Genomic DNA, 72,089 nt, shown 5'->3' with positions numbered 1-72,089 from the left:
TTGCATTAAAATGAAAATAAAAGAAACAAAAGTGCATCAACATAAAAGTAAAGAGTTACAAGAATTAAAAGCAAAACTAGAAAGAGGAGAGACAGAAGAAGAATAATTACAAAGAGAAAAATAAATCAAAGCATGAAATTAAACTAGATCTAAGAGTTCCTAATCTAGATCTAACCTAATCCTAATCCTAGAGAGAAGTGAGAGCTTCTCTCTCTAAAACTAACTTTCCCCCCAAAAATTAAACTAAACTAAACTAATGTGTGAAAGTATGTTGATTCCTCTTCATTCCTTGGGTTAAATAGCATCAGAGATTAGTTGGATTTGGGCCTGGGATGCCCAGAATTCACCCCCAGCGGATTCACTTTAAGTGGGTCATGTGCGGACATCGGCGTGTACGCGTACAGTGCGTGTGCACGTCGATTGACAATTTTCCATCCACGCGTACGCGTCACGTGCGCGTACGCGTCGCATGCGACCTCACAATCCACGCGTGCGCGTCTGCTGTGCGTGCGTGTCATTTTGATGATTCCCAAATCCTTGCTTTTCCATGATTTCCCCACTTTGCATGCTTTCCTCTTCACTCCTTTGATTCATTCCTAGCCTTTTCAACATGAAATTACTTAACAAACAAATCAAGGCATCTAGTGGAATCAAAGGTGAATTAAATTTAGCTAATTAAAGACCTAGAAAGCATGTTTTCACACTTAAGCACAAATTAGGAGACAATCATGAAACCATGCTATTTCATTGAATAAATGTGGGTAAAGATGATAAAATCCCCCTAAAATCAATACAAGATAAACCCTACAAATGAGGTTTATCAGATTTACCGAAGGAAAAATTTTCCAGTAAACTTATTTTAGTAGAACGCTACGTTTCAGTCACCGCGATGCGTTACCATCGGATTTATCCGCCGGTAAATCCGACGGTAACAAGCCCTAAAATTGAAAGCGTGAACCCTCTCCCCCTTATTTTTGAAATGTCCTCTCTCTCTCTCTCTCTCTCTCTCTCTCTCTCTCTCTCTCTCTCTCTCTCTCTCTCTCTCTCTCTCTCTCTCTCTCTCTCTCTCTCTCTCTCTCTCTCTAACCTCTCTTCTACCTCTCACTCTAACCCTCTCCTCTCCCTGCCACTCCGTCAGACTGCCGCTGCTGGCCCCTCTTATCGTTGCCGCCTCCCTCCTTCACCGAAACCAGCCTGTCCTTCCTCCAATCCCCTCTGTCAGCCACGACTCTCTCTCTCTCTCTCTCTCTCTCTCTCTCTCTCTGTGTGTGCGCCACCGTCGCTGTCCAATACCGCCACTGCATCTCCCTCCCCTGAGTTCTTCTTCCTCTGTTTGCTCCTCAAGTTCCATGGTTACTCTTTTTTTTGTTTAAGTTAATTTAGGATTCAGGAATTGATTATTATATGCTAATTTTGGATTTAGAATTAAGTTAATTGTTAATTTAGGATTTAGTTATATGTTAATTTAGGATTTAGAATTTGATTATTATATGCTAATTTAGGATTTAGGGTTAAGCATTGTTAATTAGGATTTACTTATATGTTAATTTAGGATTTGATTATTATATGCTAATTTAGGATTTAGAGTTAAGTTAATTGTTAATTAGGATTTAGTTATATGTTCATTTAGGATTTAGGATTTGATTATTATTATATACTAATTTAGGATTTAGAGTTAAGTTAATTGTTAATTTAGGATTTAGTTATATGTCTATTTAGGATTTAAGATTTGATTATTATATGCTATTTTAGGATTAGGGTTAAGTTAATTGTTAATTAGGATTTGGTTATATGTTAATTTAGGATTTAGGATTTGATTATCATATGCTACTTTAGGATTTAGGAGTAAGTTAAGCTTGATATCAATAATTAAGATGAAATTTCAAGTAAATTTATATGATCATTAATCGAACTTCAAATTTAGCACTATCGTTCCAAATAGAGATAGATACATGTATATGTTAAGTATAAGTGCGTGTTATATTGTATACTCTTATTTATGTGTAATAACTTCTAAGAATTAATGAGATTGTTGCCTTTTTAATGTATAAACAAGTTAACATATTCTACTGGATATGTTGTGAATTTAATTGAGTTTTGTTGAGTGATGTTGTAGACTGAGGTTGGTTGGATTTGTGGAAACAGGTGATGAGCGGATAATTTATACGCTTTTTGGCATTGTTTTTAGTATGTTTTTAATATATTTTAGTTAGTTTTTATTATGTTTTTATTAGTTTTTAAATAAAATTCACTTTTCTGGACTTTACTATGAGTTTGTATGTTTTTCTGTGATTTTCGGTATTTTCTGGCTGAAATTGAGGGACCTGAGCAAAAATCTGATTCAGAGGCTGAAAAAAGACTGCAGATGCTGTTAGATTCTGACCTCCCTGCACTCAAAGTAGATTTTCTGGAGCTACAAAATCCCAATTGGTGCACTTTTAATTGCGTTGGAAAGTAGACATCCTGGGCTTTCCAGCAATATATAATAGTCCATACTTTACCCGAGATTTGATGGCCCAAACCGGCGTTCCAAGTCAGCTTAAGAATTCTGGCGTTTAACTCCAAAACTGGCACAAAAGCTGGAGTTAAACGCCCAAACTGGCACAAAAGCTGGCGTTTAACTCTAAGAAAAGTCTCTACACATGGAAGCTTCAATTCTCAGCCCAAGCACACACCAAGTGGGCCCAGAAGAAGATTTCTGCATTAATTACTTATTTCTGTAAACCCTAGGCTACAAGTTTCCTATAAATAGGACCTTTTGCTATTGTATTTGAGGGATCTTTGATAAGTCTTATGCTATCTTAGACACGTTTGGAGGCTGGCCATTCGGCCATGCCTAGACCTTGTTCTTATGTATTTTCAACGGTGGAGTTTCTACACACCATAGATTAAGGTGTGGAGCTCTGCTGTTCTTCAAGAATTAATACAAAGTACTATTGTTTTTCTATTCAACTCAAGTCTATTTCTTCTCCAAGATATTCATTCGTTCTTCAACTTGATGGATGTGATGATCCGTGACACTCATCATCATTCTCACCTATGAACATGTGCTTGACAACCACCTCTGTTCTACTAGCAATGGCTTGAATGCGTATCTCTTGGGTTTTCAATCTAAGATTGGAACCTTCGTGGTATAGGCTAGAATTATTGGCGGTCATTCTTGAGATCCGAAAAGTCTAAACCTTGTCTGTGGTATTCCGAGTAGTATCTGGGAAGGGATGACTGTGACGAGCTTCAAACTCGCGATTGTTGGGCGTGTGACAGACGCAAAAGGATCAATGGATCCTATTCCGACATGATCGAGAACCGACAGATGATTAGCCGTGCGGTGACAGCGCATTTGGAACGTTTTCACTGAGAGGACGGGAAGTAGCCATTGACAATGGTGATGCCCAACATAAAGCTTGCCATGGAAAGGAGTATGAATGATTGGAAGAAGGTAATAGGAAAGCAGAGGTTCAGGAGGAACAAAGCATCTTCATACGCTTATCTGAAATTCCAACCGAAGAATTACATAAGTATCTCTATCTTTATTTTATGTTTTATTTATCTTTTAATTATCAATTCTCCATCACCATCTGTATTAGCCTGACTGAGATTTACAAGGTGACCATAGCTTGCTTCAAGCCGACAGTCTCCGTGGGATCGACCCTTACTCACGTAGGGTATTACTTGGACGACCCAGTGCACTTGCTGGTTAGTTGTGCGGAGTTGCAAAAGTGTGATTGCAATTTCGTGCACCATGTTTTTGGCGCCGTTGCCAGGGATTGATCAAGTTTGGACAACTGACGGTTCATCTTGTTGCTTAGATTAGGTACTTTTCAGAATTTTTAAGAATGAATTCTAGAGTTTCAAGGTGATGTTCTTAGCATCACAAAAGCTAATTGATTCTCATCAATTTAGCTGCTGAATGTAATGTCCTGCTGAAGCTTGGCCAAACATGTCTAATCTTTTTAGACTGAAGCTTTAGAATAACATTGCATGATTCCTTGAATTCTCATTAAAAGTTTTGATTCTCTTTATTTTCTTTTTCCATATAAGTTTCGAAAATCACAAAAAATTTTATAAAATCATAAAAATCAAAAATATTTTATGTTTCTTGTTTGAGTCTAGTATAAATTTTTAAGTTTGGTGTCAATTGCATGTTTTTATTCTTCTTGCATTTTTCGAATATATGCATTATGTTCTTCATTGAACTTCAAGTTGTTCTTGATGATTTCAGTGCTCTGATCTTTAAATTCTCTTGTTTTGTGTGTTTTGTTGTTTTTATTATGCATTCTCAATTTGTTAAAGCCTCTAATACAAAATTTCTAAGTTTGGTGTCTTGCATGCATTGTTCATTTGATCTTAGTTGCATTTTTTATTGTTGTTTCTCATCATCAAAAATTCAAAAATATTTTCAAAACTATAGTCTTTTCAAGTCAATAATACAGAGAATTGAAGATTCAGAACATTCAGCAGAGGAATCAAACAGAAAAAGCTGGGCGTTCAAAACGCCCAATGAAGAAGGAAAACTGGCGTTTAAACGCCAGCCAGGGTACCTGGCTGGGCGTTTAACGCCCAAAAGGGTAGAGTTTTAGGCGTTAAACGCCAGAATGGATGCCATTCTGGGCGTTTAATGCCAGAAGGACACAAGAGGGAAGATTTTGTTTTTAATTCAAATTTTTTTCAAATCTTCATAATTTTCCAAAATCAAATCTTTTCCAAATCACATCTTTTCAATCATATCTCTTCAAAATCAATTACTTTCCATTTTTTTTAATTTTCGAAAATCCTTGTTATAATTAAAGATTTACTTCAAAATTTTCAAGTCGTTACTTGCCTATTAAGAAAAGATCAAACTTTAAATTTTAGAATCATATCTTTTAATTTCTTGTTAGTCAAGTAATCAACTTTAATTTTAAAAACTTACTTTTTCTAAATTGATTTTCAATTATATCTTCTCAATCATATCTTCTCAATCACATCTTTTTCAAAATTAACTCTCAATCATATCTTTTTGATTTCTAATTTCAAAATCTTTTTCAAAAATCACTTAATTTCTTTCCCAATTTTAGTTTTCGAAAATCAACAATCAAATTTTCAAAATTTCTCTTAATTATTTAAAAAATATTTTACTTTAATTTCAAAAATTCTTCCCCTCTTCCCACGTCCTTCTATTTAAAGGACTAACACTCTTCCTCAAGGTGCAATTCGAACTCCCTCCTTCTTTATATGTTCGAATTCTCTTCTATCTACCTCCTCCTTCTATTCTTCTTTTCCTCTGACACCTCAAGGAATCTCTATACTGTGACATAGAGAATTCCCTACTTTCTTGTTCTCTTCTCTTTCATATGAGCAGGAACAAAGATAAAGGCATACTTGTTCAAGCTGATCCTGAACCTGAAAGGACCTTGAAGAGAAAGCTAAGAGAAGCTAAAGAACATCTCTCTTTAGAGGGCCTAACAGAGCTTTTCAAGGAAAAAGAATCCATGGCAGCCGAAAACAACAATGCCAACAATGAAAGGAAGGTGCTTGGTGACTTTACTGCACCTACTCCCGACTTCTATGGGAGAAGCATCTCAATCCCTGCCATTGAAGCAAACAACTTTGAGCTTAAGCCTCAATTAGTTTCTCTAATGCAACAGAATTGCAAGTTTCATGGACTTCCATTGGAAGATCCTCATTAGTTCTTAGCTGAATTCTTGCAAATCTGTGACACTGTCAAGACCAATGGGGTTGACCCTGAAGTCTACAGACTTATACTTTTTTCTTTTGCTGTAAGAGACAGAGCTAGGACATGGTTGGATTCACAACCTAAAGAAAGCCTGAACTCTTGGGAAAAGCTAGTTAATGCCTTCTTGGCAAAGTTCTTTCCACCTCAAAAATTGAGCAAGCTTAGAGTGAAAGTCCAAACCTTCAGACAAAAGGAAAGAGAATCCCTCTATGAAGCTTGGGAAAGATACAAGCAATTGATCAGAAGATGTCCTTCTGACATGCTTTCTGAATGGAGCATCATAGGTATTTTCTATGATGGTCTGTCTGAACTATCCAAGATGTCATTGGATAGCTCTGCTGGAGGATCTCTTCATCTGAAGAAGACGCCTGCAGAAGCTCAGGAACTCATTGAAATGGTTGCAAATAACCAATTCATGTACACTTCTGAAAGGAATCCTGTGAATAATGAGACAAATCAGAAGAAAGGAGTTCTTGAGATTGATACTCTGAATGCCATATTGGCTCAGAATAAAATATTGACCCAACAAGTCAATATGATTTCTCAGAGTTTGTCTGAAATGCAAGCAGCAACAGGCAGTACTAAGGAAGCTTCCTCTGAAGAAGAAGCTTATGATCCTGAGAACCCAGCAATGGAAGAGGTGAATTACATGGGAGAACCCTATGGAAACACCTATAATCCTTCATGGAGAAATCATCCAAATATCTCATGGAAGGATCAACAGAGACCTCAACAAGGTTTTAACAAAAATAATGGTGGAAGAAACAGGTTTAGCAATAGCAAACCTTTTCCATCATCTTCTCAGCAACAAACAGAGAATTCTAAACAGAGCCACTCTGATTTAGAAACTATTGTCTCTGATCTAATCAAAACCACTCAAAGTTTCATGACTGAAACAAGATCCTCCATTAGAAATTTGGAGGCACAAGTGGGTCAGCTGAGTAAGAAAATCACTAAACTCCCTCCTAGTACTCTCCCAAGCAATACAGAAGAGAATCCAAAGAGAGAGTGCAAGGCCATAAACACGTCTCACATGGCCGAACCTGGAGAGGAGGAAGAGGCAGTAATCTCCACTGAGGAAGACCTCAATGGACATTCACTGACCTCCAAGGAGTTCCCTAATGAGAAACCATGGGAATCTGCGGCTCACACTGAGACTATAGAGATTCCATTGAATTTACTTCTACCATTCATGAGCTCTTATGAGTATTCTTCCTCTGAAGAGGATGAAGATGTTACTGAAGAGCAAGTTGCTAAGTACCTTGGAGCAATCATGAAGCTAAATGCCAAGTTGTTTGGTAATGAGACTTGGGAGGATGAACCTCCATTGCTCATCAAAGAACTGGATGACTTGACTAGGCAGAAATTACCTCTGAAGAGACAAGACCCTGGAAAGTTCTCAATACCTTGTACCATAGGCACCATAACCTTTGAAAAGGCTCTGTGTGACCTGGGATCAAGTATAAACCTTATGCCTCTCTCTGTAATGGAGAAGCTAGGGATCATTGAGGTACAAGCTGCAAGAATCTCATTGGAGATGGCAGACAATTCAAAGAAACAGGCTTATGGACTTGTAGAGGATGTCTTGGTAAAGCTTGAAGACCATTACATCCCTGCTGTTTTCATAATCTTAGAGACTGGGAAGTGTATGGATGAATCCATCATCCTTGGCAGACCCTTCCTAGCCACAGCAAAAGCTGTGATTGATGTTGACAGAGGAGAATTGATCATTCAAGTGAATGGAGACTCCCTTGTGTTTAAAGCTCAAGGATATCCCTCTTTCACCATGGATTGGAAGCATGAAGAGCTTCTCTCAATACAGAGTCAAACAGAGCCCCCACAGTCAAACTCTAAGTTTGGTGTTGGGAGGCCACAACCAAACTTTAAGTTTGGTGTTGAACCCCCACATTCAAACTCTAAGTTTGGTGTTGAGAGGTTCCAACATTGCTCTGAACATCTGTGAGGCTCCATGAGAGCCACTGTCAAGCTATTGACATTAAAGAAGTGCTTGTTGGGAGGCAACCCAATTTTTACTTATCTATGTTAAATTTCTATTTTCTTTTGTTATTTTATGTTTTTTGTAGGTTGATGATCATGAGAAGTCACAAAAACAATTGAAAAAGCAAAAACAGAAGGAAAAATAGAATGAAAAATAGAACACCCTGGAGGAGAAACTTACTGGCGTTTAAACGCCAATAAGGGTAGCAGAATGGGCGTTAAACGCCCAGTCTGGCACCATTCTGGGCGTTTAACACCAGAAATGGGCACCAGACTGGCGTTTAACGCCAGGAATGGGCAAGAAGCTGGCGTTAAACGCCAGAAATGGGCAGCAGCCTGGCGTTTAACGCCAGGATTGACAACAAGGGGCGTTTTGCACACCACATGGTGCAGGGATGAGAAATCCTTGACACCTCAGGATCTGTGGACCCCACAGGATCCCCACCTATCCCACATCTCTCTCTTCTTCACCCATTCACCAATCCACATCCATCCATCATAAGAACCCCACCTACCTCACCATTCAAATTCAAACCACTTTCCCACCCAAACCACCCATAATGGCCGAACCTTACCCCCCTCTCCACTCCTATATAAACCCATCTTCACTCCTTCATTTTTACCCAACATACACATTACCTATCCCCCTTGGCCGAAACACTAAGCCCCCTCCATCTCCTCTATTTCTTCTTCTTCTACTCTCTTCTTTCTTCTTTTGCTCGAGGACGAGCAACCTTTTAAGTTTGGTATGGTAAAAGCTAAAGCTTTTTTGTTTTTCCATAACCATTAATGGCACCAAAGGCCGGAGAAACCTCTAGAAAGAGGAAAGGGAAGGCAAAAGCTTCCACCTCTGAGTCATGGGAGATGGAGAGATTCCTCTCAAGGGTGCATCAAGACCACTTCTATGAAGTTGTGGCCAAGAAGAAGGTGATCCCCGAGGTCCCTTTTAAGCTCAAAAAGGGCGAATATCCGGAGATCTGACATGAGATCCGAAGAAGAGGTTGGGAAGTTCTCACCAACCCCATTCAACAAGTCAGAATCTTAATGGTTCAAGAGTTCTATGCCAATGCATGGATCACCAAGAACCATGATCAAAGTGTGAACCCGGACCCCAAGAATTAGCTTACAATGGTTCGGGGGAAATACTTAGACTTTAGTCCGGAAAATGTAAGGTTGGCATTCAACTTGCCCATGATGCAAGGAGATGCACACCCATACACTAGAAGGGTCAACTTTGATCAAAGATTGGACCAAGTCCTCATGGACATCTGTGAAGAGGGTGCTCAATGGAAGAGAGATTGAAGAGGGAAGCCGGTTCAACTAAGAAGGCATGACCTTAACCCCGTGGCTAGGGGATGGTTGGAGTTCATCCAACGCTCAATCATTCCCACTAGCAACCGGTCTGAAATTACTATAGACCGGGCTATCATGATTCATAGCATCATGATTAGAGAGGAAGTAGAAGTTCATGAAGTTATATCGCAAGAACTCTACAAAGTGGCAGACAAGTCCTCCACTGTGGCAAGGTTAGCCTTCCCTCATCTCATTTGTCACCTCTGCAATTCAGCTGAAATTGACATAGAGAAAGACATCCTCATTGATGAGGACAATCCCATCACTAAGAAAAGGATGGAGCAAACAAGAGATCCCACTCATGGACAAGAGCATGAGAAAACTCCTCATGAAATCCCTGAGATGCCTCAAGAGATGCATTTTCCTCCACAAAACTATTGAAAGCAAATCAACACCTCCCTAGGAGAATTAAGTTCCAACATGGGACAACTAAGAGTGGAGCACCAAGAGCATTCCATCCTCCTCCATGAAATTAGAGAAGACTAAAGAACCATGAGAGAGGAACAACAAAGGCAAAGAAGAGATATTGAGGAGCTCAAGCACTCCATAAGATCTTCAAGAGGAAGAACAAGCCGCCATCACTAAGGTGGACCCGTTCTTTAATTTCCTTGTTCTTTATTTTCTATTTTTTTTGAAAATTGTGTTTAATGTTTATTTATGTTTGTGTCTTTATTACATGATCATTAGTGTCTAAGTATCTATGCCTTAAAGCTATGAAAATGAATCCATCGCCTTTCTTAAATGAAAAATGTTTTTAATTGAAAAAGAAAAAGAAGTGCATGAATTTCAAATTTTAAAACAGATTAATTATCTTGATGTGGTGGCAATACTATTGTTTTTCTGAATGAATGCTTGAACAGTGCATATTTTTGAATTTGATTGTTTATGAATGTTAAAATTGTTGGCTCTTGAAAGAATGATGGGAAAAGGAGAAATGTTATCTGATGATCTGAAAAATCATAAAATTGATTCTTGAAGCAAGAAAAAGCAGTGAAAAGCTTGTAGAAAAAAAAAAGAGGCGAAAAAAAAAAGAGAAAAGAAAAAAAAAGAAAAGCAAGCAGCAAAAGCCAATACCCCTTTAAACCAAAAGGCAAGGGTGATAAAAAGGATCCAAGGCTTTGAGCATCAGTGGATAGGAGGGCCCACAGGAATAAAATCCTGGCCTAAGCGGCTAAACCAAGCTGTCCCTAACCATGTGCTTGTGGCGTGAAGGTGTCAAGTGAAAACTTGAGACTGAGCGGTTAAAGTCGAGGTCCAAAGCAAAAAGAAGAATGTGCTTAAGAACCCTGGACACCTCTAATTGGGGACTCTAGCAAAGCTAAGTCACAATCTGAAAAGGTTCAACCAATTATGTGTCTGTGGCATTTATGTATCCGGTGGTAATACTGGAAAACAAAGTGCTTAGGGCCACGGCCAAGACTCATAAAGTAGCTGTGTTCAAGAATCAACATACTTAACTAGGAGAATTAATAACACTATCTGGATTCTGAGTTCCTATAGATGCCAATCATTCTGAACATCAAGGAATAAAGTGAGATGCCAAAACTGTTCAGAAGCAAAAAGCTAAAAGCCCCGCTCATCTAATTAATACTGATCTTCATAGATGTTTTTGAAATTCATTGTATATTCTCTTCTTTTTTATTCTATTTGATTTTCAGTTGCTTGGAGACAAGCAACAATTTAAGTTTGGTGTTGTGATGAGTGGATAATTTATGCGCTTTTTGGCATTGTTTTTAGTATGTTTTTAATATATTTTAGTTAGTTTTTATTATGTTTTTATTAGTTTTTAAATAAAATTTACTTTTCTGGAGTTTGCTATTAGTTTGTGTGTTTTTCTGTGATTTCAGGTATTTTCTGGCTGAAATTGAGGGACCTGAGCAAAAATCTGATTCAGAGGCTGAAAAAGGACTGTAGATGTTATTGGATTCTGACCTCCCTACATTCAAAGTGGATTTTCTGGAGCTACAGAAGCCCAATTGGCACGCTCTCAATTGCGTTGGAAAGTAGACATCCTGGGCTTTCCAGCAATATATAATAGTCCATACTTTGTCCGAGATTTGATGGCCCAAACCGGCGTTCCAAGTCAGCTCAAGAATTCTAGCGTTTAACTCCAAAACTGGCATAAAAGCTGGAGTTAAACGCCCAAACTGGCACAAAAGCTGGCGTTTAACTCCAAGAACAGTCTCTACACATGGAAGCTTCAATGCTCAGCCCAAGCACACACCAAGTGGGCCCGGAAGAAGATTTCTGCATTAATTACTTATTTCTGTAAACCCTAGGCTACCAGTTTCCTATAAATAGGACTGACGTTGGGATTTTTGCCAGTAAAGAATGTCATAATAACAGTCGCGTTGTAGATATAGTCTCTAAACCGACAAAAATCCCTTCGTACAAACGTTTTGGTTGTCACAAGTAACAAACCCCTTTTTAAATTGATAACCGAGTATTCAACCTCGGGTCGTCTTCTCAAGGAATTGCAGGGAAGTATGTTCTTATTATTGGTTATGAAGATTGTAAATTGGGGGTTTTGGAAGTTTGGGCAATGCACACAGGTATATTTTCGAGCAATAAAAATAAATAAATAACTGTAAAATAAACTCTTGGCAAGGTATGAGAACCGGAAATCCTGTCCTTGTTATCCTTATCAGATGTGATGAGAATTGGATTTTAATTCCCACTTAGTTAAGTCAAGTGGACTAATTAGCTTGATTCTCAAGTCCTAGTCAACTCCTGTAGAGAGACTAGTGTTAGAGCAATTCTAGCTAAAGCAAAATCTGCCAATTTCAACCACTCCTGAGTTTGACAACTCAAGTGTTACCAATTACCTAACCAAAGCCAAAAGGAAGAAATATCTAAATTAAATTAAAAGCATCAATATAAGCAAAGCAATCTTAAATCTGAAAATACCTCGAATTGCATTAACAAAAGAAATTTAATCTGGCATAGATATTCATAAATTAAATTGAGAAAATAAATGAAAATAAATAAAAATAAAGAACTTGGGATTGAGAGTCACTCCTAAAACTAAGAGAAATCCTAAATCCTAATCCTAAGAGAGAGGAGAGAACCTCTCTCTCTAAAACTACATCTACTCCTAAAATTGTAAAAATGAAAGCCTCCTTTTGAATGGATACATTTCTCCACTTTATAGCCTCTAATCTGTATTTTCTGGGCCGCAAACTGGGTCAGAAACAGTCCAGAATTCGCTGGTTTCGAATTTTGCCACGCTGGTTTTTCGTCACTGCGACGCGGCCACAAGGATCACGCGGTTGCATCACCTAGCGTCAGGGAAACTATAGCATATTATATATCAAATCGAAGCCCCGGACGTTAGCTTTCCAACGCAACTAAAACCGTGTCGTTTGGACCTCTATAGCTAAAGTTATAGCCGTTTGAGTGCAGAGAGGTCAGGCTGGACAGCTTAGCAATTTCTCCAACTTCTTGCATTCCTTCCATTTTTGCATGCTTCCTTTCCATCCTCCAAGCCATTCCTGCCTTATAATCTCTGAAAGCACTTAACACACATATCAAGGCATCTAATGGTAATAAGAGAGGATTAATAATAAACAAATATAAGATCAAATAAGCATATTTTTAATCAAAACACATAATTAGGAAGGCAAATGTAAAACCATACAAATAGTATGAATAAGTGGGTAAAGAATTGATGAAATCCACTCAATTGAGCACAAGATAAACCATAAAATTGTGGTTTATCAACCTCCCCACACTTAAATATTAGCATGTCCTCATGCTAAGCTCAAGAGAAGCTATAAAGAAATGAAGAGGAATGGTAGAATGCAACCTATGAATGCAACTACATGCTAAATGCTTTTACTTACTTGGTTAAGAGTAAATAAGTTCTCCAAGACAAATACAAACCAATTTCCACTAATTCAAATCAGACAATAAAAAGCAAGTGAACTTGTAAGAAGACAGCTCATGAAAGCAGGGAACATAGAATTTAAGCGTTGAACCCTCACTGGAAGTGTATATCACTCTAATCTCTCAAGTGTATAGGGTTATTCACTCTACTCTTCTCTAGTCATGCTTTCTAAACCTTGTTCTTCATCTAACCAATCAACAAAAATTTAATGTACTAATGCAAACATCATGAGGTCTTTTCAAGGTTGTAATGGGGCTAAGGTAAGGGTGAGGGTATATATATATAAGGCTAAGTGAGCTAACAAAGTGAATCCTTGATTAGTCTAAGATCTCACCTAACATATACATACTTTATATAATTTAAAAATACTTTACTTAGCTACCCAAAATTTTCCCACTTTTGTATCACATGCTCATGTATCAAACTTATTTTTGAATTTTGTCCCATGTGCATTGATTTTTTTTATTTTGCATTTGGGGTATTTTTTTCATTTTTCTTTCTTTTTTTTTTTTTTTTGTATCCCCTTATTTAATTACTTAATATATTTTTCTTCAATGCACATGGTAATTTAATTATTTTGATTTCACATGAGCATGCTTCCCAAATTTTCAAATAACTTATTCAATTTAATTTTCTACTTTTTCATATCATCCCATGTTCCCATAAAATTTCCCACACTTAAATTTTACACAATATCTATCTTAAGCTAACCAAGGATTCAACTTGGGATTCTTATTTTGTTTTTTCTGCTTAAGGCTAGTAATGTGGTTATAAAATAGAAGGGATTTAAAAACTCAAGGGGGCTAACAAGGGTGATGTAAAAGGTAGGCTAATTTTGGGATAAGTGAGCTAAAATCAAACAATGGCCTCAATCATATGCAAGCATGTAAATACACTAAATAATAGACATATAGATTGGAACAAAATATAGATTACAATTATAAAGAAGAAAACACACAGGAATAATATATTTATGGTTAAATAATGTAACCATATAAATAAGCTCAAATCTCACAGGTTGTGTGTTCTTTGGCTCAAAAACCATGTTCCAAATACAACTTCAAACAAGTTTTAATATAAAATTTTATTCAAATTAGTGAAATTCTCTAAAAATTTTCTTGAAAAAGAAAATATTACTTCAACCAAGTGGTAAAATATGCAAAAATTCAAATAATCATGCAATCAAACATGCAAATGCAACAATTAACAAGGAAAATAAAATATTGGTGTTTGAGAAGAAAATACTAACCCGTGGAGATCGGTATTGACCTCCCCACACTTAAAGATTGCACTGTCCTCGGTGCATGCTAAGATGTACAAGTGGATGGGCTGCTCCAACTGATGCCTTTCTCTATAGATTGTGCAGATTGACTTGCCTGTCTCCCCATGTAAACGTCTTCCGGTTCTCTTCTGGGTGGTCATCCTGAAAGAAAAAGGGAAGAAGAGTAACTCAGAATTAAAGATAGGAAAATAAATAAAACATGGGTTGGTTGATGCCAAATAATGAGGGTCTCAATTACATGGTAGCTACAACATGCAAGTGAGAAAATAATAGAAGCACATGGCATACCAGTGGTGCAAAAATTTGCAACAATGGAGAAGAGAATGGGGAAGGAGAGATAATATAAATTCATGTCAATGCAAAAGTAATACAGATATAAAAGATTGGCATTGATTTAAATAATATTACTCAATCAGAACTAAACAAGTCATTAAGCACCAAGAAAATACCAGAAAAGATGTAACAGTTGAATAAGAACATTTGAACACCAATAATAATTTTAGAAAAATAAAAATATGCAATGAATGAAAGTATGCAAATAATTTAAATAAAATAGAATGGAAGTGAGAGAAAATAGGAAAGGAAGAAGAAAGAAATAAGATAAGATAAGAAGAATAAGGATTCGGAGAAGAAAAGAGAAGAAAATTGGCACTAATCTGGATAGGTTGTGCGACGCTGGCGACGCGGTCGCGTGGGTGACGCGGTCGCGTGGTATGCGATAAGGTTGGGTGACGCGGACGCGTGGGGCACGCGATCGCGTGACTCGATTTGTGCTAGTGGCGCGAGTGCAGCCTCGCGGTCGCACAACTCTCTGTTCAAAACTCTTTTGCCAAAAATCTGGGTGACGCGATCGCGTGGGTGACGCGATCGCGTGAGTGGCCTTTCTGTTAAAAATGACGCGGGCGCGTGAGGCACGCGTTCGCGTGGTGAGGCTTGGGCTACCAACACGAGTCCAGCCCAACTCCAGCTCAACTTTCTGCCATACACCCTTTTTACGCCGATTTCAGGTCACGTGGCCGCGTGGGGCACGCGATCGCGTGGGAGGCCAGTATTCCCCTGTGACACGGACGCGTCAGCGATGCGGTCGCGTGGGACGAATTGAGCCACTGGCACGCCTCCAGCCTTGCTCCAGCGTGACTCTCTATTCGTTTTTATTTTCTCTTCTCTCCTTGCGGCGGACGCGTCGCTGATACGGTCACATCGTGTGCTCGCTTTTTTTTTATAATCTGAAAAATGCAGAATGCAGTGTTAATATGAATGTGATGCAAAACTCCAGGTTCAATATAACAAAATAAAATAAAATTCAAAAATAAATAAAACTAAGTAATGAAAAGGGAACGATCATACCATGGTGGGTTGTCTCCCACCTAGCACTTTTAGTTATAGTCCTTAAGTTGGACATTTGATGAGATTCCTGCTATGGTGGCTTGTGCTTGTACTGATCCAGGAATCCCCACCAATGTTTGTGTTTCCAGTAGCCTCCGGGGTCCCAAACTAAGCATGTAAAGCCCTTAAGAAGCTTCAAACAGATTCTTAGGCTCCCGGGGTGACAAATGTCAGAACAGATTCCAGGATCCCAAACTTTACTTTTACACCCGTTCTTGTCTCGATCTGCACTTTCCCAGCCGGGTGAAAGGTGAACTGAATTCTCACTGCAGTGACCAAACAGCTTCCTAGACCCATTCAGTTGAGCTTTATACCAACCTTTGCGTTTAAACTTAAAGCTTCCAACCATGATGAACCTTGCTTGACAATTCTTATCACTGGCCATCTTCCTCTTACTCTTAATGCCACAAAGAGCTCTAAGTTGACCATCCGTCTCCAGTAGCCCATATTCAAGTGGGATTAGAAAGCTATGGGATATAAATTTTACCCACTTGAATGTTGTGAAGGATGATGGCAACTTAAGGGGAGGTATTTTTAATGAAATTGCAAGCTCCACTCCCTTGTGCTCTTCTTTGATAATTACCACCTCTTTGCAAGCTTCTTCAATTTCAACCTCTTCCTCTTGGTAGCTTTCTTCCGGTTCAATCTCCTCTTCATTGCTTTTTAAGGGCATGGGAGGTTGTACTTCTTTTTCTTGAATCTCCATCTCTTGATCAACCTCTTCCAAGTCTTCAACTATGATATGCTTTGGAGGTTGTACACCCTCCTCAGCATCAATTTCAAACGTCTTGGAAGGGGGTTCTATGACTGGACTTTCCCATGGAGGTTCTGCATCTCCTAAGTCTTCAACTACCTCTTCTTCTTGAACAATGACAGCTTCTTCTATTTGTTCTAGTACGAATTCATTCTCTGTCTTGTCCACTGGGGTTTCTTGTATTTCCTTCATGCTACGCTCTTCACTAGACTGTCCACATGGGGCTGTGGCTGATCCTTGAACAATGACAGCTTCTTCTACTTGTTCTAGTACGAATTCATTCTCTGTCTTATCCACTGGGGTTTCTTGTATTTCCTTCATGCTACGCTCTTCACTAGACTGTCCACATGGGGCTGTGGCTGATCCTTGTGTATTTAAGCGCCTAGAAGCCCATTGAATTAATGCTTGCTCCAGTTGTTGAGTGGTTGCCTGAAATCGATCCACTGTTTCCTTGAAACGATCCTTTGTCTCTTGATGCACTCGGTTATCATAGGTAGGATCATAGTGCTCTTGGATTGATGGATATGGAGATGGCAAATATTGAGGTGGTGGTGGGATGGGGAGATCATTCTGTGATTGAAAAGGAAGTGCACTAGAGCTTGAGGGTTGATTGTTAAAGGTATTTGGTGGTCTGATTTGGGCGGCAAGAGCTCGTATAGTAGAGTTTAGATCGGTAAGTGCTCTCTCCATGGAGGTTTGGGGTGGATCTATGTATGGTTCATTTGGTTCATAAGGTGGTTGGTATGGTGGATGTGGGTTAGGGTCATATGGAGGTGAATGGCGGAAAGGGGCTTGTGAGTATGGTGGTCCAAAGTCATGTTGAGGAAAGGGTTCATAGGCATATGGTGGTGGTTGTTGATAGTTCACTGGAGGTGGTTGTTGCCATGAGGGTTGATCAAATCCTTGTGGCTCCTCCCATCTTTGACTGTTCCAATCTTGATGCCTGTTCTCATTGTAATTTCTTCTTCCTGCAACATAATTGTAACCAGACTCATAGCCAAAGGGGTGAGAGTTCATAATAGCAAAATAAAAATTAAAAATGAAAATAAATTTAAATTAAAAGATTATCTAAATTTTGAATTTGAAAATTAAATTTTGAAATTTGAAATTTGAAATTTTGAAATTTTTAAATTTAAATTTTGAAAATTTTTAAATTTGAATTTTGAAATTTTGATTTTTGAAATAAGATAAGATAAGATAAAAATTTAAAAAAAAATCTGAAATATTTTTTTTCCGAAAAAATTAATTAAAAATATTTTTGAATTTAATGAGGAAAGAGAAAAACAATAAAATGACACCAAATTTCAAATTTTTAGATCAAAACGAAGAAAACAACTAAGAACAGCTTGAAGGTTAAGATGAACGTGAAGAACAACTTGAAGATCAAGATGAACATTAAGAAAAAAAAAAATTTTTTAATAACTAAATAAAAACAAATAACCTCTTAATTTATGGAAAAGCAAAAATAAAAACAAATAAACAAGCAAAAGAAAAATAGTTACAATAACCAATAATAAGGCACACGTTTGCAATTCCCCGGCAACGGCGCCATTTTGACGTTGGGATTTTTGCCAGTAAAGAATGTCATAAAAACAGTCGTGTTGTAGATATAGTCTCTAAACCGACAAAAATCCCTTCGTACAAACGTTTTGGTTATCACAAGTAACAAACCCCTTTTTAAATTGATAACCGAGTATTAAACCTCGGGTCGTCTTCTCAAGGAATTGCAGGGAAGTATGTTCTTATTATTGGTTATGAAGATTGTAAATTGGGGGTTTTGGAAGTTTGGGCAATGCGCACAGGTATATTTTCGAGCAATAAAAATAAATAAATAACTGTAAAATAAACTCTTGGCAAGGTATGAGAACCGGAAATCCTGTCCTTGTTATCCTTATCAGATGTGATGAGAATTGGATTTTAATTCCCACTTAGTTAAGTCAAGTGGACTAATTAGCTTGATTCTCAAGTCCTAGTCAACTCCTGTAGAGAGACTAGTGTTAGAGCAATCCTAGCTAAAGCAAAATCTGCCAATTTCAACCACTCCTGAGTTTGACAACTCAAGTGTTACCAATTACCTAACCAAAGCCAAAAGGAAGAAAATATCTAAATTAAATTAAAAGCATCAATATAAGCAAAGCAATCTTAAATCTGAAAATACCTCGAATTGCATTAACAAAAGAAATTAAATTTGGCATAGACATTCATAAATTAAATTGAGAAAATAAATGAAAATAAATAAAAATAAAGAACCTGGGATTGAGAGTCACTTCTAAAACTAAGAGAAATCCTAAATCCTAATCCTAAGAGAGAGGAGAGAACCTCTCTCTCTAAAATTACATCTACTCCTAAACTTGTAAAAATAAAAGCCTCCTTTTGAATGGATACATTCTTCAACTTTATAGCCTCTAATCTATATTTTCTGGGCCGCAAACTGGGTCAGAAACAGTCCAGAATTCGCTGGTTTCAAATTTTGCCACGCTGGTTTTTCGTCACTGCGACGCGGCCACATGGATCACGTGGTCGCGTCGCCTAGCGTCAGAAAAACAATAGCATATTATACATCAAATCGAAGCCCCAGACGTTAGCTTTCCAACGCAACTGGAATCGCGTCGTTTGGACCTCTGTAGCTAAAGTTATAGCCGTTTGAGTGCAGAGAGGTCAGGCTGGACAGCTTAGCAATTTCTCCAACTTCTTGCATTCCTTCCATTTTTGCATGCTTCCTTTCCATCCTCCAAGCCATTCCTGCCTTATAATCTCTAAAAGCACTTAACACATATATCAAGGCATCTAATGGTAATAAGAGAGGATTAATAATAAGCAAATATAAGATCAAATAAGCATGTTTTCAATCAAAACACATAATTAGGAAGGCAAATGTAAAACCATGCAATTAGTATGAATAAGTGGGTAAAGAGTTGATGAAATCCACTCAATTGAGCACAAGATAAACCATAAAATAGTGGTTTATCAAGGACCTTTTGCTATTGTATTTGAGGGATCTTTGATAAGTCTTATGCTATCTTAGACACGTTTGGAGGCTGGCCATTCGGCCATGCCTAGACCTTGTTCTTATGTATTTTCAACGGTGGAGTTTCTACACACCATAGATTAAGGTGTGGAGCTCTGCTGTTCTTCAAGAATTAATACAAAGTACTATTGTTTTTCTATTCAACTCAAGTCTATTTCTTCTCCAAGATATTCATTCGTTCTTCAACTTGATGGATGTGATGATCCGTGACACTCATCATCATTCTCACCTATGAACATGTGCCTAACAACCACCTCTGTTCTACTAGCAATAGCTTGAATGCGTATCTCTTGGGTTTCCAATCTAAGATTGGAACCTTCGTGGTATAGGCTAGAATTATTGGCGGTCATTCTTGAGATCCGGAAAGTCTAAACCTTGTCTGTGGTATTCCGATTGTTGGGCGTGTGACAAACGCAAAAGGATCAATGGATCCTATTCCGACATGATCGAGAACTGACAGATGATTAGCCGTGCGGTGACAACGCATTTGGAACGTTTTCACTGAGAGGACGGGAAGTAGCCATTGACAACGGTGACGCCCAACATAAAGCTTGCCATGGAAAGGAGTATGAACGATTGGAAGAAGGCAATAGGAAAGCAGAGGTTCAGGAGGAACAAAGCATCTTCATACGCTTATCTGAAATTCCAACCGAAGAATTACATAAGTATCTCTATCTTTATTTTATGTTTTATTTATCTTTTAATTATCAATTCTCCATCACCATCTGAATCCGCCTGACTGAGATTTACAAGGTGACCATAGGTTGCTTCAAGCCGACAGTCTCCGTGGGATCGACCCTTACTCACGTAAGGTATTACTTGGACGACCCAGTGCACTTGCTGGTTAGTTGTGTGGAATTGTGACAAAGTGTGATTCACGTTTAAGAGCTCCAAGTCCTTTGGCGCCATTGTTGATGATCACAATTTCGTGCACTAACAGGCCAGGTCAGGCCAGGCTTTACTCTTAACAGGCCTGGCCTGTCATGTAGTTGATTGGCCTGAGCCTGGCCTGTTATTCATTTTGGCCTGGCCTGAAGCCTGTTAAAAGGCCTGCTAATTTTTTTTTATAAAAATAAAAATATTATTTAAAAAATATTTTTTAATAAACATATTTATATGTAAAATGTCATATTTAATATTTATAAGAATTTTTAAACTTTAAAGTATTTAAAATATACAAAACTATTTATAATTAAATATAATAAATTTAAAATATTTCATAATTTTGTCAATAATAAAAAAATTATTTATATATATAATTATATATTAAAAGGCCCAGACAAGTCTGACGGGCTAGGCCAGGCTAATTAGTGAGTCTGGGCCTGGCCTATTAACATAATAAGACTTTTATAACAACCTAAGCCTGTACCTATTTTATAACAAACCAGGCCAGGCCAGGCCAAACACAGGCCAGGTTGTAGGCCCCTGGCAGGCCGTCTGGCCTTTTTCCACCCCTAACCATAAAGGTGGATACAAGTCCAATTTTAGGGGAGGTTATGCCAAATTTTTTTTTTTTTGGAATAATATAAAAATTGAAGGATTCGTGTAGTATATATGCTAATTAGTGTTAATAATGTATTTTCTTTGCAAACATGACGACAGGTAATAGAGGTAGATTGAGTGGGTCTCGTGGTCGTGGTAGAGGAAAGGTTTCCACCAAATTCCCAGTGAGACTACTCAGTTATCGCCCTCTACTCCGACTATCCTGTCAACCCCTGTGATATCACAGGCAGGTCCAGCGGACCAGCAATTCATCATGGTCCCGAACCCGAACTAGAACTACGTGCCTCCTTCTTCTACGCTCCCCTATAGATCCAACGACAGATCCCGCGGTGGGTGATTCAACTAATGCGTCCCAGCAAGATGCCCCACGTCCACCTCCCATCATACGGATTCGGATTTAGCATGATGGCATTCAGGCGTGAGTTATTAAAATTTTGATGTCTTCTATACGGATAAGCGCTACAAGATTCCTACTTGTTTATGGAAAATCTTTTGTGGAAGTTTTAGAAAACCTCCATAACTTATTTTATTTATGGAAAAATATGAAACCTCCCATTAGTTAATGTTAGTTTAAATTTTTAAGCCCAATTGTCCAAACAAATAGTCAGTCCCTAACTTATTCTCATTAAGTCCAAACAAATTTAACTCCAAACAAAAACTTGCCCAAAAAAATTCGAAGAGGAAGAAGAGTGAGAATGAAACCCTAGATCTACTCGCCGCCACCATATTCATCTCTTCACTATTGTCACCATCAAACTCGCCGTAGCGTCTGAGATAAGAGGGAGAGTAACCAGCGACACCCGCGACGCCATCCTTGCCGACGTCCAGGAGCAGGTTTTCATCCTCAACTCCACTTTCTCATGGAAGGAGTCAGATCGAGCCACCACCAAGAGCGCCACTCACGCGCTCGCCGATCTTGCCAAAATAGTAAAAACACGTTCCCCTTCCTCGATCTCCTAGTGTGTTGCTCCCTTCGTTTCGATTTTTGACAAATCCGGTCATGCATGTCTCTAGGTTTAAATCCTCCAGTGGTTGTGTCTTGTAGAGGAAGTGGTGAACATGATTGTCGAAGGGGAAGCTATTCTGGCTTTGGTTCAGCACCTCCAAGCTCCTCTCGTGACGGAAGAAGACTTCGTTTAGAAGCTGTTGCCATTTGAGCATGAGGTTGAAAAATGGAGTGCTTTTGCACTTGGACTCTTGCTGTCAAGGTAACTTCTACTCCCCCCCCCCCCTAGTATTAATTATTGTTTAGGAATTATTACATTAGAACTCATTTGTGCCATGGATTTTGCACTATGAGGTGTATCTGATGTTTGATGTGATTTTGCAAAAGTGCAAATTAAGATTATGGTTATGCTTCGATAACTACCAATTACTAGATAATATATTCCTGCAATAAATTACCAGAAGCATTAGTTTATTTAAATTCTCTTACCTAGTGTTAATTTTAAAATGTTATATTTCTGTTTCTTGGGAATACTAGGAAAATAATAACCCAAATTATTTTATTTAACTTAATATTTAAACTCTTGCATATGTTTTATTTATAGTCGTTGTATTGAAAGGTTGAAAAAAAAGATTGATTTGGTTTATAGTAGAAGAAGATTAGGACTAATGACTTATATACTGTTATATACTGTTTTTATTGTAAATTTTTTCTAAACTTTCTTGAACTTCATTTGTTTATCTTTCATGGGTTAGAGTGATTCCTAAAGCTCTGTTGCATCATGAGGTACAATTCCATCTTTAGTTACTATATGATCATGTAAGTGAATCTTTTAATTCGGATTTTTACTTATAAAAAGCTTATGCTGATCAAATCCCTCGTTTAGATATGTAGAGAAACCTTTGGAGAAGTGAAAACAGTTGCAAACATGCATGAAAGGAAGTCAATAATGGCTAAACATGCTGATGCATTCATAGCTCTTCCTGGTACATTCTCAATGTCTTTGTGGATTCTATTTCATAGCATTTCTTTTGGATTTGGTTTTTGCATTTAAGCTTCACTTAGGTCTTGCTGGATTGTTCGTAGGTCTCTTGATTGGTATTATTCACTACTTTATTTTGTTATTAACATTCATTGCAAGAATAAATTGGATGGATAAAGCTGCCAAAGCTCAAACATTGATTTGTGCACAGGTGCAGGAGGTTCCAAGATATGATGTAAATCTTGTCCATGAAGAAGAACAAGTTTAGAAGCATGTTCTAACATCCTCTTCACCCCTTTAATGCATGTATATCTCCAAATATTTGGTGCGGGACTGAGAACAAATTTGAAACGTCTCAAACACCCACTACAAGATTCTTACTAATTGGCAGAGGTTTTATAATGGAAGTTTCTGAAAACCTCCCCAACATCATCTATTTATAACAGTTTACAAAACCCCCCTAAATAAAACTTGCACATCTTAAATATGAATATGAAGCTTGCATCTCTTGCCCTTCCAAAAAAAGATGATTATCTGTAGTTCTCTTTGAAATCTAAATTGCATGATGATAGTGTTCTCTCTTTATTTAGCTGATTTTTCAATTTTAGCTGCATGTTTACATGAGGCTAGTTTTATTGCAATTAATAATTTTATCTCAATTTTATGAATGGCACTTTGACGTAGGGCCATGGCAGCGATGGAGGTAATCATAGAGCAGTTAGGAAGGCTGATAAAGTATGTAATTATTGGGTGCAGGGAAGTTGTGGTTATGGTGAGAGGCGTAAGTTCATTCATTCTTGGAGTTGTGGGGATGGTTTAATTTCTCGTTGCTGACTTAGCTTGAAGGCCACACCAAGGTAAAAGTATAACAATCTTAGTAACATAATCATGATTGTTCTTGAAGTTGATGTGTTAGTTTTGTGTTGAACTGAACAGGTTGTGAGTGGAATAGCTCTGCCTTTTGGTTCCGATAAGCTTTATACTGCAAGTATTGATGAGACTCTCAGAGTTTGGGACTACCAGTTTGGACAGGTTATGTTCCCACTCTTTTCTTAATTTATTATTCTCCCATTTATGCATGTTTCAATGTTGAGCTTGGTTTTATGCACAAATTGCAGTGTACTGCTGAGATCAATGTTGGTGGCGAAGTAGGGTGCATGATCAATGAAGGACCTTGGATTTTTGTTGGTATACCCAATTGTACTATGGTGCAGGATCAGCCATGTACTTCGCATAGATGCCATAAACCAATGACAAAGAATCCAAAACCCAAGATTTCATATCCCTTCAACATAGTGCTATAATAATTGAAGAAAAATTAGTTAGTTATTGGATTGGATTAGATCAAAGCATATATAAATATGGCTTTATATTATTTGTTGTATGCTCTCAAAATTACTAATAACATAGGAACTTTTTAATTAAATTCTTTGCACTTAGCATAGACCTCATCTTGATGCTTAACTTTACCGAAATTACTAATAACATCTTATGTTTACATATAGGCTAATGATGTTAAAGCAAGCCTACTACTCCCTTTGATGCTAGGAGATTAGCTTGTCATAGCAACGACAAGGACAAATATTTGAGATTTTTATGTAATTAGATGATATTAAAATATAAAGTTGTTTTATTTTACTTTTTAAAGAAAAACAGTAATAGTTATATAGAACAATACCATATGCAATTATATTTGGAATTATTGACATTAAGAATTTTATATATAGAGAGTTATGTCTTATATTGAAGAATTGTATTATAAAAGATTTAGTTTTTAAATTTTGATAATAAAAAATAAATTTTTAATTTGAGAGTATGTAAATGAAATGACATTAATGGATGATTTGAAATTAAAAATTAATAAATAATTATACGATTTGTGGAAGTTTGAAAATCTCACAAAATAGTTAATTTTTATTAAATTAAAAAATCAATTTGTGGGGGACTTTAAACCGCCACAAAAATGATTTAAAACCGCCACAGAAGTCTAATATAAAACTCCCACTAAACATACATAAAAACCCCCCACTGAATAGATTGTGGAGGCTTTTAAAAACTCCCACAAAAGACCTTGTGGCACCTCAAATTTTGGGGGTTTTAGAAACTCCCACAAACTATTTGGTGGGGTTATAAACCTCCACAAATAAGAAAAAGACTGCCACAAATAAACAAAAATCTTGTAGGGAAGGTTTATGTGTTTTTATATATTTGTTAATCTTAAGTTTTTTCCTTGATAGGTTTGCACCGAAAAATGATGCATGTACACAGGAGATCTCTGAGGTGATTAAGTCCATTACGACTACCTGTGGCTGATCTACAGGAAGATCCGTACTGAGACTAGAGAGTGATAGTTTCAGAAGTGGACGGTAAGATCCCAATGTTGTTGAATTAAATGTATTCCAACTGTATTTTATTTCGACTAACTAATATTATTGAATCACTTTATGCAGTTGAAATTCATATGGGATATGGAACATAATCTCATGATCACAAAGATCTATGATCACCGGGTAGATAAACGACTTCAGCAAATGATAAGCGACATTCGTCAGGGGTGCAACACCTAATGACCTAGATCCGTCTATCTATTAATAAGGAACTGGAGGCCCATTTTAGAACTGACGAGGGGTTCAAGTATCGCCGTCTGACGAACGTCACTAATAGGACTTCGCTGAGGTCGTCGAAGTATACGGGTGGGTCGGCAACCTTCATGAAGACAAAGAGTAAGCTGGTAAGTAGTTCACTATGTTTGTTGATTATTACTTGAATTAGTTGTTTCTTGATTTATTTACTTGGTTAATTTCGATATGTGTAGTCTAAGTCATTGGATGGTGAGGCAAAACTGGTGGAGATCTTCAAGTATACCCATACTTTGAAGGTCAACAAGAAGAGATTTGCTGATGAGTGGTCTGCGAATCAATATGCGAGTTTCAAGGAATTCTAAGTTTGAAATTTATTCTGTTTAAAGTCAATTAACTATTATTCTAATTACAACGTGTGTTACACAGGAGGACTATACACAGAGATTGGAGGCCGCGACCCAGCAATCTCAGTCGCCTAGTGGGAACATCGACCCTGGCTCTGATATCTCAGTGGTAAATCCTGATAGGGTCTAGTGTGAGACCGTCTCTGAGCCCCACAAGAATTGCCACTTTGGGTTTGGGTCATTCTTCGTCAACGGCCTCCGCACCTCGACATTGGCGGCTTCATCTGCCTCTGCCACCAGCCTTGCCAATCCCAAGGAAGTTATCGACTTGAGGGAGGAGATGCAGAAGCTCACACAGGAGCCTCTGTGCCTAGAAGGGGGACACAAAAGCCATCAACTCGTAGATGATGAAGAAGCTAGAGCGGCTAGAGCATTTTTGAGAGCAGATGGAAGTGTACAATGAGCATATGCGAGCTAGAGGCTGCGGCGGCACTGCTGGGGCACCGACATCGGCACCTAATCTGTCGCCTCAGCAAAGGGAAGATGGAAACGATGACAATGATCACCGGGACTTGTTGGGTCTCGGGTTTTAATTTATTTTATGACTATTTCATTGCATTCTACTTCTATGACATTTTATTATATTCAGACAATTGATATTTAATAAAAATTATTAGTTGATTTCTCATAATTTGAAAATTATGCCCTAATTATGTTAACAAGAATTTTAACTTGACTATTAATTGTAGCTTAATTGTGAAAAAAAATCTACCGACAAAAATATCTGACAGTAATTGAGTGCCAAAACACATAATATTGCACCAAAGTTACCATTGAAATAATCCAATGGTAATCAGCAACTTAATCTCGACAAATTCATTAAAAATCCGATGAAAATCTGCCGGTAATTAGCCTCGGACAAAATAATCTGCCGGTGAATAATTTTCGGCGCCGTTTATACCATCAAATTCAATCTAACAGTAAATTATTCGACAGTACACAGTATTTTTCTTGTAGTGAAATCACTCAAACATGCACAAAATAGCATCAGAAGCACTACAACAATATTTTGTTGCCTAATTACAATAAAAAGAGGACAACAACACCAAGTGCATGCACCTCAGTTTAGACAAAATACACCGAAAGTTGTTACTGATTACAACACAGGAACTCAATTCAAAACATGCAAATACTCAAACATGCACAAAAACACATTCAAATCCCTCAAACATATGCAGATATAGGTTAAACTATACGAGAAACACTACGTAATATTTTTCCACCGATCTAATAATAATGTTATCACCAAATGAACAATTTAATGAGAACAGTAATATGTACTTTAACGCAAGAACACAAAATAAATCTATTAAATAAACAGAAATATTACTATCTAATGTTTTGCGATCGAAAATGCGAAAGAGAAATGTGAAAAAATTGAACGATTAGTTAACAGTACCTTCAATAATCTTTCATCTTCTATTTCTGTGTTTTTTTATGAAGATTTGGAACGTAACTTTGAGATTTCTTTGAGTTTTCGCGAAGATTTTGAGTTCAATCGTTTCAGTTTTGATCGAGGAAAAAGAAGTGTTTTTCATATTAACCTTCCTATTATTGAACAGTTGTGGGAGCGCATGTTTACACACTCTCTAATTTAAAGTTAATTTTTGTTGAATCTGGACTAACTTAGTTAGATTTAATTGGCAAAATAACTTATATATATAACATAACTAATGAATAAAATATTAAAACACTTCATTTATTAAGTAAACTCATAAATAAATTCTCATTTAATTCTTAAATAGTTATGGTATGGAATTTATTGACTATCTAACATTACTCATGTCTTGATAATATAATGAAAGCATGATAGTTATTAATAAGTTTGATTATTTCAAACATTATCACAAACAACTTGAAACTTCTAGCATTTGCTTGATCTAAATAACTTTTTAGACCAAACAATACGGTTAATTTAAGTACCAACATATCACATAGTAGATAAATTACACATATCAATATTATATAAATTAAACAAAGCAAACATGGCGAATGAAGGACATGAAATATAATAGAGTTGATGTATTATTGGTGTTCAGGCATATAAAACTCGGCGACGATATTCTCCCAAAGCCCATATGGGAAAGATGTTTCGATACGCTGCGTAGTTAAGGATTCCAGTCCTGAAAAATAGTCCTGTTTCCTCCTGTTTTTTTGTTTTATTTTTTTTCATCAAATAAAATACATCTAATGAGTCACGTCCAAGTGTTAACAAAATATATATTTAACAGAATTTCTTTTAGTATATACAGGATATCCAACGAATTGAACACCTCTTTTAATATATTTTTTCTCATCTTTTCTCTTACTTAAATTCAAGTTTAAAACCAATTTGATGGTGGATGATGAAAGTATATCTAAGAGAATTTAGGGATCAATCATACAGTCTATGGTTACAAACAAATTAGCTATTCTTATTGAGATACATATTGAAATACAAAATAATTATATTTTTTGGTGACTATACAAAATGATTATATATTTACATTTTAAGCATATTTAAAAAAAAAACTTTAGAAATAATATATATACGCAGATAATCAAACTTCATAAATAATATAATCAAGTCAAATTTATATTTATTATCAAGATACGAATAAGTATCATAATACAATAATAGATAGCCAATTTTTTGCATTCATAAAAAGCTTGAAATGCTATCGTAAAACAAAATTGATTATTCTACTGCAAAGAATTTGACTATTTTAATAGTTGACCATGTTAAAAAAGTATGTGAAATAATATGCATAAATTATACACAAAAAAATAGTGAATAATTTGGTTGTTGATTTATGCTATTCATGAAGTGTTTTTTTAATGTCAATAATATATCTGTTGAAATGACATAACGTGATAAATTTATTTTGATAACTCTAAAATGTTATTGATACATTTTTTTAATTGGTAATTGAATTTCGTATATTTTCACTCTCAAAAGGGTTTTGGACAACCCTAAACGTCAAATAGATTGCTTGTTAATTAACAATACAATATTAGGTTGGAATTGAAGGAATATTATTACCGGTTGTGGAAAGTCTCCATCTTCCATTTGCGAATTGATTATCAACTTTATTCCACGATGAATGGGTGTTGGATCTATCTCAGCCTTTTTTACAGAAAAAACATTATAATACTCAATAAACACACAAGACACAACACACATTATATATATAAAATTATAAATACACCCGTGCAAACCCACAGACTTTGCATCTATTAATAAACTTATTTCTACTATTTTCATATAAGTTAAGGCTTTTTTTTCTACTTAAGTGTTAGAGATGGTTAACTGCTCTTAGGTCCTGTTTGAGAAGATTCAGTAGTTACTTTTTTAAAATTAATTTCTGACATTTTAAAAAATTATTTGAAGTATTTATCAAAGAGTTAAAAAAATAATTTTTTTTATAATAAAAAGTTGTTTATCACTCCCCCTTTTAAAATAAGTATTTTTGTTATTTTTTATGAAATGATCTTGCCCTTAGTTATCAAAAATGTCCAATTCCATATACCCACCCCAATATTGTCAGACACGCCTTCTCAAAAATAAGATTCAGTTAGTCTTTCAATTTAACCCTCACTCATACCCATTAACCCACTTCTATCTAATTCTTTCTTTTCTCCAACAACCTATTCTTCTTCCTCTCTGCCGTGTCCTAACCAACTTGAATCCATAACCACCGAATCTATTTCAAGTCACACACCCTCCCTTCCTTCCGCAATAGACACTAGTCTACCATCAGCTCTTTATCTCATGTCACCTTCCTCATCACCTGAGCAACCTCGTCCTCGTCATTCCGAACGACCTCACTGACCTCCAGCATATCTCTCTGATTACTTGTGCAATTTCTCACTCACCTCCACAAATCTCTCTCCCATCAAAGTACTGGTATCCTCTATCTTCAGTTATGTATTTTTTTTCTCTTTCATCTTCTCATCATAAGTTTCTTTTATCTCTACATTCTGATGTTGAGCCAAAGTTTTTTAAAGATGTCAATCAACACTCTAATTGGGATAGTATTATGAAAGATGAGATAGAAACTCTTGAGTTGACAAAACTTGGTGTCTTGTTGATTGTCCTGCAGGTGTTAAGTCGGTTGGTTGTAAATGGGTCTATCACATCAAACGCAAGCCTGATGGTTCAGTTGATCGATATAAGGCACGCCTTGTGACTAAAGGATTCACCCAAACTTAAGGTGTTGATTTCTTTAAAACCTTCTCCCTTGTTGTCAAGCCTACCACCATCAAACTAGTTTTGGCATTGGCCTCTTGAAGAATTGGCCTATACATCAGTTGAATGTCAATAATGCTTTCTTACATGAAAATCTTTTTGAAGATGTTCATATGACTCTGCCACCCAAGTTTTACATCTCCTTGACCGAATCAACGTTGCAAGTTGCTGAAGTCATTGTATGGTTTACGACAATCTAGTCATATGTGGTACGACAAACTTTCTCATCTTTTACTATCTCATGGATACCAGCAGACCTTCTACTTATAGTCTATTTGTTAAATTCACTGACGCTCAAATTTCTATCCTTCTAGTCTATGTTGATGACATTATTCTCATTGGTAATTCTATTTCTGAACTTGCTGCCATTAAGTCTACTTGTACCAATACTTCTGAATTAAGGACTTGGGTCCATTAAAATATCTTTTGGGTATTGAGGTTGTTTAATCAGCGAAAAAAATTTGTTTATCTCAGAGAAAATACTGTCTTGATCTTTTAGAGGATTCTAGTTTAGTAAGTGCTAAACTTGTCTATGATTCAATGGACAGTGCTACAAGACTATATCAAGATAATAGTCCCCTGCTATCTGACCCTTTTGTTTATCGCTATTTAGTTGGCCATCTTATCTATCTCACCACTACCCGACTAGACATCATGTATAACACTCAACAATTAAGTCAATTTATGGCATCTCTCACTGACTCTCATCTTCAAACTGCCAAGCGTGTGTTACGATATTTGAAAACTAGTCCCGGTAAAGGGTGTTTTTTTCCAAGAGAATAAAAAATTCAGCTTCTTGGCTTTAGTGACTCTAATTGGGCCAGATGTTCTGACACTCGGCGATCTTTAACATGCTATTGTTTCTTTTTGGGCAACTTTTTAATCTCTTGGAAGACCAAAGAACAAACCGTTACCCGCTCATCCACTGAAGTAGAATATCGTGCACTGACCAATACAACTTGTGAACTTCAATGGATACTAAATGTGTTACAATTTTTACACATCTCTTCTATCCGCCCACCAGTTTTATATTGTGATAATTAGAGTGCACTTCATATTGTTGCTAATCCAATTTTTCATGAACTCACAAAACATTTAGAGGTTGATTGTCACTTGGTTTGACAAAAATCTCAAGTTGGAGTTATGAAACTTCTCCCCATTTTCTTGTCTGGGCAGCTAGCTGATATCTTCACCAAGCCTTTGTCTCCTCAGCCCTTCCATCTTAATCTTAATAAGCTCGGTGTTCTTGACATCTTTCATCCTCCAACTTGTGGGGGCGTATTAAACTACTCTTCCATCTTAGCCCATGACAACAACAAAGAAGTCTCACACCGTCCCATAAATTCAGCCTAATTAAATTAATTTGGTTACATTGCCAACTTATATATTTATCTTTACCTTTGTAAGTTTTACAATCAAGAAATACATAACACAACCTTCTTTATCTTTGCATACTCCTTGGGTACTCTTTAAGTTTTATTATTATGATGGTTCACAAGTTGTGTAAACCATCATTCTTTTTCTTTTAGAAACAAAATATGCTTATCTTTTTTTTAAGTTTATTATGCTTATCTTTCTCTAACAGAATCATCTAGAGATTTTGGTTATTTTAACTATTTTAAAATTTATAATCAGTTTAGTATAAATAGGTAGCATTGTTCTTTATATTAAATACAATAAAAGTTCTTCATCTTTTTTTTATTATTCTTTCATAGTTTTATTTTGGTATCAGAGTCTTGGTATCCTGTTTGAGGAGCATATATAAGCTATCATCTTTCCACTGAGAAATCACCATGCTTCTTTTTCATCCATGTTGTTTACCTTGTTCTTGTTATTGATTTGATACTTTCTCACTGCACCAAATAATCCATCCTTTTCGTCTTATCCTTCTGGGTCCAATAGACCTAAAATTATCACCGTTGGAGCTGCAACAAACCGCCACACGCCTCCTCCTTCCACCAGTTTCGTCTGCGCTTCATTTTTGCAGTTCCTTCTACACTTCCTTCCCGTAGTTCCGTGTTCTATCTACGCTTCCTTCCCAGAGATCCGTCTGCGCTTCCCTCCTGCAGTTTCATTTGCGCCTTCTTTCGTCAGTTTCGTCGATGGTTTTTTCTGGCAATTCCGTCTACGCTTTCTTCCGGCAGTTCCATCTGTATTTTTTCCGGCAATTTCATCTGCATTCTGTTTCAGCAGTACCGTCTGCACTCTTATCACGCTCTACGAACTTTCTGAAGATCACTTTTACCGTGCTCTACGCGCTCTCTAAAGATCGCTGCTTGCTCTCTCTCCCTTAAGCACAATATCTCCTTCTATGTTTCTGCCGCCGGAAGCCCTAGCTCCACTGCACACATCTCCCTCTGTGTCACCGCGCTGCACACATCTTCCTCAATCATTTCATCAGATCTTATCCAAACTGTGGATTATTGACATCTTCCATCCACTAGCTTGTGGGGCGTATTAAACCATCATCCTTTTTCTTCTAAAAACAAAATTTGTTATGCTTATCTTTTTCTAAATTTGTTATGTTTATCTTTCTCTAACAGAATCATCTAGAAAATTTGGTTGTTTTAACTATTTTAAAATTTGTAATCAATTTAGTATAAATAGATAGCATTGTACTCTATATCAAATACAATAAAAATTCTTCATCTTTTATTTTCTTATTCTTTCATAGTTTTATTACATATTCTCTATAAATTAGTAAAAAAATTTATTCTTTATCAAATTCTACTCTTTTATATATATATATATATATATATATATATATATATATATATATATATATATATATTATCTCTAATATTTGTCTTTTTTTTTTTCAAAAATATTTATAACATCACTTTCATTCAATTTTGTCTCTAACAATTTAAATAGAATTAAGATTCAAGGATATATAATTTTGATATAAATTAAAATTTTTAGAGACAAAATCAAATAAAATTAAATGTTAAGAATAATTTTAAAAAAATTTGCAAATGTTAGAAACAAAAGAATACTTTATCGTGTGTATATATATTCGTTTTTTTTTTTTTTGTGAAAATATATATTCTTTTTAATGAGATGATAATTTTATGATGTTTGTTTGAGCTAAAATTACTGACCTGGCCTGCCCCAATAAGGGCCAATAAAGCCCATGAAGTTTGAACTAAATTTGAACGGTTGTCTGGTAAATTTGTATACACCTGTTTCACAATATCAAATTAATATTGTGGCCAACCAATTATTTTTGTATATAGTGTCTGTTAGATGTCAATAACTTATAAAAAAAATTATTCATTTTTTAGTATGATTAGAAAAAAACAAACTCTTAATAAAAGTAAAAATATTAAAAAAATAAAATTATTTATAAAAAAAAAAACAAGCTTTTCTTTAAGGTTTCAATTTTCATCTTTAAAGAAAGAATTTTAGAGTGTATTTAGTTTGTATTTTTATTTTTTATTTTAATTTTTAATATTTTCTATTTTTTAATTTTGTAAAGAAAAAAATAAAAATAGAAAATAAAATTTTATTGTTTTTACTTTTTTCTTTACAAAATTCAAAAAACCAAAAATACTAAAAATAAAAACAAAAAATAAAAACACAAATCAAATGTACTCTTAGCTTTTGCTATAAAAAAATGTTCTAATATAATATAATAGATAGACAAAAGGTATTTTGTTATTTGGTATTTAAACATAACAGATAGATAGATTAATAAATAAAATATTTTTAAATGAGACTTCTAAACGTTAAATTAACTTTACTTTTCAAAAGATTTATAAAAAATATTTTTTTAAAAGAAAAATGTTTTTTAAAAAACTCATCAAACAAGCCTTTTATAGGCAGAATGACATTATCTTCCTAGGTCTTATTTACATAACCCCTCTAATCATCATTTCGTTAAATTCATATTTTAATTTATTTCTTATTTATTAAAACATAAGTCTTTTAAAGTAACTTTAAGCATTCATTTTTGGGTCAAATATTTCAAAATGATACGTTTTAAAATATTCAAAGAAGTGGTTCTAGTTTTTAAAGTCATAAGAAAAAGTTGTTTTCGAATTAAAAAAACCTTTATTAAATTTTAGTGTGTTTGGAAGTTTCTTTAAAGTAAAAATAAAATCATTAGAAAAATATTTTTTTAAAAAAGTTAAACTTTTCATCTTTTTAAAAAGATAATTTTATTATAAAAAAAGATATTTAATATAATAAATAAAAAAATATTTTTATATTGATATACTAAAATATTGATAAAAATTTACTTTTATAAGATATCTGAATATCAAATTATTTTTATATTTTAAGAAAATTTTAAAAAAAAATCTAAAAATATTTAAAAAAAAAACTCAAACAAATAAAAAATAAGTTATCTGATTCATACTTAAATAATTTATGTGTGCTTTTAATTTTTACATATTACCAATAATTTACATTATCAACCAATTAAAAATTTAATATGTTGTTAAACAATCATAAATAACCATCCACTATATATTGCAATAAGCTCTTTATGTTCCGCTTTTCTAAAATTTATTATTTACTAAATATAACTTTAAAATACGAAAGTGGTAATATATAACATTTGAAAATCATCTTTTATTTCAAAACAAGAAAATTATAGTGAAGCGTTAATTTATCTTAAAGTATTAAATTAAATTATCAATTTTTAATTTAATGTAATTACAATAATAGTTATTCATTATTAAGTAGATATGATTACGAATATAAAGGGCGACACTTAAGAAATTTAAGATAAAAGCAATTATAGAAATATGACTTAAAATAATACTATATGATTAACAAAATTTATTATTTTTGTCAATACTTGTTTGACACTCTAAATCTTAAGTATAAAATAAATTTTTAATTCTAAACTCTCAATCTAAATATTATATAAATAAAATATTTATTAATATTGATAAAAAAAATTAGTCTGTTTGTAACATTTTTCAAAAAATTGTTTACATACGGTATTTAACTACCTATGATGCACTATTGAAAACAAAATAAATGTACCTTGTTTACGGATGACAAGTAACTTTCACCCCAGCCACCATTGGGAAGCTGCTTTGACAGCAAAAATTCACACGCTTTGCGCAATGCACGACAGTTTTGGTAGTTCTTTCCACAAGCCATCAGTCCCTCTGCACCCATCCATGCACCTATAGTATAACAAACCCCCCAACAACCGTACCTGTATAATTAAGGGGTTAGCATATAATAACCACATTTGGTTACATCTTGTTTTGTCCTTTATGCCCTTTGAGGAAATGACTTCTTTATTATGACTACCTTTAAGTTTATATATTACTAATTATGGATGATAGTACCCCATTTTATTTTATTTTTTTAAATTCTATGGATTCATAGATTCATAAATTAATGTATTTAGAATGGAAATTATTTATTTCAATTTCATAATAATATTTAGGGTAAAAAAAGTACTGTTATGTTATGATGCCTAATATTTAAAGTGAATTCTATTTAGTTTTTAACATTTTAATCGTTTTATTTTTATCTTAAAATATTTAAAGTGATATCAATATTATTTTACCGTCAAATTTTTTCGCTAATAGTTAACGAAATTGATGTACTACTATTAATAATATTTTTATTAAAGCTACATTTGCTCAATCCCTATTTTACCTTTATCCTCTTAACAAGTTTAAACCTTATTTTTTTATTTCTTTTTATGCTATTAATTTTTTAAAAGAAGTTTGAAGAAGAGGAAAAAAAGAGTAAGAGAATAAGATTTAGACTTATTAAAAAAATAAAAGTAAGAGAGAAAAATAAACAAATATAACTTTAATAAAAATATTATTAATATATAATACATCAATTTTATTAATTATTAATAAAAAAATTGATAATAAAATAATATTAATATTATTTTAAATATTTTAAAATAAAAATAAAATAATTAAAATATTAAAACTAAAATATATAATTATGTTAAATATTAAAGATCAAAACAGTATTTTATTCTAATATTTATCACTGTACAAAAATTTAGTTCAATATAACTATCTCTCTCACACTCCAATGTAATATTTGTTAAGTATTTTTCTATATATTTTTATACTTGAGACAATGTCTAACATAATTACAAATCATTATAATAAAAAGTAGAGACAATAACTTAATAGCAAAAAAGAGAAAGGATAAATACCAGGAGCCATCAGGATTTTGTACGCTTTCCATGTAACGGATTGCTTTGGAAATGGAACGATCAACTTCCCTTCTTCTGTGATTTGGATATAGCTTTCTAAATAGAGCTAAGGCCTGCATTCCTGATCCTGTGCACTCTACATACCTATTTATATATATTGGGGGTTTTGTGTTAAATACAAAAATATTGAGCGTTTTTTGGATTTTATCAGAATATGGGGTAAAGTAAAACTTGATTGAAATTTTTACTTTTCAAAAAATAAATTAAAAATAAAATTGTGAGTAATAATTTTTATTTTTTAAAAATTAACAAAATAAATTCATAAATAGTAATTTGTATGGTTTAAAAATTAAATATTAATTAAAAAGTGAAATCGTAAGTAACTATTTTTACTTTTGAAAATACAAAAATTACAAAAGTAAAATCGTTAGTAACAATTTTCGCAACGCACCATTATTTTTTTAAAAAAATATCATTTTACTGCTATAAAAAAATAATACTAAGTAGGTAGATTGATTATATTTAATTAAATGACATTATTTTTATGTGTCATAAATTATTATATGATCAAAAGTCAATTTTTATGTTTAAATTTTTGTTAATAATTTTTTTAGATATTTTTTAAAAAAAATTTTCATCCTAAACTAACATATATATATGAAATAATACTATATGAACAACATATTTAACAATTAAAACCTAAACTTAACATCAATAACCTCTTAATTTTTATGTTTTATTTTTCAATATTTTAAATTATAGTTGAGTATTAATTTTATCTGTGGATATTCAATTTGGTCCAACCTGTTTAGATAGGATCGACAACTTGACCCGCAGCGAATCAGTTTGAAAGCAGAGCAGGTTAAGTTATTGATAGGATCGGGTGCGAGTTTAAGTCTAACTCTATCCGATTTATTTGTACCCTAATATATTATAATATGTAGTTAAAATTTTATACATGTATAATAAAGTTGATGGAAATTGAATCCACATCTTTTCTATTTTATAATTTTATACATGTATAATTAAGTTGACCGATTAATAAATATTTATGTTATTTGTAATTTTATCATCAATTTCATTATGTTACTTTTAATTTTAACGTGGGCTTAATTTTATTTTCTATTTTATTTGTATTTTATAAAATATGAAATAATTAGATATTGTGTTTGATATAAAAAATGATTGTTACCGATAGGATTGAGTAGGATTCGGGTGAAAAATTTTAGGGTACAGGTACGATTAGTGTTTATACCCTGACCCAAGATACAAGCCAGGCCCAAAGAGCCGAAAGACCCAAATAAGAAGACGACCTGCCCGGAAACCCGACTTCCCTATAGAGGTCGGATTCGACGGATGATTTGTACTTATCCATGTAAGTAACTACTTCCTCAGATCTCTCACTTCTAGTAGAGAGATCTCAACAACCCTAAGATAAAGGGACAGTTATCCACCATCAGAAGTGGAACTACTTCAGTGGTGGTTATTGGCTCATCTCCTATAAATACCCTGACACACTCAGGTACATTTAAGTTCCAATACACTAAAATTTGCTAAGATCCTTGCTGACTTAAGAATCGGAGTATTTTGCAGGTACCACCCCCCTCCCCTCCTCCCCACAATCTTATCGCAAACAACTCAGACGACGGCCACAGGACGTGGGACAAGTTGGAACCCACTCCATTAAGGATTTGGGTCTCACTTACAAGCCCAAAGGCAACCCAGTTTCAAGTAACTCTTGGAATATTGGCACCGTTGCCGAGGATCTGAGATCTAACATTACATGGGGGACAATCAGTATGAAGACAAACGTATAGTGTCTGAATCAGATCAAGAATACCAGGACATGGTCAACAATGACCAAGCAATAGTAATACCTCCTCCAAGAATGGGGAAACCACATGATGAAGGCCCTTCCAGAGACCAACACCAATGGAGAATCCCGCCCGAGGTTCGTCTCCCTAAAGGGGAAGAACAACCTCATAGCGCTGACCTCATGGGATTGCTGCATGGGCATCATGGTTGACTCGAGTAGCTAGAGCAAGAATTAGAGCGATAGCGCGAAGCAGAGAGGAGCCTGAGGAAGGAGATCAAACGGCGAAGAGAGCTGGAGGAGAAGCTCTCAAAGCTAGAATCCAACCTTTGAAACAAGGATTCCCGCACAGCTCGGGAAGATACCCCATTGGGGGAGAAGATCCTTTCATTGAGGACATCATGCGAGCTAGAGTTCCTAGAAACTTTAAAATCCCTGACATGAATCTATACGACGGGATAACCGACCCGAAGTATCACCTCAACAATTTTAAAAGTCAGATGTATTTGGCCGATGCCTCATATGCTACTCACTGTAAGGCCTTCCCGACAACCTTGATAATAGTGGCTATGAAGTGGTTTGATAGCCTGCCACCTAGGTCGGTTACCAGTTTCGATGACCTTACGCACATATTCGTTACACAATTTTTAATCCAGAAAGATAAAGTTAAGCATGCACCTAGCCTACTCGGAGTCAAATAGGAGGTCGGAGAACTCCTGAGAGACTACATGGAGAGATTCAACAAAGCATGCTTGAAAATTCAAGACCTGCCTATTGAGGCAGTACTAATGGGACTAGTCAATGGGCTCCGAAAAGGACCCTTCTCCCAATCTATATCAAAAAGACATCCGACTTTCCTAAACGTTGTATAAGAGCGAGCTGAAAAGTAAATCAATATGAAAGAAAATGCCAGGCTACCAGAGTCGAGTTGGCGACTTGGGCACCCTCACCAGCCAAAAAAAGAGATAGGGAGCCCAAGAAGAAAGAAGAAGTCAGATTTGAGAAACCCAGAAGGTACCACAATTATACTCCATTACAAGTTTCTCTCATGGATGTTTAGAGAAAAATTTATCACACTGAGAAGCTCCCTCCCCTGCGTCCAATTAAAAACTAAAAGGGCAAGTATTGTGAGTACCACAAGCTGTATGGTCACTCAACAAATGATTGTTATGACCTAAACTATGTGATAGAAAAACTGACTAGGGAAGGTCGGATGGATAAATATCTCAAGGAAAGGTCAGACAATCATGGAACAAGAAAAAGAGATGATGAATATGCCGGATGAAGAGGTCAACCCCACAGACTCCGAAACGAGATATCCACATGATAGTAAGAGGATTTGTCAAAGGAGGACTAACCAAGTCATCTCGGAAGAGGCATTTGAAGGAGGTATACCAAGTCGGGAAAGATAGCCCCAACCTCCTTATAATATCTTTCACAGAAGAAGACGCACAAGGAATTGTGCCCGGGCATGATGACCCAGTAGTCATCACCATGATACTAGCCAATGCCCACCTACATAGGACCTTGGTAGATCAGGCAAACTCAGTAGACATACTTTTCAAGCCGGCATTCGACAAGTTAGGGCTAGAGAAAAAAGAGCTAAATTCTACCCGGATACTCTTTTCGGGCTAGGAGATACTCCAATCAAACCCTTGGGGTTCATTTCCCTACATACCACCTTTAGAAAAGGGCTAAGATCAAGAACCCTAAGCATGGACTACATTATTGTGGATGTAGCTTCAGCCTACAATGCCCTAATCAATAGAACAATTCTAAATCGGTTGGGAGCCGTGGTCTCTACTCCTCACTTCTGTATGAAGTTTCCAACAGAGGACGGAATTACCACCATTAAGGGAGACCAAAAGCTGGCGAGGAAATGTTACAATGAAAGCTTGACTTTACGAGAAAAGGGCAAAGAAGTCAATACAAATGAACTTAGAGGAGTTCGAGTAAAGGAAGAACTACGGCCACAGCCTGAAGGAAGGACGGAGGTAGTCCAGATCGCAAAAGAGGTCGAAAAGGACACTAACATAGGAGCCAATATGAGAACGGAGTTAAAAAATGACCTCATAAAACTCCTTAACGAGAATTCCGATCTCTTTGCTTGGAAGGCTGCCGACATGCCCGGAATACACTCCGAACTCATGACACACAAGCTAGCAGTCTATCCCGGGTTCCGACCGGTCCAATAAAGAAGATGAAAGCTCAGACCAGAATGAGCTCAGGTGGTCGAAGAACAAGTATAAGCTTTGTTAGAGGCCGGATTCATCAGGAAAGTCAAATATCCGACATGACTATCGAACGTAGTGTTGGTAAAAAAGCAAAACAGGAAGTGAAGAATGTGTGTTGACTACACCGACCTCAACAAAGCATGTCCAAAGGACCCCTACCCACTTCCCAATATAGATGCTTTAGTGGATTCCAGCTCGGGATACTAGTACCTATCATCCATGGATTGCCTACTCGGGATACAATTAAATCCCGATGTATAAGTTGGATCAAGAAAAAACATCCTTCATCGCACCTAAAGCGAATTACTGTTACGTGGTTATGCCATTTGGATTAAAAAATGCAGGCGCCACATATCAAAGGCTGATGAACAAGATTTTTGCACCCCACCTTAGAATCCTAATGGAAGTGTAAGTGGACGACATGTTGGTAAAGACCAAGGAGGAGGCAAATCTCCTGACCGACCTCTCACAAGTCTTCAGTACTATAAAAAGGCATGGGATGAGACTAAATCTCGCAAAATGCACATTTGTAGTAGAGGCAAAAAAATTTTTGGGATTTATGCTCACACAGAGGGCAATTGAGGCTAACCTCGATAAGTGTAGAGCAATCCTAGAAATGAGGAGTCCGACCTACATAAAAGAAGTCCAACAGTTGAATGGCCGACTTGCAGCTTTGTCTAGATTTCTGGCAAGATCGGCCTTAAAATCCTTGCCACTTTTTTCTCTACAAAGAAAAGGGTACCAATTTGAATGGACCCCTGAATGTGAAGAAGCTTTTCAAGAATTCAAGAAGTTCTTGAGTCAGCCACCAGTCCTTACCCGGCCTAAAGGGTAAAGGACCTCATACTGTACCTAGCTGTTACTGAGAAAACAGTAGCGTCGGCACTAGTTCGAGAAGATGAGGTCGGATAGTATCCAGTTTATTTCACCAGCAAAGTCTTACAAGGACCCGAGTTGAGGTATCAAAAGATAGAAAAATTTGCATATGCTTTAATTCTGGCATCCAGGAGACTCTAACCTTATTTTCAGGCTCACATCATAAGAGTCCAAACGAACCAACCCATGAAGCAAATCCTCCAGAAAATAGACATTACAGGTTGAATGGTTCAATGGGCTATAGAATTATCCGAGTTCGACTTGAGATATGAAACTCAGACAGCAATTAAAGCCCAATGCCTTACCGACTTCCTGGCAGAATACACCGGCAACAAGAACGAAGCCTCTACGACCTGGAGCCTTTATGTAGACGGATCCTCTAATAAAGTCGGAAACGGCGCTGGCATCATCTTAGTGAGTGAAGAAGGGACTCAAATAGAAGTCTCCCTGAAATTTGAATTCCCTGCTTCCAACAACCAGGCCGAATATAAAGCCTTAATCACAGGCTTGAAACTCGCCAAAGAAGTCGGTGCGACCAAAGTAATAGTCTTCAGTGACTCCCAAATAGTAACTTATCAAATCAATAGAGTACCGGGCAAAGGATCCTAATATGAAAAGGTACTTGGAAAAAATACTTGAGCATCTTAGGCAATTTCTTGAAACCAAGGTCAGGCACATAACTCGGAAACTCAACAGCAGAACCGATGCCCTCTCTAAGTTAGCAAGTACCAAATAGAGCCGAAAGGCCCAAATAAGAAGACGACCTACTCGGAAACCCGACCTCCCTATAAAGGTCGGATTCGACAAATGATTTGTACTTATCCATGTAAGTAACTATTTCCCCGGATCTCTCACTTCTAGAAGAGAGATCTCAACAACCCTAACATAAAGGGACAGTTATCCAACATCAGAAGTGAAACTACTTCAGCGGTGGTTATTGGCTCATCTCCTATAGATACCCTGACACACTCAGGTACATTTAAGTTCCAATACACTAAAACCTGCTAAGACCCTTGTTGACTTAAGCATCGGAGTATTTTGCAGGTACAACCCCCCATCTTCACACAAACAACTTGGACAACGGCCACAGGACGTGGGACAAGTCGAAACCCGCTCTATTGAGGATTTGGACCTCACTTACAAGCCCAAGGGTAACCCAGTTTCAGGTATTTTTAACCCACAAATAAGGTAGATTAAGGTTGAACATTTTTAACTTGCAGGTAGAATAAGGTTGAGTTTTAGAGAGATTTAAACCTACATATAGGATTATGGTAAAGTCTAAACCCTACTATATCCTATCTATTACTAGTCTTATGTGTCAATGTCATCAGTTGATCATATTATGTCAAGAAATCATTGTTTCACTGCTTATCTTTCTAATCTATATTTTCATTTCTCTTCTTTCAAATATTTATTAAATATAATTTAGAGAGAATATTAATGTTATGATTAAAAGTTAAAATCAATATTCAATTGTTAAGAAAAATTAATTTTGAGTTAATTTTATAACTATCAATATATTTTTTTTATGGTAATATCTAATTATATTTTTTATACATAGAGAAAAAAATATTATTTTTAAATAGCAAGTTTAAAAATTAATTATTTCTATTTGTGCAGCAGACTTAACACCTAATCAAAGTATAGAAGTTAAATCGTTTCAAATTTTAGATAACGAATATTAGAATTAATTATTAGTAATAAATCAAACTCTTTCACAAGAAAATAATAACTAAAAATCTTATTATTTAATTTTTTATCTACGGATATCCTGGTTTTCTTAGCCAACGAAGACTTTTATCTTCTATGATCCTTTTGTAAAAATAGTTTAATTCTATAATTTTTTTGTGTCATAATCTATAATGTCAGAACAAAACCGACATAATTTTAAAAGATTTATATTTCCGTAATATAATTACGGATATATATATATATATATATATATATATATATATATATATATATATATATATATATATATATATATATATATGAAGAAAAAATATATAAATAATCATACTCTGACTCAATGAGACATTTTTCGAAGATTTCAGTTGGATTGAATTTCTGCAATAAAAATGTGAGTTTCTCAATTAGGAATAATTTAGGAAAATATCCTTAGTTAATTAATTGATCATGTAGTCGAATGCATCCTAGTTTTGTTTACCTCTACCCAATGATATGTTCTTCGAGGCTCCCAAACACAAAAACCACCATTCTTGCTCTGTAGTTGAAATTAACAGATATATCAAAATTGCATCTAATAATTACGAGTCTAACTATTAAATAGGTTTTTCTGTAACCTGAACCAATAACAAAACCCTTTAACAAGTTTAAGTATTAGCAAAACTTATACAATAATGGTCAAATCAAATTATATCAAGATTAAGAACAAAAAATAATTTAATTTAGAATCTAAACATGAAACATGAAACATGAAACATGAAACATGGAATAGAAAAAAAACATACTTGCAGGGAAAGAAGAATATTCACAGCATCGTAGAATCTTCTTGAGTCCATCTTTTCTCCAACTAGATTACTTGGCATCATCGACAACAGAAGTGCAGCCTGTTTAATTTTAGTAGCAACCAAATATCAAAGTTGGATAGCAAAAAGTAAAAAGGAGCCACATACATGTGTCATGTGTGAGTGTGACATATATATATACTGCAACAAAAATTATTTTTAATGATAAATTTTGTGGCAATAACAAAATGATTTTTATATGGAGAATTCTATATGACTATACGGTGATTATATAAATATTATTAAAATTATAGTTACTTTTTTTATTTTAATAATATTTTTTGAAAAATAAATGTTTAATAACAATAAAAAAATTATTTTAATTTTAGTAATTATTTTTTAAAATATTATAGTCACCATAACATAATTATTTTAGAATAATTCTCTTTATATATCTTATTTAATTTATTTATTTTTGCAACAATTCTACTAAAAAGGTTTTTATCAATTATTGTTAATTGTCGCTAAAATTTTTAATGACAAAATATAAAACTGCTTATGTCTAATTGTTAATAAATATATTAATCGTTATTTTTATTGTTGCTAAAACCAAAATAAATAACCACTAAAATTAATTTTTTCTAATACTAATATATATACATGAAAATAACAAAAAGTGACATAATAAAAAGTGGGAACCTCATTGCCATATATATATATATATATATATGAATTGGAAATAGTTAATCAACTAATATATATGTTGATTAACTATCCTTAAGTTTATCTTCGCATATATTTAAGATCTATTTGATAAACAAAATAGTAAAAGAATTTTTTTTAAATAAACAAAAATGAATAAAAAATAGAAGGGTAGAGAACTATTGAATCACTTAAAAAAAATTAAGCAATTTTGACGGCCACTGAAAATAATTATTTTGACAAAATGTTTTACTGTTAGAAAATGATTTAAGAATATTTACTACTATTAAAAGAAAAATATTTACACTATTAGAAAAAAATATTTACTACTGTTAAAAAATGATTTAAGAATATTTTGACAGACACTTAACTTTAAATAAATTCTTTACACCATTAAAAAAAGAAATCGTTTTTAGTGTTTATTCATTTTGTTTTTGTTAGTATTAAAAAGAGTGCTAATATATATTTATCGGCAATTAGATATTAATTTTTTTATACTTTGTCACTAAAAATTTTAGTAATAATTAATAATTGTCGATAAAATTCTTTTTAATAGCCGCAAAAAATATATAATTACTATCATAACATATAATAATAATAAAAAATATATAATTACCCAAAAAAATAAATAAGATATATAATAATTATTATATTATTGATAATAAAAATTTGTTATTAAAAAAATGTATACTAATAACTAAGCCGTCAACCATGCTAAGTTTTGTTGAGTTTAAATATAGTGTATTAATTTGTTAACTAATTTATACTTTTATTAATTAATTTTTTTACAATATCTTCTAATTTGATTGGCTAAAGACTAATAAATCGTGAATCGAAACTTCATTTAAAAATTGCTACTCGTTCAATCCAAGTTGAACCACCAAGTTGGTTTAACGAACTTATACTTGATGTGAAGAAAAATTATTACTTCGATATATACTTTATCACACCGCATTTTCTCTCTTTTAAATTTTACTTCATTAATAATAACTTAACACCATAAGCAATTATCTACCCATTTGTTTAAACAAATAAAAACTAAATTATTTTAACTTCTATTTTTTTTTCAAAGTGCAAATAAACACAAAATATAGTGCCCTAATCGAAGTACATATATAGATTTTTCTAAAGCAAGCACTTTTTCTCCTCCTATATAATCGCATCCAAAATGTGCCCATAGTTTATATCTCTCCGATCCTTCATTTATTAATTTGGGTAAAATATATTTTGCGTTTAAGATTCTTGAAAAATTTTAAAATTATTTTTAATGTTTATTTTATTTTAATATTATTCTTAATATTTTTTATAAATTTTAATTTTATTTTTATCATTAATTTTTTGAAAAATATGTGTATAGTAAAATTGAAAAGAAAAATATTGATCATATATTAATTATCAAAAAATTAACCGTACAGATAGATTGAAACTTATAAAAAATATTAAGAACAATATTAAAATAAATTAAATGTTAGATATATTTTTAAAATTTTTTGAAAATATTAAAAAAATATTTTACCCTATTAATTTAAATTGATCTCATGAAATTGAAATTGGCTTTCCAAAATGCTATCTAATTGGTCCTTCAGTTCATCACCAACACCAAAAGATCAAGTTGATGTTCTTTATGAACAATGAGATATTAACAACGTGTGGTTTTAATTACAAGTTTTCAGATTTACTATATCTACGTTAAAGACTAACATATAGTAGTGTTGGCTCAAACGTCACACATGCGCGTACACATACAAATTTTAATATCAATGAATAATAATGTAATCCAAAATATATTAAGTAGATAATTATTTATATAAAAAATAAAGATTTAATTATTTTGTTAGTTCCTATAATTTTATTAAATTTGTAATTAAATTTTTATATTATTTTTAATTAAATTTTTATATTATTTTTAATTTTATAATTAAGTCATTTCAAGTATAAAAAATATTAGAATTAATTGAATATATATTTTTTTTTACAAATTAAAAATATCTACAATTAAAAACTTAATTACATCTTTGACTACATGCTTTTTTAAAAAAAATATTCGATTAATTTTAATATTTTTGACATAAAAAAATCTAATTATAAAACTAAAAGCAGTATAAGAACTTAATTGAAAAGAAAAAAATATAGAAACTTAATTATAAATTTAATAAAACTATAAAGATCTGTATATAAAATAATTAAATTAAAAATAAAATACGAGAATTATTATATTAATCATGTTAGAGATACACAAATTAAAAAATCAACTAATTATATAAAATATATATTAAAATAATAAATATATATTAAAAATATATTAATAACTATATTTTTATGCATATAATATTTCCATTGTATGTTGATCATCAATAAGACACACCTAATTATTTGTCGGTGTTATGGTATATTCCGGTGAACTAACCTTTAGCCCTTCGGCGGTGCAATCGGAGACTTGCAAACCATGATCCAGCATAGAGAATGGCCACGCCCCTTTTGAAATATGCCTATGCATTGCGCTGAAGTCACCAGGGGGATCTTCACAAATCTATTAAGATAGTTTATTTATTTATACTCCTGTTAATTAATAATTATAGTACATTTAACCAAGTTAAAACTCTAAACATATTAGAATCATTTTAGTATAATTTTGTTATAGCAGTGATTATGATAATTATAATGCTTTAAAAAGTATTGTTAAAAATTAATAAAGTGATATTTTTTATTTTAAAAAATAAAAATGTTATTAAAATATAAAAAATATCATTTTAATTTTAATAATATGTATATAATTACTATAACCACCAAAGCATCTTCAATTCATATTAGAGTAAAGTATCGTTTTTGTCCCCAACGTTTGGGGTAAGTCTCAAAGTTGTCCCTAACGTTTCAATCGTTCTAAGTCCCTAACGTTTTAAAACTGACTCAATGTTATCCTGCCGTTAGGAATCCGTTAACAGAATTGACAGCGGGACAAAATTGAGACGATTTTGAAACGTTAGGGACTTAAATAGGACGAAAACGCTAGGGATAAAAATGATACATAGAAATAAATTTTAATTTTATCCTTCAATAATATCAATTTTTTACTATACATAGTATTCAATTATTTTTTTAATCACATCTAAGTAAATTACACTTAATCATATTACTTTCATTTTAAATAAATTAATTTTTTTTATAATTTTACTCTTAAAAATTTTTAATTATCATAAAATGTTTGTAGAATGACTAGTATATAAACTTGTAGAAAAGAAAAAAATAATATATACAAGAAAATATAAATTAAATCTTTTGTCTCTAATGTATCAAAGTTCTTTAAAATTATAAAAAAATAAATTTATTTAAAATGAAAGTAATGTGATTAAGTGTAATTTATTTAGATGTAATTAAAAAATAATTGAATACTATGTACAGTAAAAAATTAATATTATTAAAAGATAAAATTAAATTAAAATTTATTTTTATGTATTGTTTTTGTCCCTAACGTTTTCGTCCTATTTAAGTCCCAAACGTTTCAAAATCGTCTCAATTTTGTCCTACCGTCAATTCTGTTAACGGATCCCTAACAGCAGGACAACATTGAGTCAATTTTAAAACGTTAAGGACTTAAATAGGACGATTGAAACGTTAGGAACAACTTTGGGACTTACCCCAAACGTTGGGGACAAAAACGATACTTTACACTTCATATTATTACAGTTATATATACATATAGAGAGAGAAAAAATAAATTTTTTATATAAAAATATGAGAATATAATTATTATTATTATTATTATTATTATTATTATTATTATTATTATTATTATATTGAATTTAATAGTCAAAATTAAATCTGATTTAAAACAAAGAAATTACAATTAGAGATTTAATTTTTGATATCTAAAACGAAAAGAGTATAATAGAGAGAAAAAATAATGTAAAAAGATAATCACGCTTTTGTTAAGAGAAAATAATAATTTTAATTTTTTATTTCATGTATTCTAATTTTTAAATGAGATTTAATTTTGGCTGAAATTCATTCTAACGGTAATATATATATATATATATAATGCGTTGTGTGCGCGCGTGACAGGCACGCCGGCGAAAAGAGAGGAAGACAGAGAGAAGAAGAAGAGAGGGAATTGGGAGGGTGGGGGTTTGTTGTTTACGAAAGCCAAAGAATGTATGGGTTACCTGTGAAGCCTTCAAGAACTGGTGTGCCTTCTTAAGCATAGGTCCATACTCTGCACTTAGATCACAAGCAAGTATTGCTTGTATAGAAAAAGCTACATCCCACGTTTGACTACCGAGAGCCTGCATTAGTTAAACGACCCCATTTTTAGTTATCCAAAATTAAAAGAGATTATTTTATCATGAGAAAAAAGGAATTTTTTTTATTTTAGTAAATAAAATAAATGTAATAATTATTAAAATAAATAATTAAAAAATATTTATCGATTTAAATTTTTCAGTCTTATTTCGTTTACAAGACTGAAAAATTTAAATCTGACTGAAAAATTTAAATCAGTAAATATTTTTTAAATTAATTATTTTGGTAATTATTATATTTATTTTATTTATTAAAATAAAAAATTTAAAAAAAAGCTATGTATATTAAAATTAGAGGGGTGATTGGAGACAGTAAATTTTGTGATTTGTAGTCATTAAATAGTTATTATTATTGATGTTTTTAATGGTGTGTGATTGAGTAAATTTTGTAATTTTTTTTATGTTTGGAGTTAGTAGTGTAGACACTCTAAAATCTAGATTTAGGAGAAGGATATCTCGAGAAAAACTTGATGTTCATAGAAAATTTTACAAATTTAAAAAGAGATAAGATTTATTAAGAGAAAAAGAAAAAATAACCCATTGTGTTGCATGCAACACATATGTGTCATTTTAAATATAGAAGGGACTCAAATTTTTTGTTGTTTTTACTTTTTAAAATTCTTTGTAATGAAATATTGCTCTTTTTCTCAGTTAATAGTTTAATTTAGGGTTAAGTTCGATTTTGGTCTCCAATGTAGAGGTCGAAAATCGGAATTGCCCCCAATTTTTTTGCTACGAAATGGTTCCCAAAGTTTCAGTTTGTTTTAAAATCGTCCCTCGAACGAAAATACTCTTCTCCCTTCACCCTAAAATCAACCACCACCACCACTACCAAAACAGAAACCTACGCCCAACTAGAACCACCACCACCACTATCAGTATCATCATGGTCATCATCATCTTCATCAGAACTTTCTCCAAAATCAACAAAAATCAACCAGAAATCCAAGCTGAACAAGAACCTACCACCACCACCACCATTATCATCATGGCCTCATCATCATCATCATCAGAAAATTCAAGCAACATGCACAGATTTCAAATTCAATTAACAAATTCAGCAACAACAATATTCTAAATTCAAATTTCAGCAACAACAATATTCCACAACAAATTTCACAAAAAAATCCAAAAATTCACATAAAAACCAAGAAGAAGAAGCTGGTCATGCGGTGGTGCGGTGCGACAGGGCGGCAAGGCGGCGAAGAAGAAGAAGCTGGTGGTAGTGCTGTGCAATGCGGCAGGCGGCAGGGCAACAGCGCGGCAGGGCGGCGGTCCCCCTTCTCTCCCCCCTCCTCCCCCTCCTCCCCCCCCTTTTTCTCACGCCTCCCTTCTCTCTCTCCTCACCCCCCGCTTTTGTTATCCCTTTCTTTCTTTCTTTTTTTATTTATTTTATATTTATTTTATTTTATAATTTTTTTATTGAGGGGTAATTTAGTAATAAAAAAATAAAATTGGTAAAAATGACAATTTTAAAATAAACTGAAACTTTGGGACCATTTTGTAGCAAAAAAAAGTTGGAGACGATTTTGATTTTCGACCTCTTCGTTGGGGACCAAAATCGAACTTAACCCTTTAATTTATAAGATATTTATCTGCCTTTACATATGTAAATTTATTTTTTGGAGTAGAGTAATGTTTTTGTCTTTAACATTTGTGGTAAGTTCTAAAGTTATCTCTAACGTTTAAATCATCCTATTTAAGTCCCTAATGTTTTGAAATTGGCTCAATAAGGACAACATTGAGCCAATTTCAAAACGTTAGAGACTTAAATAGGACAAAAAAATTGGAGACAAAAATAATATATAAAAATAAATTTTAATTTTATCCTTCAATAATATCAATTATTTTTTAATTACATCTAAGTAATTACACTTAATCATATTAGTTTCATTTTAAATATATTTATTTTTTTATAATTATATTTTTAAAGATTTTTACTCATCATGAAATGTTTGTAGAATGATTAGTACATAAATTTGCAGAAAAAGAAAAAATAATATATATATATATATATATATATATATATATATATATTTTGTTTATAATGTATCAAAATTCTTTAATGTTTAATTTAGTTCAACTTTATTTTTAATTTAATTTTTTAATAATATCGAATTTTTACGGTAAATAATTATTCAATAACTTTTTAAATTTTATTCTTAATTATATTTTTTTGTAAGTGAATTTATTTTTTATTAAGAACAAAATTAAAAAATAAATTAAATGATTATTTGTCGTTAAAAAATTAAAATTATTGAAAAAAAGATTAAAATTATTAAAAATAAAGTTGAACTAAATTAAACATTAAAGAATTTCGATATATTAGAAACAAAATGTACGATTTATATTTATATTTATATATATATATATATATATATATTATTTTTTTTTCGAAATTTTATGTATTAGTCATTTTATAAATATTTTATTATGTATAAATATTTTTAAAAGTAAAATTATAAAAAAATAAATTTGTTTAGAATAAAAATAATGTGATTAAGTATAATTTACTTAGATGTGATTAAAAAATAATTGAATAACTATGTACTGTAAAAAATTGATATTATTAAAGGATAAAATTAAAATTTATTTTTATGTATCGTTTTTGTCTTCAACATTTTCGTCCTATTTAAGTTCTTAACATTTGAAAATTGTCTCAATTTTGTCTCGCTATCAATTCTGTTCACATATTTCTAATGGTAAGACAATATTGAGTCAATTTTTAAATATTAGAGATTTAAATAGGATGATTTAAATATTAGAGACAACTTTAAAATTTATTCCAAATGTTAGGAACAAAAATATTTACTTTTTTCTTAACGATATGTAAATGTCATTTGACGATTTTTACGAATAAAAATTTGTTTTTACGTACAAAAAAAAAAAAAAAATACATCTGGCATAAAATGTTACACCGTTATTTTATACTTTATAGGGTGCTATTAACCGTGATATTAAAGCATTCAAATTCTAAGCGTGACATTATTGAATAAATAAAACCAAGAAACAATAACGACTGCTGAATATAAACCAATAACTCAAGCTTTCTGTATCTATTTAAAAGGGGGCGTGTTGCACCATATTATTATTATTATTATTATTATTATTATTATTATTATTATTTGTCTCTTTATGATAAATATTTTTATTGTTAAATAAGAATATGATAATATTATACTTTAACAATCAATATGTGCGTTAATTTGATGATTTGATGTGTTTTCATAAAAACTTAGAGATAAAGGCGTTTAAAACATCTTTTTTTTAAGATGTTTTTTATTAATTAAAATTTAATATATATAATTGATTAAGTCGTGTTATTTTTGTCAAAATTATGTTAGACAAATTAATTTAACCAAAAAAATAGTAAATTAAATTTTGAACCGATCTAAATTAATATTATTTTTATAAAAAATGATTACAGTACCCTTATTATAGAAAATGACTAAAATATTCCTATTATATATATATATATATATGTATATGTATGTATATATATATATATAGGGGTAATTTATATAAATAAATTGTTTGCCGCTCAAATTTACGCAATTGTATTGTTTCAAATATGAAGACGCAAATACATTGTTTTATATATCTATAGAAACCACTACTGTCACAGTAGCGGTTTATCAAAACACGTAATCCGCTATAACCAGCAGCGGATTACATGCGAATGGGAGAACACAGAAACCGCTAGAGGCTGTCGCGGTTTCTGTTTGTTGATACTTGGCCATAAACCGTTACTGGCAGTAGCGGTTTATGTGTATTCGGACATGTACGTAAACCGCTAGAGGCAGCAGCGGTTTACGTTGATTAGAAAAAATGTTTGTTTATGCTAAATTAAGTTACACAAAGATTGAGAGAAAGAAAACGGAATATATATTTTTTGCAATCATATGATTTATATGGATAAAAAATGAAGTAATTTTAAAGAAAAAGTGTATGCTTTATTGAATTTTTTACTAAAAATAAATTATTTTATCATTCATGAGTTTTAGAAGGGATGAAGATAAAAAAAAATTAGTCTTAGTTTATATATTTTAGTACTCTGTGAGTACTCATTCTTTGATTGGCTATTTAATCTCATTTTAATAATAAATATAAATAAAAAATTATTACATGCATATTTATATTTTAAATTTTATTCATCAAAATTATGATGCTATCACTATTATTTATCCAATTAATCAACTGTAAAATACAAATAATTTTTATTTTTTGGTATAAGATAACAAAGTTGCACAAATAAAAAAAATCATTTAGCTAGAACCTCAAATGCAAATCAGCAGTAAAGAACACAACCCATTTTTCAAACTCTCCAATCTCCTTTGTATGGTTGATATAAATAAAAAAGAATGAACTGATTTTTAAAGAGAAAAATATATGATTTAGTAAACTTTTGGCTAAAAATAAATTATTTTATTATTTATAAATTTTAAAAGAGATGAGAATAAAAAAAATTAGTCTTGGTTTATATAATTCAATACTTTTTGAAGATTATATTTTTTTATTTGTAATTTGGTCTCACTTCTAATAATAAATACAAATAAAAAATTTATTACATGCATATTTATATTTTTTAAATTATATTGTGAAATGATAAATTAAATTTTTTATTTATAATATTATTTAAATAGTATATATCATTAGTTATTTGTTTTGCAATTATTTTTTAGATAAAGATTAGTTTTACTATTTGTTTTCATGCTCAACGTAAATGGCTGCTGCCTCTAGCGGTTTACGCACATGTCCCAATACACATAAACCGCTACTGCCAGTAGCGATTTATGACCAAGCATCAACAAACAGAAATCGCGACAGCCTCTAGCGGTTTCTGTGTTCCCCCATTCGCATGTAAACCGCTGCTGGTTATAGCTGATTACGTGTTTCGATAAACCGCTACTGGCAGTAGCAGTTTCTATAGATATATGAAACAATTTATTTGCGTCTTCATATTTGAAACAATGCAATTGCGTAAATTTAAGGGGCAAACAATTTATTTATGTAAATTGTCCTATATATATATATATATATTGAAAATTCTAAATCTTAACTCTATAATGACAAAGAAATAAAGGACTAGAATTTAAGATTCTCAAAATTAATATATATATATATATATATATATATATATATATATATATATATATATATATATATATATATATATATAAAATAAGAGTATTTTAGTCATTTTTTATAATAAGGGTATTATAGTCATTTTCTATAAAAAATAATATTAATTTAGACTAATTCAAGATTTGGTTTACTATTTTTTTGATCAAATTAATTTGTCTGGCCTAATTTTAACAAAAATAACATGATTTAATTGATTATATATATTAAATTTTAATTACTAAAAAATATTTTTAAAAAAAGACGTTTTAGACATCTTTATCTAAACGGTCCTAAACTTAAAATATTGATGCAATGTTATGCATGTATTTAAAGAAATATCTAGAGACGCTGAAAAAAAAAGTTAAGAGTGACTAACTCACCACAATTTTTAAGCCGTCTTCTGCAACCCAAAAATAATCAGGAATTCGAGCTAAATGAAGTTTGTATGCCTCCGAATTAGGGTCTTCATGCCAATGCACAAGTAAAGATAGTACCTTCGATGCATTTTCACCAAATAATGACTAATTGTTCTTATGAATCAAACTATTATTAATAAATAAAACCTAGTGGTTATAATTAGGTATATTTTAATATATCTATCTTACAATAGTGATGTAAATATTATTAAAATTAAATTTTATCTTTTCTTTTGTATCTTGGTAATAATTTTTTAGTAATATTTTTTAAAAAATATTATTAAATAATAAAAAAACATTATTTTTATTTTAATAATTTTTTTAAAGCATCATAACTATTTTAACTATCTAAAATTTGTTCTATAATTAATATTATTTGTTATATTTAAAAATAATATTTATATACTAAAATTAAATATCAAAATCAACCATTATATAATTTATTTCGAATATATATTTTATATTTTAATATATATTTTATATTAATATCTAATTTTAATAACTAATTTTAATACATACTTACAATTTGTTGTTATATACCTTTTCTACTGCTCCAAAGCAAAGGTAATGAGTAATCTCATCGTCATATTGAATATGACTAAACGTTATTTCTAATGCCTTCTTTCTAAGCATGGAAAAGGGCCAATACTTTAGCAGAGGCTCTCCCACGTGATGAAGAAAACCCCATAATATATCTTGCATAAGAGGATGCGGATAGTAGAGATCCTCCTGAAAATTGCATGGAGTTAGGATGTGCTTGGAATGGGATTTTTTATATTGTCATTACACATCTAAAATACATAGAATAAAAAGTAAATAAACATAAAAATTGAATACTGTACATCCCAGATATGTAACGTTTAAAAAAATATATATTTTCGATGTACCCAAAATATGTTATATTTACATAGATATACATATTTAAAATATTGTACACTTTGGATAAAACCAAAAAAAAAAAAAATGAGTCGAATGTACTTGAAATATATTACTATCTGATTTGATTTAAGATAAAGAAATAAAACTTTTAAATATGACATAACAAAAAAGAAAAGAATAAACTCAGAATGAGTATTTTTTATATAAAAAAAATTGATTATGTTGTTATAAATAAGTTTGGTTCATTAACTATGACATGATTAATTATTCTACTATAATAAATTTGATTATTTTAATAATTAATTAGTTTACTAAAAAATATAATATATATATATATATAATACATGGTAATTAATCTTCAATTTTTTATTTAAATAAAAAAATTATTTTCTAATTTAAATCATTTAACAAAAATATATTTTTCTGTATTTTCTATGAAATTATAAGATAATACACAAAAACATAGTTCTTTTTATAATGATTTAAAATCATAAGAAATTTTTCGCTTAAATAAAAAGCCTGATTATTTTCTGTGTTTACCAAATATTTTTAAAATTTATAAGCATTAAATAAATATTTTAAAAATATTATATATATATATATATATATATATATATATTAAAATTAATTATTAAATTAACTATTATATATTTATGTTTATATATATATATATATTATTTTTAATATATATTTTATATAGATAATAAATTTTATAGGTAATTTTTAGCTAATATGATCGAAAATATTTAGGATTCCATAAAATGATGGGAAGGATTATGCTCTTACCTTAGCAATTGTATTTCGAGCTTTATTCCAGTTGATCTGATCATAAGGTTCATTGTACAGTTCTTTTCTTAAGGATTTGATTAATTCAGTGATAGGGCCCACAAACTTCTTTCCAAATATATATGACATAGGCATGTAAATCAAGCGAGTGTAGCACATGATGGATTCTAGCATATTGTTTGGAAAACAACTTAATTATACAGAACACACCTAGGGATTGGTTGAGGAAAGAAAATAAATGAAATAATGCAATATTTTTCTTGATTTTGCTGATTATGCCTAATTTAATTTCAAAATTTTAAATGGTATAATTCAACTTAAATTTATCAAATTGTCCAGAAAAATTAACCATTTTATTAAATTCTTTTCTTAAATTTTTATTTCTATTAAAGAATATTTATATATCAACAAAAAATGATCATATAAAGATAATTTTAGAAGAAAATGAGTTGAAATTCAAATATACATAACCAAAATTCAAATAATAATTCGCATTGATGCATGGAATCCAAAGTTTAAAGTATATGAGTACTTTTGAGACAAACCTGGTTGAATAGGACTGAAGTTAGGTAAAAGCCATAATTCTGGTGGAAGTGGATTGCAGCCTGACCACTCATATACTCCAAATACCTTTAAAAAGGTCAAGTCATGATTATCTATCAAAAATTCAAAAACAAATTTTTTTGCACTAAAATTATTTTAAATTATAAACTATACTTAAGGGCATATTTATCTATCTGCAAAATGATGTAGTCATTTTTCTTAGACATTATATCATATAAATTCTCTTTGATAGTAATGCCAAAAAAAAAAAATTAGTTTTCATATGATGTTTTGTTTGAATCTTTTCGTTTGAATTGAGTGTGTAGTAACTAATATCTGATCGGAAAAAATCATATAAACTAAATAACTAATGATTCTTCTTGTATTAAGCACTTCAACGCATCATTTGTATTTTTTTATTACTTTGCTATTCTGCATCATGTAATTGAATAGTTGACATGTTATTAGAATTCAAGGTTTTATCCTAATGTGGTTAGCCTATTGATGCATGTTATTTAATACAGAAACTTGGTATACTTATGTGTGTTATGGCTTGTATTTATTGTACAGCATGTAGTACTGTTAATATTAATATATACATGCATATAAAGTTGTTCAATTCATTTAAAGACATAAAAAACATGTATTTGAAATATCAGTAATGTGATCATTCTTGTCGTTCAATGTCAGAGAGTACATACACATACATAGGGGGTCCTTAATTAGAGGTAGAAGGAGCCGGACTACTCCATCAGAATTCGTGGTTGTTCGATTTATTTTACCTTTAGCTTCGATTCAACTCATCTTGTTTTATTAAATAAGTTAGGTTTAGATTTTTTTAAAAGTCTATTAGTTTAAAGACTAGGTCATAGAATCTATAAAAAGTCTATAAAATTTATTGGGCTCACTTATCAAAATATTTTTTTTTATTTAAATTTTTAACTATTTACTTATAAAGACTAGATAAAATTGTAAATTTTTTGTTAAAAGAAAAAGGTTATGAATTATAAATATAATTATAATACATGACTTATTAATCGGGACAAAAATCGAACAATAATAAATCAGTCAAAAATAAAAAAAAAAAGTCAAAATCGATTAATTTATTAGACCAAATTAATTTTTGATGATTAACTGTTTATAATAATAAAACATAAAAAATTTATTTCTTTCTAACAAAAATTATATATTTTATTATATTCGGTTAAACTTTGACGATTAAACTTTTAAATCTTTTTAACATTTAGTTCAATTAATTCAATTATCAGTTTGGTTTTTAAAACCTTGAATATAACAACAACGAAGTCTTATTCCACTAGGTAGGGTCGACTACATGGATTAAACGACGTCATTGATCTGTATCATGTCTACAGAAAGACCGTTTACATGTAGATCTCGTTTGACTACCTCATGGATGATTTTTCTAGGTCGTCCTCTGTCTTTCACCTCTTTTCCATCTTCCATTTCATCCACCCTCCTGATTGGGTGTTCTGTCGGTCTTTTTTTCACATGTCCAAATCACTGGAGACGTGATTTTACCACCTTTTTCACAATTGGTGCTACTCCAATAATTCTCTCTTATATCTTCGTTTCTTATTCTATTCAATCACGTATGACCATTCATTCATTTCAACATCTTCATCTCTATCACACTTAACTTATGTTTATGCTCCTCTTTGGCCGTCCAATACTTTGTATAATAAAACATAGCCGGTCTGATAGCAGTGCGATAAAATTTACCTCTATGTTTTAAATGCACTTTTTTTGTCACATATAAAACCAGACGCACTCTGCCATTTTAACCAACCTGCTTGGATCCTATGATTTACATCTTATTCAATCTCTCCATTATCCTATATTATACACCCAAGATACTTAAAACTTTTAACTTTTTCGTAGAATATTTTCTCCAATCTTTACCTCTGTGTTTTTAAATTTTTCTTTTGACAACCGAACTTGCACTCTATATATTTTGTCTTGCTACAATTTATACATAAACCATACACTTTTAGAACTTCTCTGCATAAATCCAATTTCTAAAAAGTTTTACATTGGACTTATAGTTTTTGTAGGGCCTATATATAAAAGAAAGTTTATAAAAATGATAATGGGTCAAGTCTAAAATTCTCTTTTCCTTTGTTTTTCCACTATAGCATCAGCAAGACATACACATATTGTTGTAAATCACTCATCTTCCTCAATGTCTCAGTCACTTCTCCTCTTCCTCATATCCTCCCTTTTGAATAATAAATTCCAGCCTACTTCTGTTTTACTTAACTCAATACTCTTTTTCTACCCAATCATATTCATGATCTATCAGTCATATTCTCTCTTGTTGGCTCTTTTTTTTAAACCCTAATGAAGTAACCTAAACTTAACAAAGAAAAAAAATATCTTTAATTCAAATCTTAATAATTAATAAGACATTAAAAAAATTCTTTAGCTTAATAATTACTTATATTATCATCAATTTTTGTCATGTTTGTAATTATAAGTATTAATAAATTCAAAACTTTAGAATTAGGATAAGATAGAATTTAAAAATTTTTATGCAATTAGATTCTATTATATTAATTAATGTCAAGATTAACTTATTAATGATATTATTGTTATATGTTTGTTATATTAGATCCTTAAGGGAACCATTTTCAATTCTTTGCCTATTAGACACATGAAGTAGTGGAAATTTCTCTTAGATTTTAGTCTATAAATAAATTTTATATCTATAGTTAGATTTTATTATTGTATTATTTTTTCCGTTATAAAAAAAATTAGAAATAAAATAATTATTTGGTTATTTATTCACTTATTTATTAGCATGATATTTATGTTAGCTATTTTATAAAAGAAATTTCAAATATGACATAATGCTTTGCATTGAGATTATTAATTGACTTTGATGTATGAGAGACTTAATTATGAAGATTTTATAATTATTTTTATATAAAGATATTTTTTTATTGATAAATTATAAGGTTTGATTTTGATATATTATAAAAGTGTTTTTTTTAAACGTGACTAAACAAACAAAATGCATTTTTTATACAAAAATTTTCATAAGAAGATATTTTTAGTATCTTCATTTGAGTAGATGCCATTACAATTAAATATCTTCTTTGCAATTTTCACTTTCTATGTGAATTTAGTATTGAATTTGGACAAGATTAGTTATTATATTAGTAAATATTTGATTGATGAAATATATATTGATTTGTTTAACAACCATTAGTTTGTTGTATAATGTATTTAATATATATGTATAAAACTATTTAGAAGGCTTTATGAAAGAAATTGCAGCTAATGATAGTAGACGTTAGAATTGAAGCATCTTGACTATATATAATTCTATTTTCACGACCATATAAAATGAAAAACTATAACTATTTATTTCATGTTTGCAAAATTAGCAGAACACGTTTATTTTAGATTCACACAAAAGATAATCACCTAAATATAATTTTTGTCTGTTGTTCTAACCTTTATAAATTAGATAACCTTCTACTTCGATTTTTTTTTAATAAAAAACTAAAGTTTGAACATTTGATATCTATGATTCATTATCAATGTATTTAAATATATTTTTTTATCATCATTATTATTATTATAGCAGATTTATTTTGCCAAGTATTTAATATTTATACAATTGTTTTTTTGTGGGTTATGCATGGATATTTTATTTACTACTAATAAATTGTAAGACTCATTTTGTTATTTTTTTTTTTCAGAGACAGGTCTTCATCTTAATTAAGTCTTAACTTCTCTTTATTAGTTCTACTCTAGTTTTGTTTAAGTTAGTGAGTATTTTATTGTTTAAGTGCAAGATGTTTTGTGTACATACTTTGAGAAGTCTTTAAGTATCTTAAAGTGTTTCATATGCCACACGCAAAATCCAACCTTAGTGATTTGAAATAATTTGTTTTGTATATTTTATAATATATGAAATTATTAGACTAGCCGTAAATACTAAACTAGAATTTTATGTAAATATGTTGAATGTTTAAAATATGATATCTAAACATGTGTTCCCTGTTAGTATTATTAGAAATTTTTTTCTATAAAATCTATTTGTAAAACTTTTTTAGAATGATTTTTTTTAAATGCCAATCATGGCTGGACCAGATTGTGACAATTTTTTCCTTTTTAAAAAGTACACGAAATTAAGTTAACATTATTTAACATAAAAAAGTAAAATTTAAAATAATTTTAATTTAAAGTAATAAATAAATAAATAATCCAATATAAATATTAAAACTAAATATGTCTCAAGTATATAAATTAAGATATAAATTTTTTAGGTTTGAATTTGATTGGTTTATTTAATTTGTTTTTGAGTTTTTAGACTTAAATGATGGTTTATTAAAATTGGAGTTTTCGTTAGTTATTTGTTTTATCAAGTTTAATTACTTTTAATTTTAATACTCATAATTTTTTAAATCTTTTGTTAGAAAACCATATATGTTGAATCAATTACAATCAAACACTTTAAATTTTAATTGATATTTCAATCTTATATTTATTTTTAATATTTATACTGACGGTAGTATTTTATGTTTTAAATTAAATTGTGTTTAACTCTAAAATATACTTTTGTAGATCTTAAATAATTAATGTTAAGTAATTAGGTATTGAGAAACTAGCTGCTTTTATTAAAAGATCTACTAATCTTAAAAATTTGTCACTAAAATCTAATATAAATGAATAATAGAAAACATAAATTTTCTTTTTTTTTTTTAAATCAAAATTGAGTAAATTCCCGCACATTGTATCGTACACCATAAAATAAAAATAATTGGAAAAATGCTAGATAAGCAAATTATTTTTGTAATTAATTCCAACCAAATTTTTTTTCTCCTTCTTATTTATGTGTCTCCTTTTTTTTTCAATTGATTTTAATTTAATTGTGTCAATAAATTATTGGAACAACTGTTTTAGAAAATAATGGTTTTTTTTGTAATTTTTATTTATTTATTTATGACATATTTCCATACTTAGCCCTAGCAAAAGATAAAATAAAATAAAATAAAATAAAAAAGATGTTGTGCTTACTGAGGCCCAAAACTTTCCCCAAGATGGAATAGCAACTAAACCACCATGATCAAGGATCCATTTTCTGGCTGTGGCCAATACCATGTCTTCAGGATCTTCTCCGAGTACTCTCAATGCGATATAGCTCAATGCTGTTGCAAACATTCCACTCTCACTTAGTAGATGCTGTCCCCATCCACCGTCTTCATTCTGTTTATATATTTCAAGATCAAATGCAACAATTCATTAGCCCTAAGTTTATTATCATTTAGTAGCTAGTTTATATATTGATGATTACCCATAACAATTAATTAGTTAAATTACCTGATGATTATACAAATACCGAATAATTTCCTTCTTATGTTCTGCTCCTAAAACAACGTTAAGAGTTCCTGTAATATATAGAATCATTACCTGTGAAATAAGTAAGGTTATACAGTTAGTATATGCTGTTATACATGTTCACGGAAGAGAATAATTATTATTAATTTTAACTAAAATCTACAATGTATATTTGAGATATATGATAAGATTATCAAATAAAAAGTTGTTACGAAAAATATACAGAATTTAAAATTTTAATATATTTATTATTGTTTATTAAGATAAAAAATTAAAAATTTATATTAATAGTAACTTTAGGTTTGGATTGATAAAATTATTTTTACTTTTCACAAGTATCTATGCATTTATCGAAATTGAGTTTATCGAAATTGAGTTTTGAAAGAAAAATTTCCAACAGTAGTAGCAATTTTGTTTGATAAATTAAACTAAAAATAATTGTCAAGCAACACTAATTATATTTAGTAAAATAATTTTAAAATTTAAAATTATCAAAATAGACCTAATTAAGGTGAAAAATTTGACATGAATAATTAATTAAACAAATCTAAATATTTACTAATATATTAGTTATATTAGACTTTTGTAATTTTTGATAAACATAATTAACTTAAAAAAAATACCTTTTCAATAACTTTCAAAAGTATATATTTCTAAATTTTCAAAACTACATACAAACACATGATCTTCTTCATTTATATAAAATGAAGTGTCTGTACTTTTAAAAAGCAGAGTATATATTCATTTTGGTCCTAAAAAAATTTCAAATAAAATATTTTAGTCCCTAACTAAAATTAATTACTAAATTGATTCTTAATAATTAATTTCGTCAGTCACTTAGGTTCTTGCCTCCGTCAACTCTAACGGAAGATAAAATGGTCCCTGAAAACTCTAACATGGGACAAAATAATCACTGACAACTCTAACAAGGGACAAAATGATCCCTGACCCCTCTATTCGAAAACGACACTATTCTTCCCCAATTTTTATCATATCTCGCATAACCCTAACATTCATACTCTCCTTCTTCACCTTCACATTCTTCTTTTCCATCTTTCCTTTCCTCCTCTTTAGCTCCAAGATTAAGCCATGGTGTAATTGTCACACGTGTGGCACCTACCTCAACATGTCATGAACCACACACTTCTTAAATCTTTGTGACTGGTACATCTACCTCCTCTGCACTTCACCCACCAAAAGCATCCACTTTCATGTCTTTGATAACATCACCTCCAACCCCGACAATGTCCACAACATCCTCAAGACCAAGTTTCACAACTACTCTAAAGGCACGCCTTTCACCACTCTCTGGCAAGCAATATAGATTGTTGGACATTAGAACATCATGAGAAGATTCTCCTTCGACATCATATGCAAATTCTCATTTGAAATAGACACCGAGTGCTTCATTCCTTCTTTCCCAAAGTCCAAGTTGGCAGACAGTTTCGACCTCGCATCCAAGCTATTACAACGAGCAATGTCGCCGTTGCCGCTCATATGAAAACTAAAGCGATTACTGAACATTGGTTCGGAGAAGAAGTTGAAGAAAGTGATGGGAGTGGTGGACAATGTGGTCATGGAGATGTTAGGGCAGAGGAGGAGGGAGATGGCAACGATGACGACGAGTTTTAATAAATCAGACTTGCTGTCTAGATTCATGGGATTCATCGAAGACGACAACTAGTTGAAAGACATAAGCATTAGTTTTCTGAATATAAATTGATTGAGAATAAGTTGAGGATTTTTTTTCTTGTGGACATTAAATTTATAAAGTCTGCATTGTGTAGTTTGAAGTTACAGTGTTAAACTGTTAGTGTTATGCGAGATATGATGAAAATTGGGAGAGAATAGTATCGTTTCCGAAATAGTGCTGTAATTGAAAAATAATTAATATTATGTTAATTTGCTATGTGAAAAATTATAAAATCTATGTGATACATAGATATCAAATAGCAAGGCTGCTGAAATTAAAATAAATCTTACCAATGGTTGCACCAAGAACAAAGGACCACCAAAATCTCCAGCCCAGTGGCCATCATGTGCTTGAATAGAGGAATAGAAAGTGAGAGCCCTTCTCATTGTTGTAATCATTACTCCTGCAATTAGAATAGTTAATTAAAATCTAAATCCATCTAAATAAAAATGTTTACCTAATTTAATTCAAATTAAAAACGAATTAAAATTATATTAATATTTGATTGGGTTTTATTTTTAATAAATTAAATAGATTAGATCAAATTCTAGATATATTTTTTTAAAATTGATTCAATTTAATTTAAACGGTATAATATGATATATTATTATTATTATTATTATTATTATTATTATTATTATTATTAAATTTAAGATTTTGTTTATAATATATTTAATTTGTTGCATATTTTTATCATTTTTATGTATTATTATTATTTACTGAGCTTTTGAGAATGTCAAATTTATTTATTTATTTGATCAAGTTAAATTTATTTTATTTTTTAATAAATAAATGTAAAATTATATTTTTCGAAGAAAGAATAAATTGATTCAATCAAAACTACAAAGTCTAATTGAATTGGATTTGTCAAATCGATCTAATTCAAATTACAACAAATTATATACTTTAAATTAGATTGATTTTTTCTTTAAAACCAACTTAAATTGCACCTAGGAGTTTTCATGGGCCGGAATAATTTGGATTTATGAAACTACGAAAGAATAAAAATCAAACCAATTAAATTTTAATTAGTTTAGGTTAGTCTAGAATTTAAATTTAAGAGTTTTTTGTGAATAGATCCAACCAATTTGAATTGAATAGACTAAAATTAAATCGGTTAAGATCAATCAGATATCCGATTGAAAATAAAATTAAAAAGGTTGAAAATAATAAAATAAAATAAAAAATATATTTCTATAAATAATATGTAGTAAAATATTAAAAACAATACTTCATCAAATTTATATTTAAATAAACATCATAATTTGGCCCACTAATATATTTAAAGTTTAACAAACAAGACAAGATCACAAAGTAATTCACGTAATAAGCAATTACATAAGTCATCAAATTATATATATTTTATTAAGTATAACTATTATTATATTTTTAGATTGGTAATCATTATTAGGGTTAGGGATATAATTATGTATATATATTATTATGGGAAGTTTTTTTGGTGACTTTAGTTTTGGTGATTAAGATTGATATGAATTTGATTTACAAGTCACTATAATATTTTGGGTCTATGGCCACGATTTTTTTGGTCACGGTAAAAAACTGTGACTATAGACCCTCTATGGTCACGGTTTTTTTGGAAATGATGACCATAGAGTACCTATGGTCATGGTTTTTTAAAAAATGGTGGCCTAAAAGGGTCTATGGTTACGGTTTTGAGGGGTGGCCTAAAGGGGTCTATGGTCACGGTTTTTTACAGTGACCAAAAAGGGTCTATGGTCACGGTTTTTCAAAAAAAGGTGACCTAAAAGGGTCTATGGTCACGATTTTGGGGGAGGCCTAAAGGGGTTTATGGTCACAATTTTGGGAGGTGGCCTAAAAGGGTCTATGGTCACGGTTTTGGGGGTGACCTAAAGGGGTCTATGGTAACAGTTTTTTGCAGTGACAAAAAAGGGGCTATGGTCATGGTTTTTCAAAAAAGGGTGACCTAAAAGGATCTATGGTCACGGTTTTGGGGGGTGACCTAAAAGGGGTCTGGTCACGGTTTTAGGAGGTGGCCTAAATAAAGGGTTTATGGTCACAGTTTTAGGGGGTGGCCTAAAAGGGTCTATGGTCACGGTTTTAGGGGTGACCTAAAGGGGTCAATTGTCATAGTTTTTTACAGTGACCAAAAAGAGACTATGGTCACGGTTTTTCAAAAAAAGGTGACTTAAAAGGGTTTATGGTCACAGTTTTGGGGGGTGACCTAAAGGGGGTCTATGGTCACGGTTTTGGGGGTGATCTAAAAGGGTCTATGGTCACAGTTTTGGGAGGTGGCCTAAAGGGGTCTATAGTCACGGTTTTAGGACTGGCCTAAATTAAAAGGGTCTATAGTCACGGGTTTAGGGGTGACCTAGAGGGGTCTATGGTCACGGTTTTTTACAGTGACCAAAAAAGAGTTATGGTCACGGTTTTTCAAAAAAGGGTAACCTAAAAGGGCCTATAATTTTAAATATTTTATCTTTTAAAAATTTTAATAATTAAAAACTGATAATAATTTTATATGATTTATTTTAAATATTAAAATTTTAAATTTAATTTTATAAATAAAAAATTAAGTTGAACACTGTTAATTTTAAATTAAAAAAATATTTAAAACTTAATAACATAAAAAATAATTTAATAACTTAATAATGGAAGTGTTATATAATTAAATTTAAATTGAAATTAAAGTTATGATGGAAAAATAATGAAAGGTCATATCATTTAATTTAGGTATTTGATATTTTGAATTTAACTGTATTTTATAAAATGTAATTAGTATGTTTACTTTATAATTTAAATTAGAAATAATTATTTGAACTCAATGATATCTTCTATCTTGATAAATAAAATTTTATCTGTTCTAAAAATAATCCTTACAATATTATATTTAAATTCTAAATTGTTATTCTATAGTCACGGTTTTGTGGGGTGACCATAGATAAGCTATGGTCACGGTGAAAAACCGTGACCATAGATAAGCCTATGGTCACGGTTTTAAGGTGGGGTGACCATAGAGTCTATGGTCACGGTGAGGGTTATGGTCACAATTTTAAGGAGGGGTGACCATAAAGGCTATAGTCACGGTTTTAAGTGGGGTGACCATAGAGGCTATGGTCACGGTTTTAAGGTGGGGTAACCATAGAGCTATGGTCACGGCAAAAACCGTGACCATAGATAAGGCTATGGTCACGGTTTTGAGGAGGGGTGACCATAGAAGCTATGGTCACGGTTTTAAGGAATGATGACCATAGATATGGCTATGGTCACGGTTTTTATGCGTGACCATAGATTGCCCTATGGTCACGGTTAAAAACCGTGGCCTAAAGTGTCAGAATTTGAAAATTGTAACCATGACTATAGAAACCGTGCCATAGGTAAAAAAACCATGACCATAGACCTATGACAACGGCGGAATAGGCCACAGTAAAAAACCGTGACCATAAGTCCAAAACCGTGACCATAGATTTATGATCACTCTTTTTCACTAGCTATGGTCACAGTTTTTTACCGTGATCATAGACCTTTTTTCTTGTAGTGTAGTAAAATATTGAAATATGATAAGAAAATCAAATCCAACACAAAAAAGATTTTCTTTTTTTCTTATAATTTTTTATAATTATTTTTGCCAAAATTATTTCAAAAAAATAATACCAAAATATTTTTTTAATTATATTTATAATTATTATTATTTTTATTTTTAAGAAAATTATTATAATTATTTTTATGATTATTTTTATTAAAATGATTTTTTATAATTATTTTTATTTTTTAATTATTTCTAAAATTTTTAAGAAAATTATTATAATTATTTTTATGATTATTTTTATTAAAATAATTTTTTATAATTATTTTTATTTTTTAATTATTTCTAAAAATAAAATCAAAATTATTTTTTAATTATTTTTATTTTAAAAAAAATATTTTTTATTATTGTTTTTACCAAAATAATTTTTTTATAATTATTTTTTTGCAATTTCAAAAAACTAACGCCAAAATGATTCTCTCTCTTATAATTTTTTATAATTATTTTTATCAAAATAATTTTTTATAATTATTTTTATAAAATAATTTCAAAAAACAAACACCAAAACAATTTTCTCTTTGTCTTATAATTTTTTATAATTATTTTTATCAAAATAATTTCTCATGCTTCCCACTTGTTCAATCTTGACAAAAGTTGTGATTTCACAAATTTGTCTAAATATTTCCAATCTTATATTCAAAATAATAAATCATGGAGATAAATTTGTGAAATCACAATGGTTAAGATTGGACAAGTGAGAAGCATGAAAAATTATTTTGGTAAAAATAATTATAAAAAATTATATGAGAGAGAATCATTTTGGTGTTAATTTTTTGAAATTATTTTATAAAAATAAGTATAAAAAATTATTTTGATAAAAATATTCATAAGAAATTATAAGAGAGAGAAAATATCATTTTGGTGTTAGTTTCTCAAAATTACCAAAAAAAAATTATTTTGATAAAAATAATTATAAAAATTATTTTAAAAAATAATTAAAAAATAATTTTGATTTTATTTTTAGAAATTATTAAAATAATAATAATAAAAAATAATTATAAAAAATTATTTTAATAAAATAATCATAAAAATAATTATAAAAATTATTTTTAAAAATAAAAATAATAATAAAATAATAATTATTAATATAATTAAAAAAATTATTTTAAAATTATTTTGATAAAAATAATTATAAAAAATTATAAGAGAAAAGAGAATTATTTTAATATTAGATTTAATTTCTTACTATGTATTAATATTTTACTTATAAATTAAATTTATGTCACTTTTAGTCACTAAAATTAGAGTTACTAAATAACTCTCTATAATATATTTTAAATTAATATAATCTAATCCGTAAATAGAGTTAATTTGGACTCTATGATCCTAAACCAATATCCAAATTAATTGAGGTTAAGTTTAATGGGATCTGACTTGAATCCTTGTCAAATGTAGAATTAATATAATCGGATCGGATCTGATCCATTTTTATCGATACCCGTGAATATATACCTCTGCACCGCAAACACTACTATACCTGCTGTTACGTCCTCTTCATCTCCGACTTCCACCTTCGCCAGAATCGTTTGAAAATTGTTTTCTTTTTTTAACTGCGAGTTAATAATCTATCAGTACACTATTTGGTAATAACTAATAAGACATGCTAAAATATCGTTAATATTGTAGGAAACAGGTAAGCAACATAAGCGAAAAACAAGAAAACCAATTAATCATGAATCTATATAAGATTTTTGTCTATTTTGTGAAATAAAAAGAACGAACTTAAAACTATTGAATATATGTTTGCTAAAAAGTTGTTGGCTTAATCACGTCAATTCATAGCAATAAATACAAAAATATTATCTAATTAACTATTAAAATTAATTATTTGTATAAAATATATATTAAAATATAAAATATATATTAAAAATAATTAAATAATATATATATTTATATATAAAAAAATATTAAAAAATTATTAAAATTTATTATTTTTAACTATTAAATAGTTATTAATATTTAAAAATATAAGATAAATTATGTTATTAAATTATTAAACTAAAAAATTAAATTAATAAATAAAAATAATAACTTTAATATTTAAAAATATAAGATAAATTATATTATTAAATTATTAAATTAAAAAATTGAATTAATAAATAAAAATAATAACAAAAAATAATAAATTTTTATGACTTTGTAACATTTTTCTTTATATAAAATTACATAACGGACTAATTTTTATGTATACTTGGTCTGGTTGTAATAAATTAAAGGGGAGTGCTAGGAGAATAATAAAAATTTTGAACAACATGAACAACCATTAATCAAATGAAAATATACTATATCTTAATTTAATGCTACTAATTAAATTTACTCTTTTAACCCTATTAATTCACATTGATTACACATTGTTCAAAAATCTTGTTGATTACCTATATTTTTTCTAAATTAAATAATGTAATGAAACTATATATATATATATATATATATATATATATATATATATATATATATTAAAAACGTAACATTTGAATTGATAACAAATATTATACTCATACCTGCATTCTCATTAAGAGATTAGAGCTCTGTCTGATGAAAAATCTGTTTTTTGTGAACTGTTGGCGGAGCCTTTCAACCTCAGCACGTTCTTGAGGTGTTCCAGCATTTGGATCAAACTCCCAGTGTTGTCTTCCAATGAAGTTGTTCTCTGAAACCAAATTCTCTCCTCCTTCTGCTATCTTCAACTTCCACATCTTATCTTAACTGTCACTAAAATCACGTGCGTGCCTTCGTTCTCTCCTTCAATTCCTCCTAACTACTGCGTTCACAATTCACACAGTACACATTCATATATATTACATTATGTAAATTGTAATTCGTAATAAAATAATAAAATATATATTAAAGCAAGTTAATTAGTTAGTTAACGCTGACTGAAATATGAGAGTATGATTAAAGTAATGTGTTCGAGACACTGTATGTGGTGAAAAGATCCAGAAACTTTTGAAAAAGAATTGAAAGAGCCTCAAGACTCAAGACTGAAGAGATAGACTCAAGTAGAAAGGGACAAGCGTTACCACACTTGCGTACCTGGAATAGAATGATATAAAACCAGACCGTGAAGGGATATATATATATATATATTAAATCCGTACATCTTACATTTTAATTTCACATGATAAATTAAAAATAATATTTTATAATTATAAATTTTATAATTTTAGTATAATACTGTCATCGTTGTTATATAATAAGTGTATTGAATACAGTTGTTTTATATTTATTCGAAATAAAATACAAATAGAACTGTACTATAAAAAAATCGTTGAGTATCATTGAATTTTTTATCGAAAGAACGAACAAAATTCGTCGGTAAAAATTAAGTTACCATCGAAAGAAATCAGATAATATAAACCTTGCTAGTAAATATTTACCGTTAGAATTTTTTAGTCTGACGGTAATCATCGTTGGATTTTGCGATGGATTACCTGCTCGAAATACTATTTTGTTACCGGTAAATTTTTTCAACAATAATTTTGGCAGTACAATATGTTGTTTCCTACATTATTACCATCGGATTATTCACTCGGTAAATCTGACGGTAATGTTAATTTTTTTAAAAAAAATTTGTGAAATAAATGGTAAATTTTAATTTTTTATTTAAATTTATTTTTCACACAATTTACTACTAGAAAACTAGTTATTACAGACGGATATTTCTGACGGATTTTATCCCATGGAAATACAGACAAAATTTCAGAGGGATTTTTTTGTCGGAAAACAAAAAAAATAAATTAGCATAAATTACAGACGGAAAAGAGAATCCGTCGATAATTCCGTCGGAAAAATTAATTTTTTTTTCGTGAAAAATGATTACAGATGGAAAATCCGTCTATAATTTAAAATTTTCCGTCTGAAGATTTTAACTTTGACCTAATCTATCCCCTCTCTCCCGAAATCCATTCACAAATAAACACAGCTGCCAACTCCTACCTACCTTTAGGTGCTTCTTCCTCTCTCCGTCGTACAGTTGCTTCTTCTCTCCGTTGCACGAGCTGCTTCTGCCGCTGCCGGTTCCGCCGCCAATGGCATCGCACGATCTCTCTCTGTCATCCCTTGCGTCACACGAGCTCTCTCCGCCGCCGCTCTCATCGCATCTGCTCCCTCTGGCGCCTCTTCCATCTAATCTCAACAACTCGCTCTCTCGGTTCTTCTCGTAATCATCTCGAATTTCAGGTATATATATCCTGATTTTGTGATTCTGTTCTTCGTGATAAATCTTAGGGCTCAATTTTTCTGCGCCAGTTTTAGCTAGGTTTATCATACTCTGCTTTTGTGCTTCGTGAATCTATGTGTTTACTCTGATTTTGATGAATTTTTTTCTACAATCGAAAGCTTTTTTTGACCTAAATGCAATATTTTGTGTGATTCATGTGATTCATGTGATACTAGTGTGTAACTTTATTATATAATTGTTGATTGATAGGGTTGTTGAATATCAAGTCTAATCTGCAGCACAGCATCTGATTAAGAAACTGTTGTCTATTGATTCTTGCAACTGCAATTTCTCTCTACGCCAATGCTCTTCTTGCTAAGCTCCATGAATTTGGTGAACAAGGCATATTAGATACAGAGATTTAGCTGGCTTTATCTATGGTATGTGAAAAATATTTTATATCTGTAGTGTAAGTACCACTGGATCAGCTTTAGAGCATATTAAGAGGACTCATGAGGCTGTAAATGAGAAAGAGTCCAAAAATATTTCTGCAGCAGTGTCACTAATCAGGTATCTAGTGAATTGATTATGAGAAACTGAGAATAACTATCAGTAAAGCCCATGCTTATTGAAAATGTGCTTCATCCAGTCGTAATCCGCTCTTAAACTAATACTTTTGTGATCAACTGATGCAATATCAATCACTTGTGTACAGTAATGCTTCTAATAGCAATGAGCAACATGGCATGGAGATCAATTCTGCTCGTGTTGCAGCAGAGGAAGATGTGGCAAAGAACAGCAAGGATCTCTTTGAGCAGTTTGATGGTAAGTGTATGGTTTCATTGCATAGCAAAATTGGTTGCAAAAAAGCAGCAAAATTGTTTTATTATTGGCATTCTGACGTGTGTGTCCATTAGCAATCTGGTTTCAGAACTCTACTCTTTACCATTTTAGCATGTTTCATACCTCCCAC

General features: G+C 31.4%; 1 protein-coding gene across 1 annotated transcript; it reads right to left on the bottom strand.

Moving 5' to 3' along the window:
- Positions 1–27,607: 27,607 nt before the first annotated feature.
- LOC112729284 (lupeol synthase) lies at positions 27,608–70,007 on the bottom strand. The gene is made up of 20 exons (XM_072209403.1): positions 69,991–70,007; positions 69,459–69,718; positions 68,435–68,507; positions 63,683–63,795; positions 61,682–61,771; positions 61,379–61,567; positions 56,335–56,419; positions 55,790–55,956; positions 54,665–54,853; positions 54,089–54,202; positions 48,450–48,569; positions 46,697–46,819; positions 43,591–43,689; positions 43,287–43,343; positions 43,140–43,186; positions 36,197–36,340; positions 35,044–35,221; positions 33,150–33,230; positions 28,843–28,926; positions 27,608–27,966 (listed from the first exon to the last, which is right to left on the bottom strand). The coding sequence occupies exons 2-20, from the start codon at positions 69,651–69,653 to the stop codon at positions 27,856–27,858; spliced, it is 2,259 nt and encodes a 752-aa protein (XP_072065504.1). The 5' UTR covers positions 69,654–69,718; positions 69,991–70,007; the 3' UTR covers positions 27,608–27,855.
- Between the last annotated feature and the right edge of the window lie 2,082 nt (positions 70,008–72,089).

The sequence above is a fragment of the Arachis hypogaea genome, chromosome 12, assembly GCF_003086295.3.
Source record: "Arachis hypogaea cultivar Tifrunner chromosome 12, arahy.Tifrunner.gnm2.J5K5, whole genome shotgun sequence".
NCBI lineage: Eukaryota > Viridiplantae > Streptophyta > Magnoliopsida > Fabales > Fabaceae > Arachis > Arachis hypogaea.
This window is presented reverse-complemented; position numbering and strand designations above follow the sequence as displayed.

Excerpts from the sequence above, each read along its gene's own strand:
- LOC112729284 (XM_072209403.1), bottom strand. The coding sequence starts at position 69,653 with ATGTGGAAGTTGAAGATAGCAGAAGGAGGAGAGAATTTGGTTTCAGAG. Across the intron at positions 61,568-61,681 it reads GGTATTTGTATAATCATCAG|AATGAAGACGGTGGATGGGG; the intron begins GTAATTTAACTA and ends ATATATAAACAG. Across the intron at positions 54,203-54,664 it reads GCTTTGGAGCAGTAGAAAAG|GTACTATCTTTACTTGTGCA; the intron begins GTATATAACAAC and ends AATGCATCGAAG.